The 72,089-nt window shown below is 34.5% G+C and overlaps 1 long non-coding RNA gene across 1 annotated transcript; it reads left to right on the top strand.

The window, feature by feature from the left end:
• Positions 1–28,828: 28,828 nt before the first annotated feature.
• Positions 28,829–70,075, top strand: LOC118968528 (uncharacterized). Its single transcript, XR_005056262.2, has 3 exons — positions 28,829–28,987; positions 59,368–59,462; positions 69,893–70,075. It is a non-coding gene; the product is annotated as an uncharacterized lncRNA (long non-coding RNA).
• Positions 70,076–72,089: the final 2,014 nt, after the last annotated feature.

Below are 72,089 nucleotides of genomic sequence, written 5' to 3'. Positions count from 1 at the left end.
CCAGCTGTTAAGAAAACATCATAATATGTGGAGTTCAAGGAACAGATAAATTATTAGTTTAAGCCATTCATGGTAATTCAATTTTTCCTTTCCAATAATTAGTTTGAGAAAGGAAATGGGACCAATGTTGTCCAGTGATAAAGTAATTGAAATTTTCTAATGCTGGGAATTTCCACTGGTATAAAAAAGTAGTCAAAAAGAAATATCCCCTCTTCATTCATTGGACATTCTTGATTCTGTACAGAATGGCGGTAGCCATCACGTGATAATGAGGAACAGGTCTGCACACCTAAGGATGTTGAAACAAAAAGATGGAAGAAAGGTGGACCCTTGATCCTTTTGATGAGTATAAATTAACCAATATTGTGATACTCCATACATCTGGATTTCTTTATTTCTTGAGATAATGTATCTTCTTATTTAAATCATTTTAATTAGAATTTCTGTGCCTTGCAACTGATACTCTAACTGGTATAGCAAGTGTTGAAGAGTTGTTTAGCATTATGTTTTGAACGTCTAACCTACAATCTCACAGTAAAAGGTACTAAAAAATGTATTTAAAGTAACCAATAATGAAATATTTTCACTACTGAATCTAAGCAATTGCCCTATTTTATTAGCAGATTTATGAAAGAGGAATTTTTTCTTTATTTTGTTTCTGGAAGCACTTAATAATAATAGGGAAAAGAAGAGGGTGGCCTATTCTATTTAATATCTCTTAGATTAAATACTTTTCTAGTACACAGGTGATTGAAAAACCATCTCTACATGATTCAGAATGCATGTATAATGCTATTTAGAGTGATATTAATGATGATAATATGATTTATCTAAGGATTTGCATAGCATTAGATTACATTCCTGGTGATAGTGAAGATTCTTTATCCAACTTTTTTTTTCTTAATACAATGGAAGTCTACATTTTTAGGTGTATTTTATTTTGTGGTGAAAAGATAAAACTTAATGTTCAACTTTAAAAATCCTCTTCGGTGACCTTATATTGGTTTTCTGGTAGGTGGCCAATCTGAAGAAATCTTGGAGAAAACATGATTATAAAAAATTAAGGAGTAAGAGCTTTATAAAACTGTACTTTATAAGACTGTACTTGGAACTATCTTTGCTCTTGTCTAATGTAGGATAATCAAAGCAATTAGATGAGTATTTACTCTAAATAATAAAAATGATCATTGGTTCTATTATTTACATGAAATGCCAAGCAAAGCAGAAAGAAAAACTATCAAGAAAGAACTCAAGAGTTCCTCCACAGCCTTCTCACAAAAATAATAGAATAATGCCTGTCCTGAATTTAATAACAGAAGATGTCCAAGGCATAAGGGGAGGTTGTTTTGCATGGATTTAGTACTGTGCTTATTTAGAAGTGTTAATGCAGTAAAGACAAAAATATGTTTTCATACTATATACTTACTGATGACATGTGTTAGCTGTCAACCCCTGTCAGATTTGGCTTTATCCCATATACTGGCTGAATGCAGCTTATTTCTTGGATACATTTCATGTACTTCATATTGGCTATAATATTAATCCTCCTAGAAGCATTGGAAAGGGGTAATTTATATGATGATTAAGAGAAAACATAAACATCAGGAGACAGATTTTCCAAAGGACTTTTGTCATTGGTGTGTGAATCAAGCATAAAGTCTTCAATACATGCTTCTTAAAAACAAAGAGAATCATCTATGAGAGAAACAACTACACCAATAAAATTAAGACCTAAACCTGAACAGTGCAAGATATTAGTGGGCCTTTTTAAAAAATTAATAATTTTTAAAGCTTAGTGAGCCATCTTGTGTTGGAAATGAGGTAGACAATGTCTTGTGCATCTTTTTATTTTTGTTATTTTTTAAAAGTATTTTTATTTTCTTGCATCCTGCTGAAGTCTTCTGTGTCTATTTCTCAAGTTAAGGTAGTATATAGTAAACAAGGTATTAACTGAATTCTCATAAAATGCATAGGATAAATTGTACGTGAGGTTTTTACTTGTTTTTGTTTTATTTTAAGAGTTGAGTTTGTAACACTTTGCATGACCCTGTGTGATTTCTGATTGCTAAGTCAATAAAAATAAATAGAAATTGACTTAACCATAACTAACATTTCCTATATGTCTACATATTATCATTGCTAGCTATTAGTTTTAACAGGAGGTTGGGAACTTCCATTTTTAATTGAAATAGTTATATTTAATATAATAAAGAGTAATTCATATATATCTAAACTTCTTCTCACCCACTAAGCAAATACTACATGAAATTTAAAAAATATAAAACCTTCACATACATACACATACATATATATGTACATATATATATATATATATAAACTATTTCTTCATTTTTCATTTGTAATGAAAATGCTTAGGAACTGTAAAGAAATGAATTAAGTTCTGTCTCATTTGATTTCATAATGATCTGAAATTTAATTCTAAAACTGCAAAGATATATCATTATATATCATATCAATACTAAGTGGTGAAAAAGAAAGCCTTAATACAATACATTTGATGACAAAATGCAATGTATATATTTCTTAAAAATGCAACTTACAAAAACTGACACAAGATGAAATAGAAAATAATTATAAATCTATATCTATATTAAAATTAAATTAACTATCAAAAATCATTCCACAGAGAACTCAGGCCAAGGTGCTTTCACTGATGAACTATACTAGGCGCTTATGGAATAAATATCAATTTTACACAAGAGTTTTCAGAAAGCAGAGAAGGAAAGGAACAACTTTTCCAATGAGGCCACTGGAGCCTTAATATCAAAACTTGTAAAAGTTATTGTAAATTTAAGACTATACAAAAAAGTAGAGGACAGCAATCAAAGATACTCTGTTCTGTTATTAAAAATACTAAAATCAAATTTTACTAAGAATGCATTTCTATATCCTGTGGCATGATTAAAATTATTTTAAAAATTTCCTGACATCTTATTATTCAATATGTAAAAAATTGCTGAAGAAAAATGAGAATTTGAATAATCCTATATAAACATATAAATTCTTTGTATTCTTAGTTCTTCTGGTGTTTTAAATGAGCACTGAGCATTTGCAACTCTCTGATCTTAGGAAATAGGGACAAAAGACATGCAAACCAATCACCATCCAATGCCATCATTTTTAAAAATTCATTTTGTTATCATTAATCTACAATTACATGAAGAGCATTATGTTTACTAGACTCCCCCCTTCACCAAGTCCCCCCCCCCACAAACCCCATTACAGTCACTGTCCATCAATGCCATCATTTTTATGCTTTTAAGTGTGAATAATCAGCTGCTACTTACTTGGAAGATAAATTGCTGATCATCTTGTCCCTTAGGAGAATAACTTCCACCTTAAAATATGCAAAATATATTGTAGCAGAGTATGACCATTTAGTGTAGTTAAGAAGAGTTAAGGAAAGCTGAATGACATCCTGTGTAGAATGACATTTTCATAGTATGTTAATTGGTGAAATAACAGAAGAAAAGTTTATTTCATATTAGTTATTTAATAAATATATTGAGTATCTACTATCTTCTGTAAATTGAGGTTTGGGAATGGTTGGTTAAGAACAATGTAATTGATATATTTATTAAAAATTCTAAATCTTACGTACACTGTCTGCATTATGAATCACCAAAAAGGGATTAAGATATGCAGCTAAGGACAATGTATGGTTGTGCAGTTTTTCAAGGCACAAAATTGTCCAGCTGAGTATTTTTTTTAAAACAGAACATTAAGTAGGATATGCTCCTGGAATATTCTTTAGACCTTTATATTTGTGAGATGGTGATATATATTTCATCATGATCTGAGTCATCAGTAGATGTTGAAATTGTATTAAAACATTCCACTTAATGTAGAGAAAGTACTTGGTATATATCAGAGAGATTTGCCTCCAAATAACCACTATGTTAAACCTTTTGGGACTTAGTAAGGCCAACATTAAAAATATGATACATGGGAGCCAGGATGGCGGCGTGAGTAGAACAGTGGAAATCTCCTCCCAAAAACACATAGAGCTATGAAAATATAACAAAGAAAAATCTTCCTAAAATAGAGACCACAGGACACAGGACAACATCCAGACCACATCCACACCTGCAAGAATCCAGCGCCTTGCGAAGGGGGTAAGATACAAGCCCCGGCCCGGCGGGACCCGAGCGCCCCTCCCCCCGGCTCCTGGCGGGTGGAAAGAAACCGGAGCGGTTTTTTTTTTTGGCGAGCACTTTTTGGAAGCCTTAAAGGGACGGGCCCCCGTTGCTAGGGAGGCAGGGTGGCGGGACCGGTGAGAAGGTGCCTGGGAATGGCACCTGAGGACAAAGAATATCCCGTGTTTCTCCCTGCGGGACCGGCGGGCGGGTGCCTGAGACCAGTGCCTGAGGATGGAGGAAATCGCGCGTTTTTCCCCCCTTTTTTTTTTCTCTTTTTGGCCAGCGCTTTTTGGAAGCCTTAAAGGGACAGGGACCCTAGTGCTAGGGAGGCAGGGTGGTGGGACTGGTGAGTGGGTGCCTGGGACCGGCGCCTGAGGACAAAGAATATCCCACATTTTACCCTGCGGGACCGGTGGGCGGGTGCCTGAGACCGGCACTTGAGGACAGAGGAAATCGCGCGTTTTTCCCCTTTTTTTTTTCTCTTTTCTGCAAGTGCTTTTTGGAAGCCTAAAAGGGACAGGGACCCCGGAGCTAGGGAGGCAGGGCGGCGGGACTGGTGAGCGGGTGCCTGGGGCCGGCACCTGAGGACAAAGAGTATCCCGCGTTTTTCCCTGTGGGACCGGTGGGTGGGTGCCTGAGACCGGCACCTGAGGACGGAAGAAATCGCGCGTTTTTCCCCTTTTTTTCTCTCTTTTTGGTGACTGCTTTTTGGAAGCCTTAAAGGGACAGGGACCCCGGTGCTAGGGAGGCAGGGCGGCGGGACGGTGAGCGGGTGCCTGGGACCAGTGCATAAGGACAAAGAATATCGAGCGTTCCTTCCCTGCGGGACCGGTGGGTGGGTGCTTTTTGGAAGCCTTGAAAGGACAGGGACCCTGGTGCTAGGGAGACAGGGCAGCAGGACCAGTGAGCGGGTGCCTGGGACCGGCACCTGAGGACAAAAAAAAAAAAAAAAAATCGCGTGTTTTTTCCTTTTTTTTTCTTTCTGTTCCCTCTCTCATTGTTGCTGTTGTTGTTTTGGTTTGGAGAGTGCTTTTTGGAAGTCTTAAAGGGGCAGGACAGGTCACTTAGACAAGAGGCAGGGAATCTGGGGATCTCTGGGCACTCTAACCCCCTGGGCAGCAGGGAGCACAGAGGCCCCTTACGGAGATAAATAGCCCCCCGGCCACTCCCCCTCCAACAGGGCTCCACCATTTTGGAGGAAGAGCCCCAGCCAGGCCAAGCCCACAGCAACAGCGGAGATAAACCCCAAAGCAACTGGGCAGGAAGCAGAAGCCCTGTCTGCGCACAGCTGCCCAGCACAAGCCACTAGAGGTCGCTATTCTCCCAGGAAAAGGTCACAAACCAACAAGAAGGGAAGCTCTTCCAGCGGTCACTTGTACCAGCTCTGCAAACTATCTCTATCACCATGAAAAGGCAAAACTACAGGCAGACAAAGATCACAGAGACAACACCTGAGAGGGAGACAGACCTAACTAGTCCTCCTGAAAAATAATTCAAAATAAAAATCATGAACAAGCTGACAGAGATGCAGAGAAAAATGCAAGAGCAATGGGATGAGATGGAGAGAAAAATGCAAGAGCAGTGGGATGAGATGCAGAGAAAAATGCAAGAGCAGTGGGATGAAGTCCGGAAGGAGATCACAGATGTCAGGAAGGAGATCACAGAAGTGAAACAATCCCTGGAAGGATTTATAAGCAGAATGGATAAGATGCAAGAGGCCATTGAAGGAATAGAAGCCAGAGAACAGGAACGTATAGAAGCTGACATAGAGAGAGATAAAAGGATCTCCAGGAATGAAACAACACTAACAGAAATATATGACCAATACAAAAGGAATAATATTTGTATTGTAGGGATACCAGAAGAAGAAGAAAGAGAAAAAGGGATAGAAAGTGTCTTTGAAGAAATAATTGCTGAAAACTTCCCCAAACTGGGGGAGGAAATAATCGAACAGACCATGGAATTACACAGAACCCCCAACAGAAAGGATCCAAGGAGAACAACACCAAGACACATAGTAATTAAAATGGCAAGGATCAAGGACAAGGAAAGAGTTTTAAAGGCAGCTAGAGAGAAAAAGGTCACCTATAAAGGAAAACCAATCAGGCTAACATCAGACTGCTCAACAGAAACCCTACAGGCCAGAAGAGAATGGCATGATATACTTAATGCAATGAAACAGAAGGGCCTTGAACCAAGGATACTGTATCCACCATGATTATCATTTAAATATGATGGTGGGATTAAACAATTCCCAGACAAGCAAAAGCTGAGGGAATTTGCTTCCCACAAACCACCTCTACAGGGCATCCTACAGGGACTGCTCTAGATAGGAGCACCCCTAAAAAGAGCACAGAACAAAACACACAACATATGAAGAATGGAGGAGGAGGAATAAGAAGGGAGAGAAGAAAAGAATCTCCAGACAGTGTATATAACAGCTCAATAAGCGAGCTAAGTTAGGCAGTAAGATACTAAAGAAGCTAACCTTGAACCTTTGGTAACCACGAATCTAAAGCCTGCAATGGCAATAAGTACATATCTCTCAATAGTCACCCTAAATGTAAATGGATTTAATGCACCAATCAAAAGACATAGAGTAATAGAATGGATAAAAAAGCAAGACCCATCTATATGCTGCTTACAAGAAACTCACCTTAAACCCAAAGATAAGCATAGACTAAAAGTCAAGGGATGGAAAAACATGTTTCAGGCAAACAACAGTGAGAAGAAAGCAGGGGTTGCAGTACTAATATCAGACAAAATAGACTTCAAAACAAAGAAAGTAACAAGAGATAAAGAAGGATACTACATAATGATTAAGTGCTCAGTCCAACAAGAGGATATAACCATTCTAAATATATATGCACCCAATACAGGAGCACCAGCATATGTGAAGCAAATACTAACAGAACTAAAGAGGGAAATAGACTGCAATGCATTCATTGTAGGAGACTTCAACACACCACTCACCCCAAAGGATAGATCCACCGGGCAGAAAAATAAGTAAAGACACACAGGCACTGAACAACACACTAGAACAGATGGACCTAATAGACATCTATAGAACTCTACATCCAAAAGCAACAGGATATACATTCTGCTCAAGTGCACATGGAACATTCTCCAGAATAGACCACATACTAGCTCACAAAAAGAGCCTCAGTAAATTCCAAAATATTGAAATTCTACCAACCAATTTTTCAGACCACAAAGGTATGAAAGTAGAAATAAATTCTACAAAGAAAACAAAAAGGCTCACAAACACATGGAGGCTTAACAACATGCTCCTAAATAATCAATGGATCAATGAACAAATCAAAATAGAGATCAAGGAATATATAGAAACAAATGACAACAACAACACTAAGCCCCAACTTCTGTGGGACGCAGCGAAAGCAGTCTTAAGAGGAAAGTATATAGCAATCCAGGCACACTTGAAGAAGGAAGAACAATCCCAAATGAATAGTCTAACATCACAATTATCGAAACTGGAAAAAGAAGAACAAATGAGGCCTAAAGTCAGCAGAAGGAGGGACTTAATAAAGATCAGAGAAGAAATAAACAAAATTGAGAAGAATAAAACAATAGCAAAAATCAACGAAACCAAGAGCTGGTTCTTTGAGAAAATAAACAAAATAGATAAGCCTCTAGCCCAACTTATTAAGAGAAAAAGAGAGTCAACACAAATCCACATAATCAGAAATGAGAATGGAAAAATCACGACAGACTCCACAGAAATACAAAGAATTATTAAAGACTACTATGAAAACCTATATGCCAACAAGCTGGAAAACCTAGAAGAAATGGACAACTTCCTAGAAAAATACAACCTCCCAAGAATGACCAAGGAAGAAACACAAAAGTTAAACAAACCAATTACAAGCAAAGAAATTGAAACTGTAATCAAAAAACTACCCAAGAACAAAACCCCGGGGCCGGACGGATTTACCTAGGAATTTTATCAGACACACAGAGAAGACATAAAACCCATTCTCCTTAAAGTGTTCCACAAAATAGAAGAAGAGGGAATACTCCCAAACTCATTCTATGAGGCCAACATCACCCTAATACCAAAACCAGGCAAAGACCCCACCAAAAAAGAAAATTACAGACCAATATCCCTGATGAATGTAGATGCAAAAATACTCAATAAAATATTAGCAAACAGAATTCAACAGTATATCAAAAGGATCATACACCATGACCAAGTGGGGTTCATCCCAGGGATGCAAGGATCGTACAACATTCGAAAATCCATCAACATCATCCACCACATCAACAAAAAGAAAGACAAAAACCACATGATCATCTCCATAGATGCTGAAAGAGCATTTGACAAAATTCAACATCCATTCATGATAAAAACTCTCAGCAAAATGGGAATAGAGGGCAAGTACCTCAACATAATAAAGACCATATATGATAAACCCACAGCCAGCATTATACTGAACAGCGAGAAGCTGAAAGCATTTCCACTGAGATCAGGAACCAGACAAGCATGCCCACTCTCCCCACTGTTATTTAACATAGTACTGGAGGTACTAGCCACGGCAATGAGACAAAACAAAGAAATACAAGGAATCCAGATTGGTAAAGAAGAAGTTAAACTGTCACTATTTGCAGATGATATGATACTGTACATAAAAAACCCTAAAGACTCCACTCCAAAACTACTAGAACTGATATCGGAATACAGCAAAGTTGCAGGATACAAAATTAACACACAGAAATCTGTAGCTTTCCTATACACTAACAATGAATTAATAGAAAGAGAAATCAGGAAAACAATTCCATTCACCATTGCATCAAAAAGAATAAAATACCTAGGAATAAACCTAACCAAAGAAGTGAAAGACCTATACTCTGAAAACTACAAGTCACTCTTAAGAGAAATTAAAGGGGACACTAATAAATGGAAACTCATCCCGTTCTCATGGCTAGGAAGAATTAATATCGTCAAAATGGCCATCCTGCCCAAAGCAATATACAGATTTGATGCAATCCCTCTCAAATTACCAGCAACATTCTTTAATGAATTGGAACAAATAATTCAAAAATTCATATGGAAACACCAAAGACCCCGAATAGCCAAAGCAATCCTGAAAAAGAAGAATAAAGTAGGGAGGATTTCACTCCCCAACTTCAAGCTCTACTACAAAGCCATAGTAATCAAGACAATTTGGTACTGGCACAAGAACAGAGCCACAGACCAGTGGAACAGATTAGAGACCCCAGAAATTAACCCAAACATATATGGTCAATTAATATTTGATAAAGGAGCCATGGACATACAATGGCAAAATGACAGTCTCTTCAACAGATGGTGCTGGCAAAACTGGACAGCTACATGTAGGAGAATGAAACTGGACCATTGTCTAACCCCATATACAAAGGTAAACTCAAAATGGATCAAAGACCTGAATGTAAGTCATGAAACCATTAAACTCTTGGAAAAAAACATAGCAAAAACCTCTTAGACATAAACATGAGTTATCTCTTCTTGAACATATCTCCCCGGGCAAGGAAAACAACAGCAAAAATGAGCAAGTGGGACTACATTAAGCTGAAAAGCTTCTGTACAGCGAAAGACACCATCAATAGAACAAAAAGGAACCCTACAGTATGGGAGAATATATTTGAAAATGACAGATCCGATAAAGGCTTGACGTCCAGAATATATAAAGAGCTCACACGCCTCAACAAACAAAAAACAAATAACCCAATTAAAAAATGGGCAGAGGAACTGAACAGACAGTTCTCCAAAAAAGAAATACAGATGGCCAAGAGACACATGAAAAGATGCTCCACATCGCTAATTATCAGAGAAATGCAAATTAAAACTACAATGAGTCATCACCTCACACCAGTAAGGATAGCTGCCATCCAAAAGACAAACAACAACAAATGTTGGTGAGGCTGTGGAGAAAGGGGAACCCTCCTACACTGCTGGTGGGAATGTAAATTAGTTTAACCATTGTGGAAAGCAGTATGGAGGTGCATCAAAATGCTCAAAACAGACCTACCATTTGACCCAGGAATTCCACTCCTAGGAATTTACCCTAAGAAAGCAGCAATTAATTTTGAGAAAGACAGATGCACTCCTATGTTTATCGCAGCACTATTTACAATAGCCAAGAATTGGAAGCAACCTAAATGTCCATCGGTAGATGAATGGATAAAGAAGATGTGGTACATATACAAAATGGAATACTACTCAGCCATAAGAAGTGGAAAAATCCAACCACTTGCAGCAACATGGATGGAGCTGGAAAGTATTATGCTCAGCGAAATAAGCCAAGCGGAGAAAGAGAAATACCAAATGATTTCACTCATCTGAGGAGTATAGGAACAAAGGAAAAACTGAAGGAACAAAACAGTAGTGGAATTACAGAACCCAAAAATGGAGTAACAGAAGATCAAGGCCTAGCTTGGATACCCAGAAAATGAACTAAGATACGATATGAGGAGGAGCTTCCGGCGTCAGCACTCTCTGGAGGACTTGTGTCGGGGGATGATCATCAAAAAGCCTCCACAGGGATCTGGATGATGCTGCGGTTGTGGCTGCATCCAGCCCACCGTCTCCTGGACTTGCCATAAGAATGAGGAGGGAGATGTCTAGGCTGGCATGTGCATACAGTGAGACAACGAATTTGACCGGATCTATACTGTTGGAACTCAACCAGGAGTTGGGAGGGGTGCAAGTTGTAACACTCCAAAATCTCATGACTATAGACTATCTATGGTTAAAAGAACATATGGGATGTGAACAGATCCCAGAAATGGGCTGCTTTAATTTGTCTGATGGTTCAAGTACAGTTGGACAATATCCATCATATCATAGATAAATTTTCACAAATGCCTAGGGTGCCTAAATGGTTTTCTTGGCTTCACTGGAGATGGATGGTAATTATAGATTTGCTTTGTTTATGTCACCGTATTCCTATTATGTTAATATGTGTGTACAAATTAGTTAGTAGTTTAAAACCTATACATACTTAAGGTACTCTACAAGAAGATATGTCAAAGAAATAATCAATCCTCCCATGTTTCCTTCATATGCTACATCTATAGCTTTTCTTCTTCCTTCCTAATTACAACCCTTAAATAGAATTCGTGCCTCATATCGATTTTACCGAGTATCATAATTCCTCCAGGTGGTAAAGATACCTCGAGACAAGTGCTGGGCATAGAAGCCACAGGGCATAAATCTGCAAAGAAGTAAAAAGCTAACCTTTGCAAACAATATGGCTTCTCTCTCACTTACCAACTTTACATTTCCCTGTATGGCCCCGGAAGGTGACTGGTTAGCCAGAGACGGGTAAGATTCCTCAAGGGAGGAACAACCTAAGACAGGCACAGTCGCAGGGGGGCCATCAGGTGAGAATTTGGGGATCAACAGAGGTGAGGCTCAGAACCTCACCCCCCCTGCTTTGAGAGAAATCTTCTGCATCTGTGGATGTCTTGCTGCCCTTGTCTAGCCTGGATTAATACTTAGTCCATAGGCACACACCTGATCATCTGATCATCTACATTTGCCTTCTTACAGCACTAAACTATGTTTTCTACCTTTATCTTGCATCTACCTACCACTTCAGCATTTTATTAAAAATAAAAATAATAATAATAATAGGAGAAATGTGGGATCAACATATAAATCAAGTACAAAAATCAAACGAATATTCATATTTGACCTGATGGTTTATAGGTCATATTGCATGATCAAAACCGAAAGTTTCTGTGATGACTGCGCTTGTACTGTTCACCATGTAAGAATTTATTCACTATGTAAGAATTCGTTCACCATGTAAGAACTTGTTCGTTATGCTTCAGAAGATTGGAGACTGACGAGAATTAGGCTTGAGATGGATTAATGATTGTACATTGAGCGTTGACCCCCCTATACTGAATTTTATTGTTGTTAACAACCATTTGATCAATAAATATGAGAGATGCCCTCTCAAAAAAAAAAAAAAAAAACTGACCTAGAACTGACACATGTCAGAATGAGCAGTAAAAGACATTAAAAATTATTGTAACTTTGTGGAAAAAAAAAACCCTTGAGAAACATGGTGCCTCATTGTCAGGATGAACACCCCTGGACTTCAGGATCAAGGTGAAGAGACCAGATAGATTCTGATGGCTTGACTGGGTAGAAGACAGACCACCCTGGCCTTCTCATTTATTTGATAACTTTTCCTATAATGTGCTTTGTAATGATTTTTCTTTCATTGGTAATTTTAGACTCTCAGTCGAGTCATATTTTCCTGGCCTCATGTCTGATAGTCTGCAGGAGAAGATGACTCACTGAGAATCTTACTTCCCGGTGAAAGTGAGAAATCATATACAGCCTGTTTTATGCAGCTTTGAATTGGATTAAATGGGAACTCCTATAATAAAATTAATTTTAAACATAAAAACATAAAAAAAAGAAAAAAAATATGATACATATACTTATTTGACAGTGTGGGCAATGTCAAATAAATGATGTATTTGGTTTTAAATTTATCAGTCAGTGTGTGTGTGTGCACGCACACGCGTACGTGTGTGTACGTGCTTCTATGTATATACTTTTTTGTTTTAGTAGTATTAACTATCCTTAATTGTTAATGATACTTGGGATAGTGATTTATTGAAAATCAGCTCAAATATAATTTGTATTAATTTCCAGCTGAGAAGATAACTGAACAGTTTGTTGAGTGTCAGGCTGTATTTATACTGATCTAAACTTCCAAGATTACAAGTAATTTTACAAATGGATACATGTTAATTTTAACTGGACAAAGAGAATTCCATATTAATCTTATCTTCCTATCAGTAGTAACCAAAAGAGAGTAGTTTTTAAATGATTTCTATTATACTTATCCTCTGCTGAAAATTCTCTAGGGCTTACAGAGAAAGTTTCAAATTCTCTGCAAAAACTTAAGCCTTTCCACCACATCTTAGCCCCATACTTCTTAATCCCATGTCCTTAACACATTTAGAACAGATTATGTATATATATATAATAACATAGTTATTTACATGTAGTTATATCTGATGCTATTCCTATTGTGTCTGAATTACCTTCAAAAATGTATTTACCTTTCAAATTATTCTTTCATGATGTTATGAAAAATTCCCTGACTACTATAACCCAATTGATCTAATATTACTCAAACTTTTATGATTGTATCTGTTACTTAATATACTATTTTGTTAGAATTAAGATAGATATGATCTCTTTGTAATTAAAATACTGTATTTAAAAATATTATAATAGTATATACACAAAAGAACATGAAAAATATGTGTGGCATATAAAGAATAATGATTTAAAAAGCACTCATGTACTCACACATTTTTTTAAGTGAAGAGAACATTACAGTTATATTTGAAGTCCACTAAATAACCTACATACAAATGCACCGAGTGGTAATTACTGTTTGAAATTTTTTTTTATTCCCTTTGTTCACTTTGTAGTCTCCACTCCAGCTTTATTGTTTCCAGTCTTAGAGGAAGAGCATTCAGTGTTTCACCATTAAGAATGATTTTAGTTAGCTCTAGATTGTTTTGTTGATGTCCTTTATCAGGTTGAAGAAATACACTTCTATTCTTACTTTGCTGATATATCATGAAATAATTGTTGATTTGGTTAAATAGTTATTCTATGTCTGTAAAGATGATTAAATGGTTTTCCTTTCTTATTTTAATATAGTGAATACATTATGTCTTGGATGTGAAAGCAGAGTTGCATTCTAATCAATTTTATTGTGATGTAATTTATATACAATAATATTCATTCACCTTAAGTGAATAGTTCAATGGGTTTTTCAAATGTAGTCCTGTCTTGTAATTACCATCCCAATCTAGTATTAGAATATTTCTATTACTCCAGCAGTTCCTTCATGACTTTCTGCAGTTATCCTTCCACAGTCAACCCTTGCCCATTGCAACCTCTGATCTGATTGCTATTACAACAGATTCATTTTAGCTGTCATAAAAATTCATGTAAATGGCATCATATAGGTTATACTCCTTTGTGTCTTATTTCTTTCAATTCCACATCATGTTTTGGGATTTCTTAATGCTGTTTTGGTTGTCTGCAGTCCATTTCTTTTTGTTGCTGAACATCATTTTATTGAATGGATATACCACAATCTGTTTATCATTTCACTTGCAGATGGATACGTGTGTTATTTATATTTGGATATAATGCTTATTGAAATTGTTATGTGCTTTGCCATAAAGTCTTTGTGTGAATATGTATTTTTGTTTTTCTTGAAGAAATACCTAGGAGTGGAATTTCTGGGTTGATATGGTTTATATATTAAATAGGTATTTAACTTTGTAATAAACTACCAAGCTGGACTTTTTTATTGTCATAAAATTGTCATACAATATATTTGTTTCAGGTGCGCATCATAGTGATTCAATATTTTCATACATTAAGAAATGATTCCCAAAGTAAGTTCCATGCACATTTTAGGATTCTTTGTTCTAGTTCTGTGAAAACTGTCATTGGTGTTTTGATGGAGATTGCATTGAATCTTTGGATTGCTTTGAGTACTATGGGCATTTTAACAACATTAATTATTCTAATCCACAAACATGGAATATCTTTCCATGTATTTGTGTAGAAATCCTTTACATGATTAAAGAAGATTCTGAAATTCTTAGTTTGCTGTGTGCTTTAAATCATGCTTGTATATTAAACCTTATCAAAATTTTTAATTAGATTATATGATTTCAAGTTTTCTGCTCATATTGTAAAGTGGATATCTAATTGAACAGCTAATTCTATCCTAGCATCATCATATGAAGTCAATATTCCTTTATATGAAACTACTTTTATTACTAGTTTATATGTGGCTTCGCATATAAATGTCTAAGTATGATTTTCCTATGATGTTTTTCCTTGTTAGGTTTTGGTATCAGGATTATAATAGTCTCACAAAATGATTGGGAGAGTTTCTCCCTTATGTCTCTGACATGTACTGTTGTACATAGAATTGAAATTATTTATTCTTTGACTATTTGATCATTGCAATTGTTTTATATTTAAGTTTATTTATTCATTTATTTAACAGTTATAACTGAAATCTGTACACTTTGACCAGCATCTCCCTATTTCCCCACTCTCCTGCCCCTGGTAATCACCATTCTCTATTTCTATGAATTTGGCTTTTTTTTTAAGGTTCTTCATAAAGTAATATCTTTGTCTGGCTTATTCAATTTAGCATAATGTCCTCTAAGTTTATCCGTGTTGTTGCAAATGGCAGGATTTCCTTTTTTCCTCATGGCCGAATAATATTCTATTGTATATATACACAAAACATTTTTGTCCATTCATCTATCACTGGACACTTAGATTGTTCCCATATTTTGGCTATTGTGAATGCTGCAGTGAACGTGGTGGGGGACAGGCATTCAGATTACTCTTTGAGATAGGGATTTCATTACCTTTGCATATTTACCCAGAAGTGGAATTGCAAATTGTATGATATTTTATTTTTGATATTTTGAGGAACCTCCATACTATATTCCATAGTTGTACCAATTTATATTCCCACCAATGATGTATCAGGATTCCCTTTTCTCTACATCCTCACCAACACTTGTTATCCCTTGCCTGTTGACAATAGCCATTGTAACAGATGTGAGTTGATATCTTATGGTTTTGACTTGCATTATTCTAATGGCCTTAATAAAGCTTGAAGAAAAAACAAGTTATATATTATTGTGTTTTTTGCTAGGCTTACAGCTGTGAAAATGTAAACAAAACAAACATTGCATCTGCCCTTAGGGAATTATAGTCTTCATGTCTATTAGAATAGAATTTAAGGTGGTTAAGTGTTAGAACACAAAAAAATTATTTATAGGTATTTTGAATGAAAGACTAAACCCTAAAAAACTAAATTAATGAATTTTACCTGAAGAGAAGTTGTATTTTCTTTTCATTCATTTTTTCTTGTCACAAATAGATTCATACAACTTTTGTAGGGTTAGATAGTCTAACGTACAGAGAACCAATCCATGATGAGGTACTTTCACCCACTGAGACAGGAATGTAATCATATAATCTTTTATTGAGTTATACTAGATAGCTATAGATTGGGGTGGTTAGAAGTGAGATATATTACTTGTACTGAAGAACAAAAGATGTGGAGGATTTCTTTTTCTGTGGTGTCATCAGATTTATTTTTATACTGATTATCTTATCCTCAATTGTAACATTTTTTGTGGGTATGAATTTTCATTGTTTTATTATAAACCTATTTTCATCTTATTTAGAAACTTAAAATGTGTATTTTTCTTAAAGTCATCTTGAAGTCTAAACAGTTGTTATCATGAAATTATCTGGTGTTATTTAAGTCCCTATTTTTGTCAATTTTCAGTGTTTCCAACTCAACTGATTGATTATTCTGAATTAGTTTTCATGGTAAGAGGAAAGTACAGTTTTATTTACATAAGCAATTTTTATTTTTCTCTTGTCTTCCACCGGAGAAATGAGGACAGACATCTTTATTAGCTCCCTTTCCATTCCTTTCATTTTCCAGCTGCCATTCTTTTTCATTTTCCATGTTAAATTGTGTGAATAATTAAAATTGAACTTTTAATTTTCTTTTCTGGGCATGATTCCATTGTTTTATTTTATGAATAGTGATAGGATTAAATATGGACAAAATATCCCTTGAGTCTAAAAATTAAAGTTAGACAAATCCTATCCATTTTGTGGATCAAGCTAATCAAGCATTGAACTCTGACAATTTGTTCCCTCCTAGTAGCAGCTTGCTGTCTGTCAGGTGTGTTGTAAATTTTGCTCTCTCCCTTTTTAACTTTGATGACACTGTGTTTTGACAGATAACCAATCTGTGTATTTATGTTTTCAGTAAATTATATACTCTTCATGGGAGCCACTCAAAAACTGACAAGTGTTGGGTCATATGATAATTTCTATCCGAAGTATAAATACAGTGGAACTGTTTAAATAAAGTCAAACCATTTGATTCTATATAAATCTGTTCAAAATACTATGAAGCATTTCAAATGCAATATTATTAAATTTGAACTCACCAACTACTACCATTTGAATACCGAAATTGATATTTACTCTTTGTATTTATTAATCATAGCTGAAATAAATTTAAATTTAGTTGGAAGTTCATAAAATTATCTGCTGTGATATCTGATGTGAAAATCAGTGCAGCCTCCAATTGGGGCAATGATACACCAGATACAAATGGCTACAGAGGGTGAGTTAATCTTATCTAAATGTGAAACTATTGTAAAGATATGGAACACTTTCATAGGTACTAAGTGGATGATTGAGTTACAAAACATATGTAAAATGCAACTTATAAAAATATGTTGTAAAGATCATTTACTGCAGTCTTGAAACAATATTCTTCAATTACATCCAGTGATCTGAAATATTATCACCATGTTTTTTTTTTCTAATAAATTTATTTTCTAATAGATATTTTTTTACTTTTGGTGTTATACATTCTATGAATTTTGACTAATGTATAATGATGGATATTACAGAATAGTTTCTCTGCACTAAAAATCCTATGTGCTCTGTCTATTCATCTCTCCTTCCCTCCTAAGCTCTGGGAATCACTGATTTTTACTGTCTACATAGTTTTGTCTTTTCCAGAATGCCACATACTTGGTATCTAATAGTATGCAGCTTTTTAGATTGGCCTCTTTGACTCATAATATGCATATAAGATTCTTCCATGTATTTTCATGGCTTGAAACTTTTTTATTAGTCCTGAATAATATCCCTTATTTAAATATAACACTATTTATCTGTTCATCTACTGAAGGACATCTTGGTTTGTCCAAGTCTTGGTAGTTATTAATAAAGCTGCTATAAACATCCTTAGGCAGGTTTGGGTGTGGTCATAAATTTTCAGCTCCTTAAGGTAAATACCGAGGAGCACAATTGCTAGATCTCAAGGCAAGAGTATGTTGAGTTTTGTAAGGAACAGCCAAACTGTCTTTTAATGTGGCTGTGCCATTTTGTATTCCCACCAGCAATTAATAAGTTTCTGTTGCTTCATCCCCTTGTCAGCATTTGGTGTTGTCAGTGTTCTTGACTTTGGCCACTAAGTGTGTAGTGGGATACCCTTGCTGCTTTAATTTGCATTTTCCTGATGGCATATGATGTGGATCATCTTTTGATATGCTTATTTGCCTGTTAAGATCGTTGTCTCATTTTTTAATTTAGTATTTTGTTTTCTAATTATTGAGTTTTAAGAGTTCATTGTATATTTTGGATAACAGTCTTTTATCAGATGTGTCTGTAAATATTTCCTCCCAGAGGGTATCTTGTATTTTCATTCTCTTAGCAGTCTTTTGCATCAAGAAAATTTTAATTTTAATGATGAACTTGAATTTTAAGTCAAAGTATAAGGACAGTTCAATGATTCAATATGGTTTAATCTTTTTTAAATTTATTTCTGTGTGTTATTTGAGAGTATAATTGATAGTTGTTAAACTTAATTACCTAAACACTATTTTTAGTCCTACCTTAAAATCAAGTGATTCTTTTTTAACTTCTGGAAAAGATAAAAAGCATAAAAGTAGTTGATATCATATATTTTTTTAAAACTTATTTTATTGGCATAGCTTATATATAATGAAATGTACCTATTTAACCATACAGTTCAATCAGTGCTAATATATATGCCTGTTTAATCAACATCTCAATCAATGTCTAGGTAATTTCCCCCATCCCAACAGTCTTCATCTTGTCCCTTGACTGTCTCTCTAACCAACTTTTCTCCCTCCTTTCCACACTGACAACCATTCATATGATTTATATCACTATAGATTAGTTTTACATATTTATAGTCACATAATTGAAATCCTTGCTGTTGTGATTTTAGTCCAGCTACTTTTGCTTAGCATAACATTTTGAAGATTCATCTATGATTTTGCATGCACTTAGTATTTGTTCCTTTTAGTTGTTGTTAATATAAATACACCACACTTTGGTGTTCCATTCTTCTGTTTCATTTTTTTCCCCTCAACTTTCTCATTTCTCCATCTCATCTCAAAGTGAGCATGTTTTAAACTTGATTTTCTTATCTTTCAGAAATTTCAAAAACTTGCATTTAATTTCTCTTGCTAAATACTTTCATTTATTCTTATGCTTCTTGCCCTTTTACTTTTCTTATAAACTGCCAAATGTGTAGACAGAACACTTAAATCTGTCCTAAACATGTATTCTATTTCTCCTTATCTACTGATGCAATTCTAATTTTAACTACCAGCATAATATTCTAAGATTTTGTAACTTTTGCATATACTATCTCCTAGTTACAGTCCTGGGGTTTCCAATCAATTCTACCAGTGTGTGTTTTTAAACAGAAAATCCTTCCTTACTTACAGTCTTTCAATTCTTTCAATTACAGAAGAAAGTGAATATCATGAATAAAGTGTACATGACTCTTGATTCCCTCAACAGCCTCATGGACTATCATTGTTCTACATTAAACTTTAACTCCAATACCTTCATTCAGTACCTTCCTGCCTCAGGGCCTTTGGACAAGTTTCCTACCCTATGCATATGCATAATTCCAACTTACATTTCAAATATCAGCTAAAAGTTACTTCATCAGGGAAATCTTTCTTGAGTTTACTGGTTAGATGAATCTTTTATTAAGGGTTACATATTGTCATGTATCCTTTTTAATTTTTTTTCCATCCTGCCTTTTGACCATTATTCAAATATTAATGAATTTGCTTAATGTTAATGTCTTTATATAAATGACATTAACTCTAAGGGTAGATGCCATGTTCACTTGATTCATTGCTGTATTGATAGCACTTAATAATGTACTCTAGTATTTTTGATTCTTAACAACCGTTTAATGAACTGTGATGGAAATGAGTATTTGCATTTGGGTATATCAGTGATCTAGACTAAGAGAACATGAGAAGAGCAAAGGGCAGCTAGACCTGGAGAAATATGGAGATAAATTCAAACAGAAAAGAACTTACAGAGGTGGAGTAGAAAATATTCTTCTGCCTTTAAAATCACGGTCATTTGTTACAACCAGAGAAGGAGATGCTCCAAAGCAACTACACAAAGCACTCCCAAAATCCTTGTCCTAATAAAGGTAAACTAACAGTTTATGTGATAATTAAAGAATAATGGCATAGGACTTTATACTTATAAAATTATTAAATAATAATTCATGTCCTACATAGAACATTATTCTATTTTGAACAGTAAAACTAGAGGGGACCAGCATGGGCTATTTTTGAACTCTATCTCTGATAAGTGATGTTACCTTAAGAAGCATCTAAGTTTTCACTCTGGTACTTATTAACTATGTGATCTAAGACAGTTGTTTAAACCTTTCCCAGTCTTATCTTCCTGATTCCTCTAAGATAATATGTATTTCATAGAATTGTTATGAGGATTAGATGAGGTTACATGTCATCATTAAGCCCTCACGCTAGGAATTTTTGCATATGTACTTGGAAACTCAGGGCTATTATTATTACTGTTGTATAATTGTAGATGTTCTTATTTTCATCATCATCACTGCCATTATCACTGGAAGAACATTTGGCTAAGGGTAAGTAAATTAAGTCCTTTCTCTATAAATTGAAAGAATAATCTTTAGGCAAATGCATTAACTTTAAATTCAATAATGTTATTCATCTTGTCAACAGGAAAGGGTTCTTGGGGAACCCCAAAAAGTAAATGAATGGGAAGGCAATTTGAGCATTGTAAATTGCTATTAAGATTAGACCATAACTTAGAGGCACTGATTTGAAGCAAAGTTCTAATAAAGACATATTTATACATTTAATTCCTTCATGAAAAGTTTTATTCAATGGCCTAGAAGGGTGTTCCTAGTTGGAGACAAGCCAATGTTCATATATTTTCTGTAAATTGCAGAACAAAGGTGACAATTTTAAAATGTACAGTTTGATAAAATATATAACCATTTTGAATAAAAACAATATTCTAATTAGAGGTCTGAAAGTATTTAGTCTCCTTGGCTTTAATGTGCTAATTTGATCACCTACATTATGTGAATTTTCTCATGCTGCTATCTATTAATTCTGTAAGGGAATCCTCAAGTGTTTGCTGGTCCACCTTTGGCAGTACCGAGCCACTGCTTGGTCATTTTCCTGACTGATACCCTTGAAAATGTGTCAGCATTTATGTGTTTTACGTTTTAACATTCTGTTCAATATAGTATAACATTAAGTCTCCCTGTACATAGAGTTTATTCTTGTGGAAAGGAAAAAAAGTCTGCTTTTGTTAAGATCCTTACAGAATTTAGTCAGCTTCACACAGAACCTCTACTTATTCATAAAAGACAATGTGATGTGATGGAAAACATGGACTTTGAAGTTAGTGAAACCTGGATTTGAGTACGAGCTCTGTCACTTAATTGTTTTGTGATCTTGAAGAAATTATCTCTGCTTTTTAAGTTTCTGATTCTTTTTCTGTAGTATGAGGATAATAATAGTCACTTTACAGATGGATACTGTGGAAATAAATGAGACAATATGAGGCGCTCAAACATTAGTACCACACATGAGTCGTGACTATTCAGAGAACAAGATAGATTCCATTTCATCCTTGTTCCAAGACATATGCTTACAGAAGGGGATGGTGGGCCCAATTCCTACTCCCCCTCCACACACACACCCTAATTTGCTTACAGAGCAGTTAAATGCAAGCTCCATGGTGGCTTACTCTTTAGTTCTGAGGATGAGTAATGTATCACTTTACATGGCACAGCTGAGTCCAGAGTGTAGGTAGAGAGAAGAGGTGTTAACTGTTATGATACATGCTATTTGAATGTAAGCCAGACTGTTGGACTGCTTGTTCGGTATAAACACTGATTTTCCTGTAGAGACTACTAGTTGGCAGGTGGGGTCTTGGAGTCTGAGTATGCATTTTAAAAGACACACTGGCATTTTACTGCCTCTAAATGAAAGGGTCTAATCATTTTTATAGCAGTACCTATTCTTATTACAAAATCCACCTGTTCATTGTAGTTATGCCGATGTTAGGAAAATTCCTGCCTATTGTGAAGAGAGCAGTGGAAGGCAACCCATTTTGTAGATTGGCACAGGTCAGGGCCAAGGCGATAAATACTTCTGGAGGATGGATTTAAAACTGCATATGTGAATGTGATGATTTTCCTGCCTATTCCAAAAGGCTTCTGGGAGTAAAGGTATCAATATCCACATTTTGTTTATAAAGCACTTAGAATGTGCCAGAGGTTGAGCTTAATATGTTCATGAATCTGATGATTTATAAAACTTACGAGGCATTATGTCATTTTTGCAAAGTATAAACTAAGACTTAAGTAAGTTAAATTATTTTCCCAAAATTCACATGGTAAAAGCTGGTGGAGCCGAAATTTGAACTCAAGCAAACTTAATATGAGATACCTGTCTTTTGTGTATGGCTGTCAAAGAATGACTCAAGAGGTTGTGAAAGGAAATTCGCCATGAGGAAGAACAGAAGTAGATTGGGATCAACATCAGAACTTAGCTGTCTATGGATACAGCTTAAGTGACAATTTAAATAAATTATGGAATATTAACATAACAGAATACCCTATCAATGCTATATATATTGATATGGATCAATACGTAAACTATTTCCCCCCCAAAAAATGTACAAGATGTAGTCTCATATTAAAATTTCTGTAAAGCAATACTTGTGTAGCATAGTTAATTTCTGCAAGTTCATACGTGAAACTGATGTGGTTACCTGTGTAGAAAAGTACTGAGTAAACAGTAGTGATGGGATAGGAGGCATTGACTTTTCTCAGATTATTCTTTATACTTAAAATAGTTTAGCAAAGAAAGCTAAATCTTAAGATTGAGAGAGCACTTTAAACCTTCATCTCAAAGTGGCCTACATTTTTTTCAAAAACTTGTTTTATGTCTGAAAGTTTAGTAATATAGGCAGTATTGATTTATACATACTGCTATCCCCTTAGTATTCTAGATAATCTCCTGGTTTATTCTGTCTTTGTCAGCAGAAAATATGATTAACATTTAGTCAAGGTATTATTTTTCATTTAGAAATTGAAAATGTGAATTCTTTAAAAGGGAAAGGATAGAACATTCACCTATTTTACTAAAGCAATTTACACTTTCAAAGTGGTTAGGAGGCCATATTGATAACACTGAACTGGTACATCAAAATAATTAAGCTTTAATCTCCTATTCAAAGACCTCAGCTTAGGGGTCAAAAAGAATCAAGAGAACTTTCTTTTTAATCAGTCTTGGATGATTAGTGACTTTGTGCATTGATCATTTTCTAAGTACAGCAATGCAGTGTTAGAATAAAAGAGGAGAAAAAGATTAAGGAGTTTAATTTACTTGGCATGTTATAACTATGTTTATTAAAACACTAAGAATTGCAGTAAAACTTTATCATTTGATAATATTACTTTTGCCTCAATGGGGGTTATACTGAGAAAGAAATATTCTAGAAATAAAGGCTACTGCCAGCTGTATTTTTTAAAAATATTTTTATACTTTCTTGTAATATAAACCCTGGGTACTTAAAATGGAATCTATTTCTTTGTTGGAATGTAATTCCTCCCCCTCCCTCAATAAGCTTTCCAGTTCTGGTTTATAACTGCAGTGTTGTTCAAATAATAAGACAGGTTCAGAATACTGACACATTAATCAGCATGCCTTGAACTATAAAAAATAGGGTAAAGGGGGCTGTGTATTATTTCTGAACAAATAGGGAAATATAGGCAGGTTTGTTTTGTTTATATAATGATGTACTTGGGATCTTCCTTCTGGTTTTAACATGAAATTAATTGAACTCAGAAAATATATGCAGAAACTGTATTAAATGTAGAAAATAAATGTTAAATAATATGGAAAAAAAAACAAAAAAGACCTTCCCCAAAATAGAATTGGAGCTTTTATAAAGAAGTCAATGATTTTAGGTTAGCAGGTCACTTTTGCCTGTGTTATTAGAGATACCTTTTTCAGAATCAACAGGTAATCCCTGGTTTCCAAACATAAATGATGACAGAAAGTTGGTTTTGATAGGGTTGAGATAGGCAAAATAAATACCAGGGAAATATAGGCAGATTTGTAAGCACTTGTGAAGACAATGGTATATTATTTAACAATACCTTATAATGGAAACCATATTTGCTTTGAGAAAAGTGGCGTAATATTTAGTAAGGACAAGGACATATTTATCAGAGCAAGAATAGTATTTGGTAGGGTTTTCTGAGAGTTTAAAGCAAAAAATTTATACTAAAAAGGTTAGACAAAGATGTATGCTATGCTTTCAATCAGCAGCTTGTCTTACCAGCCTGCTCTGAGATCTGTGTCCTATGTAATAGGATTCATAATGTTCTTTCTGTATTAAGAATTTTATGTACAAAGTCCATGAGACACACAGCTTTTAGTGGATTAATTACTATTTGATAGAACTTTTAGAATTCCCCAAGTATCTACATGGACTACTTTACAGACTGTAAAGCAGTATGCGGCAAACTAACAAAAAGAAGACTAAGATATGGACTTATAAGGAATGTCGCTTAAATTATCTGTTTGCTTTATTTATAAGATTCATAAGTAATTGTGATTTGGGGTCTAACAGATCTGGAAATTAACTTTAAACAAAAGAAGTCTTCATCTTCTCATATTATGCAGACACAAAATGATTATGTAAATATTACTAAACACATCAGTAGATAAGATCAATTTGCTATATATCACCTTATCACCTTAACTCAATATAATATTATATTCTTATAAATATTTATAACATGTAAACACTACATGGTTCATATATGTATATATACATATATACATAAACACACCACAAACTCTAAAATTTCAGTCATGACTGATGGGGTAAGTATAAAACTTCCCATAACACCTTCTCAGGGATAACAATTGTCCCTTTTTATTCTCTTGATTATGTCAATATCTTTAAATAATATAGCTTGTTTATGCTTTTTGGCATACAGTTGTTCTGTAAGTCTTGACAAATGCATGAAGTTGCTACCATGTTGAACAAGGTGTGGGGCAATTCCATGACCCAGAGTATTCCCCACTGCTGCTCCTTTGTAATCAATCCCTTAAACCTGGCATCCACCATCTGTTCTCATTCTCTGTAGATTTGCCATCTCCAGTATGTCGTACAAATGGAATCATGAAACACGCATGGCCTTTTGGCTTCTTTCCTTTTTTGTAATGCATTTGAAGTATGTACATATTGTTGCTTGTATCAGTAATTCGTTCTTTCTTAGTATTGAGTAATACTGCATTTGTGAATTTACCACAGTCTGTTTATCCTTTCACTTGCTGAAGGGCATTTAGGTTGTTTCCAGGTTTTTGGAGCATATAAATAAAACTACTATAAATATCCATGTATAGGACTTTTATGAATATAAGTTTTACTTCTCTTGGATAAATACCTAGAAGGGAGATTATTGGGTCATATGGTATGTATATGTTTAATTTTATAAGAAAATGCAAACTCTTAGCTGCACCATTTTTGCATTGCCACCAGCAATGTATGAAATTTATGGTTGTTCTGCAAACTTGCTGGCACATGTGGCTTTATCAGGTTGCTGTAGTTGATTGCCAGTCTAACAGATGTGTAGTGGTACCTCTTAATGGTTTTAATTCACATTCTCCTAAAGACTAATGATATTGAATATCTGTTCATATACTTATTTGCCATTGATAGATCTTCTTTTGTGAAGTAGCTTTTCAAATATTTTCCTCATTTTTTCATAGGGTTATTTTCTTACTTTTGAGTTTTGAGAGTCCTGTTTATAATTTGGATCAAAGTGCCTTGTGAGACATCACCTTTGCAAATATATTTTCACTGGCTGTACTTTGTCTTCAAATTATTTTAAGAGTGTCATTTACAGAAAAAATGTTTTTAATTTTGATGAAGTCTAACTATCAATAGTTTCTTTGGGGATCATGCTTTTGATATCATATCTAAGAACCCTTTGCCTATAATAAGGGCCACCAAAATGATTTTCTATACTTTCCTTTAGAAATTTATAGAGTTATACACTTCACATTTAGGTTTACAATTTGTTTTGAGTTAATTATATAAGATGCTCCAAATATCCTCCAAAATCCTGGAAACAACCCAAATGCCCTTCAGCAAGTGAAAGGATAAACAGACTGTGGTAAATTCATACAATCCAATATTACTCAATTCTCAAAGCGTCTTTTATTTACTCACTTTTTTTGCATGTGGATATGTCAGTGTTCCAGCAGCTTTTGTTAAAAGGCTTCTTTTCTCCATTTTACCTTTTAAATATTTAACAAAAATCAGTTGACTATAGTTGCATTTCTCTATTTCTATTCTGTCCTATTGCTGTCTATATCTGTTGTTTCACTCATACCACCTTGTTTTAATTACTGCAGCTGTATATCAGATAATATAAGTTAACTTTGCTTTCCTTTTCAAAGCGATTTTTGTTATTCTAATTCTTTGTCCTTTCCATATAAAGTTTAGAATCATCTTGGCAGTATTTATAGTAATCCACTTATAGTTTTAGTTTGGATTATATTAAGTCTATAGATAAATTTGGAAAAAAGTACATGTCTTAAGAATATTGAGTCTTCTGATCCATGAAAATGGTATCTCTCTTTTTATTTAGATCTTCTATGCTTGATTGATATTTTTCTTGTTTTCAGCATAAAGAACTTGTACATGTTTTTTTCAACTTATACCTATTTTATTGCTTTTGATGCTATTCTAAATGGCACTTTAAAAATTTGGCTACTACATGTCTATTATTAGGATGTAGAAATACAATTGATTTTTGACTTTGTATTTGGTGACATTGCTATACTCACTTATTAATTCTTAGAACTAATTGTATAGTTTATACAATTTTATTTACTGTATAATCTGAAAGATTATAAAGTCTAAAGGATTATAGCATAGGCAATCATGTTTTCTGAGAATAGAGACATTTTAAAAAATTCATGAGAAAGGTGTATTGAAAAAGAAACTACAAGCCCACACTAAAAGCCAAGACTACATTTGTAAAATAATCTCAAGACTGTAAAATTACATAGGAAGGGAGTAGGTGAGAACAGGTGAACAAAGGCAGCATATTAATCTATATTTGCTTCCAATATGGCAATGTAGGATAAGGGAAAAGCAACAATCATATAGAATGAGTTGCTTAGTATTGTAGGGGTGTTCTCAGGAAGCAAAATGAGAATCTGAACTAAATATTCCCCATAATCAGAGTAACAGGAAAGCACAATGTCTGCCCTACAGGATTTTATTGTGTACTAGTCTAGGCTTGCTGTTTTTGCCATTTATGTTTTCTTTTGTGAATGATAATCTAGAGGGGAGAAGTTTTTTAATCATCACATTTGCTAATTTATCTTCTCTTTCATCCTTGAGATGTTAATTATACTAAGCAGAGTTTTTGGTTGAAAACCAAAGACACTGCCATTGCCTCCAGTTGTCTTAAGCTTGAATAGAAATATTGGGCAAATAGAGCTCACAGAATTAATTGAATAGCTAGTAACTCATACTCTGAAACTATGCAGGAATAAAAGGGATCCAGACAGCTAGAAAGACAGTGAGTGTCAGTAGAATGCACTGGTTGGAGAGCTACTATAGCCTTAATTGGACATTAGTATTGGCCCAACCTCCATTGGACAACATACATCACTGATGACATTGCTGCCACTGGATAATGGATACCATATCACCACCAGTGGAACGACCTGTGGAGTTGTTTATTTGCAGCTACATTCCCCCAAGAGCAACATCTTAACAGATTTCTCAAATGAAATAGGAGGTTCAGATGCTTAAAAAATGTAAAAAAAAAAAAAAAAAAGACAAGTATACACACATTTTTTTCTATGTACCCTCTGTTATATTTCTGATTTAAGCTGATTTCTTTGCAAGCTATAGTATTTCCATCTTAAAATTCTTTGTATTTATATAGATTATGCCTGCTCTTTCATTGATATATCATACACATTCTTTTATTACATTTAATGTTTGGCTGAGGCATATCTTCAAATATTTCTCATATTGTATTAGTTGATACCAGTTTCTTCTGCTTTTCTGTAGGTCACTTTCCCTAATGTTTCTCCTTTGGATGAGAGGGCTGACCCAGCATTCCCTTTAATGACATGAGGGTAGTGAGCAGATAAAAAACTAGCTTTCTCTCTAGTTTACAAAAATAAAATAAAATATTAGTTAAATTAAATAAAAGGTGGAAAAGTTCTGTCATGCTAATACCTAGACTAGAATCACTAGTCATCCCAGATAGTTTGTTCAGTTTCTGCAGAGAGAAGTTCTTTAGTCTTGGTCTGGGAGTAATCAGTATTCCTGTCAGTACAGGGCTTGCATATGGACTGTAAGGGCATCCTAGTTCTACAATTGCATATAAAGGGTTTAAACCATTAAAATTATTTCTGTCTGTTTGGCAAATGGAAGTTTTCAACTATAATTGCCACCTGGCCTTGATAGTGATATGTATATAAGGGCCTGCTTGCACATCAATGTGATGTTTACTGTGGCAGAGCCATGGGTCTATTATGGAATTGCAGGTCAGGGATAGAGGGTGGAGAGTAGCAGCCATTCTTTCCTTCCTTCCTTCCTGGTATGTAACTGGTCAGGCACCAGCCAGTCACCAGGGACCTCCCCCACAGAGTTCCTCCTGGAAGGGGTGAGGGAAGGTGGAGTGTGCCTCAGAGATGGAGACCTGGGGAGCTGAGCTAAGGAAGAGGAGGTGGAGTGTACGCCGAGAGAGAGAGAGTGGAGCAGCTGGGGTTCCAACTGGAGCACCGTCGGGGGAGAGACTGAGCCTGTGAGAAACACACCTTTAATCCCCAACCTACCCTTTTCCTTGTTTTCCTTCAGTCTCATCAGATTCCTAAGGAACTTGCCCCAGGCAGGGAACCACCTTCTTCATGAGCTACACTGTCCCATTCAAACTCCTTAGTAACCATTGTCACTAAACTTGTTTCCTTTGAATCTCTTGGTTTCCTCTGGACAGCGTTGCTCCCATGACTATTGTTGCTTCACGTGCTCCTTGTTGTGGACTGTGGCTTTCTTCACTCTGTTTCATCTGTTATAAAGATTCTGTCTGCTGGTCTTCCTATTCACAGCACTTTTATGTGTTTATTTTTTAAATATGTATCTGTCATTTCAATGGATTTAGGTGAAGAAGAAAAAACTTGTGTACTGTGTTAACCATCCTGAACCAGAAATATAGAGGAGTTCTGATATGGACTTATATCCACTCTTTAATAAGGAATTAGTGAAAATCCTTGGTCACATTTGGCAAATAAATCATCTCTGCTGGGTGAATTTTCCTAATTTTTTTTTTCTGTCTCAGTTTTTAAGTTTCCCACATGTGAGAACTAGCCTGTTGATTATGTTCATTCCTCCTATCAGGATTCCTATTACTAATTGCATAAACATTTAATTTAATTTTTGTTCTTTTTAGTTATCATACCTTAATATTCTCTTTTCAAATAACATTTGTTTGTTAATTATCTCAAAATACTCCCACTTCTATGGAATGGAGCAGTGACATTAGTCAAACTACTGAGGGCAGACAGTTAATTTGGAGCTTGTATTATTAACTATTATCATATATGATTTTTCTTTAAATCATTTTAATGTCTTAAAAGAGTTCATTTTCCTGCCACGTTGCCTATCTTACAATCACATAATAGTTTAAGGACAGGGAGAACATACTTCAATCCACAGACTATTGTACTTTTAGAACTAGAAAGTACAATGGTACAGCTTTAGCTCAGCTTCACCTTTTCACACATGCTCATGCTGAACAAAATTCTAGATATTAGATGATATACTGGTAAGCTTAGTAAGAAGAAGAATTATAACTACATCCCAGTTTCCTCACTCTCATACCCATTGTTGTTCTATAATTTCTATTTTCCTTAATGTTCCTTTAGAGTACCATCACCACCAAAACAACTAAAAAATCCATTCACTTTTAGCCTACCTGTTCACTGCTGTATTCTTTGTTGATGTGCAGATGTCTGACCTACCAACCATCAGAGGAAAGGTGACTAACTTCAGGCCCATCTCACATGCAGTTTGCCCAGTAATATATAAAATGTTAATTTACATTTACAGAAAATATTCTTGATAATGGTTTTCTGAACAACATTAGAATCTGTGTCATGTTTACATGGTTTAGACTTTATGAATATGTTATTTGCAAAAGTTTGAACAAAAAATAATAAAATTATAAAATACCTTCTGTCAGGATGCTCAAAGCACTATGCACATATAACAGTTATAACAGTATAAAACTGTAATAAGCAACCACCCACTAAGATAAATTTAGGGAGAAAAAGTTTAAAATAGTGTTATATAAATATAAAGAGGATTAATTGTAAATTCAAAATAAAGAGACTACAAACATGATTAAATGCAAAGACAAACACAAATCAAGCTGAACACATTTGTCTTTGGGAAAGGTATTATAAAAATGTTTGGCAGTCAAATGAAACTGCTTATAAGTCATTTCAAAGTAATGATACACCCTGGGTGATTTTAATGGTTTTCTAACTTTAAAGCTGTGACCCAGTACCTTGCATGTGCTTTCTTGTAAAGTTATAATCTAATTATGAAGTGACCAAATATTAAAGAGCTTCCGTGAATCTGCTGCTGCCTCCAAATGTTACCTCTGATGTTTAAAGCTCTTCTAATGAAAATTGCATGCACTATCAATAGAGAGAGATTAAATGCTATGGTGCAGTGAAGTGAAACAGAGATTGGTTTCTCTCCCTGTTAAGGTTATGATTGGATTATTGTGAACTCAATATTTGTTCCAAAAGAAAATGATTTCTTTCTTTAAATATACATTACAATAATTAAATAGACAAGGTTATCCCTGGAAGTTAAGGGGTATTTTGAAACCATTGAAATAGTTGTATGTTATATCTTTCCTTCTACTTTTATTGTCCCTTTCCCTCAACCCCAACTCTGTTGTTATTTTATGAAAACACTTTACAATGCTCAGGGGAAAGTCAGGTTTCTCAACTCAAGGAATTTATTAGAATATTTTCTTGTACCTCTGTTTCAAACCTATTTAGACACTTTCATGTATGTATATGTGCATGTGTGTATATCTGTGTGATGCTTGGGTAATTGATAAAGAAGAAAGGACATTGAAGATCTGGTTAACTTATCAAGCTGATTATTATAATTCATAGTCCATGGAAAGTTGCTTTATTGTCTCTGTCCCATTCATTCTTCTACCTTCTAGTATCCCTTTCCAGAATGCCACACTTTAGTATTCCTCTCAGGTCACTCTTTACTTTTTCCCTGGGAAATATCTGTCCATGCTATAATACTGCACCATCATCCTACATTTTCCTTTCATTTATACAAGTCTTATTCCTTAAGTTACTTTTTAAAAGCTAAAATTCTGACTAAACCAATTCTCACACTGAAATATGAATGTGAAAAATGACTCTAGTGTCATCTTTAAGAATAGTAATCTAATACAAGTCTACTTATATATTCCAATAAATATTTATTAGATGATGAAATTTTAGACAAGATGGAGGTAGTAGATGAATTATGGCTCCCAAGAAGATTGCACACCCTGATCCCTAAACTTTGAATATATTATTTAACATATTGAAAGGAATTTGTAGATGCAATTAGATTTATTAATCAGTTGAACTTAAAACAGGAAAATTACCCTGGATTATCCAACAGCAGGGGTCCAGTATAATCACATGATCCCTTTAAAAGCAGGAGGCAAGACAGAAAGGAATTCAGAAAGATTTAAAGCACAAGAAGGATTCAGTGCACCTTTGTATGCTTGAATTTGATTGGAATAATGTGTCAAGAAAACAGGGGCCTTAGTTCTACAACCACAAGAAATTGAGACTGGTCATTCTCAACAGCCACAGAACCCCAGATAAGAACTGTAGCCTTGTCATATACTACTGCATCATTCATCCATTTAAAAATATTGCTGATTAAAATATTAACCATTTAAAAAAATTAATCAGGTAAAGCTCCTGCTCTTAAAACTTTCTAGAGGAGTAGAGGATGTAAAATACATGTTGAATTACATGGAATGGTTGAAAGATTTTTTTTTCATAAAACATGAATAAATTGCTCTGAGACTTTAGAAAAGTGATTTGTTACTTAAAGTTGGTATATGTTTGAAGGCCTCTTGCAGTAATTAGCATCTGGGCTGAGTTGAATCAAATTTCAACATTTTATTTTGAAAAGCAATTGAAAGTGTTAATTTCTACATATTTTTGCTCATCCAAGATCGGCTTTATATTTGACAACTGTTTAGTATTTATGTTTTAATACTTTTATTTTTTTATATGCATTAGGCTATTTTTGTCCTAAAATAAGATTATAAAGTTATTGTACTTATTAATGTGTACATGTATGTGAAATAATATACAGAGTAATAAAGTACTGGGAAAAGTTCTGAGATACATATGGCTATCTAATATTGTTAGCATTGAGTTAGCAAAACAAGACTCTTCAGTATATTAGCATTCCATGATATTTTGCACTAAAAAAAGTTAAAGATAAGAAATTGACATCATTAACTAAATATTATTACAGCAGAAAGCTGGCTCATGGTATATGAACTGAAAAAGAAAACTGGTTCATGGTATATCCCTAGGATATTTTTATGGATGAATCTTCTCTCTCTCAAGGGAGATAATGCAATACAAGTTATTATTTAGTAACTGGGACTTAACTGGGTACAATAGTGCTGGATTAAAATTGTGCACAGAAGACACCTTAACAAATGCATTACTTCCATCCTGTTTTTGTTTTTTTTTTAAGTAGCAAATTTGCATAACATTGCAGGTCCAAAGACAAACACAGCCAGGTAAATCCCCTGGATGGTCCCTTCTACATTTTCCTACTTTACCTTCTGAGTAAGGTAATTATAAATACCTTTTCAGAATTTTTTTTCTGAATTTGTTCCTTACATTTTCATGTGCCAATTCCATATTTATGTCTTTTGTTTTCTGGTGTTATCCTGGCCAACGTATTTATTCAATTGTAATGTATGGTAAAACATCTAAATGTGGAGCATTTATCTATGCCAGTTCATGATAGCTAATTTATTTTCCCACATACTCATTTACTCTTTCAAAATTTTGTCATTTTTCTATTTAGCTGGAAAGACTTATGAACAAAATCTGAAGGAGACTGATGCTTACAGAACAAAGGGTTTTTCATACTACCCATCTCTCTGGCTGCATATTTTCAAATTTTATACCTCATCTGCTAAAATCTCTCTCATCATAAAACCTAGCTGTGTAAATCATGTGTTCCTGTGACCAGGTGTGCCAATGATGACTGTGGATATACCCCTATTTAGTAATCCTTACAGTGGAAGAGATACTGATAACATTGATTTTCACATGTTGACAGGCTGGCTGGCTTAGGAACCAGAAAGCTCAAGATTGTTCCAGAATGTCTTCATTTGAAGCATGATGACTAACAGTATGCTATAAGCTTTAAGAACGCTAGGAACACCTTCCCATGCTAGTAAATGCTAGAGAGCATTGTTCATTTGTTTTTAATTTAGTTTTACAATATGACTTGAGAGATGGCTATCTTGGTTGTGCCTGTGATGGCCACATTGAAGTGAAGTGACACTGCCTTACTGCCTGAATTGAGAGGAAATCACCAGCTTTTATTGTAAAAGGGTGATTTATGCTAGTGTCCTCTAGTCATTTAAAATCTAAAATGAAAAGTGGTATTAGGGGAATATTTCAAATCATTGTCAGAGATCAGTATTAGATTCCATCAGTTTGATTTTTAGACATGTATTATATATTTGCCTTTCAAAAGAGTTGAGAAGTAATTGTCTTTTGTTTTGTTTTGTTTTCTGGATGTTCCTAGTACCCTAGCTCCTCTCTCCTTTGCAATGTTATTTACTGTGAAGTCCTCAAAAGTTAAAGGGAAATAATGTTTTTTCATAGGCAGCTAATCACCTGTTTGAAAATAACAAACTGACATCCCGCAAACAGTGAAGTGTTCAGCAATTGAAAGGGAAAGAAATTAAAGGCATTTTGTATTGGTAATGCAAGCTAGGAAGTAGATGAGTGAGTTAAAATTTGTGATTGTTTAGATTCTGATTTTACTCAGAAAGTCACTGAATTCGCTGTGTAACTTTTAGCAACTTTTAAGTAGGAGTAATAACCATCTGCTTCCAATCCATGTCAGAAACCAATTGTGTGGATTAATGCAATAATTTCTACTAGGACATTTGGAATATATATGATGGCTGAGTGAATACAAGATAGTACAATTGTCATAAATTGTGAGTTTTTAAAATTTCTATTGTACTCCATTTCTTTTAAATCCTTCCTTTGTCATTGCCCTAAATTAGCTGCTTGTTGTCTCCGACTAAATGATAGCCTCGATGCTTCTCCCTAAGTCTATCTCTGTTTTTCTACTCACCATCTCTTGCTGAAACAGTCCTCACTTTATAGTCACCAAAATTTTGTATCTGGAGGCTTAGAAAAAGTTTTGCTTGCAATCTAATATAATGGAGAACACATGAAATTTCAATCATAAATTTCAAAGTATTGCATAGAAACTTATATTTAAGCTTGTATTAGTAAAAGCTAATGGTATTTTTTAAATTCATTTTATTATCATTAATCTACAATTACATAAAGAACATTATGGTTACTAGACTCCCCCCTTCACCCAGTCCCCCCCGACAAGCCCCATTACAGTCACTGTTCATCAGTGTAGTAAGACGCTGGAGACTCACTATTTGTCTTCTCTGTGTTGCACATCCTTTCCTATGCACCCACATTATAGATGGTAATTGTAAGGCCCCCATTCTTTTTCCCTGCCCTTATCCCTCCCTTCCCACCCCTCCTGCCCAGTGTCTTTCCCTTTGGTAACTATTAGTCCATTCTTTGGTTCAGAGATTCTGCTGCTGTTTTGTTCCTTCAGTTTTTCTTCGTTCTTTTACTACACAGATGAGTGAAATAATTTGGTACTTGTCTTTCTCCGCCTGGCTTATGTCACTGGGCATAATACCCTCTAGCTCCATCCATGTTGTTGCAAATGGTAGGATCTATCTTTTTCTTATGACTGAGTAATATTCCATTGTGTATATGTACCACATCTTCTTTATCCATTCATCTACTGATGGACACTTAAGTTGCTTCCATTTCTTGGCTATTGTAAATAGTGCTGCGATAAACATAGGAGTGCATCTGTCTTTCTCAAAATTAATTGCTGCTTTCTTAGGGTAAATTCCTAGGAGTGGAATTCCTGGGTCAAATGGTATTTCTATTTTGAGCTTTTTGAGGAAACTCCATAATGCTTTCCACAATGGTTGAACTAATTTGCATTCCCACCAGCAGTGTAGGAGGGTTCCCCTTTCTCCACAACCTTGCCAACATTTCTTTTTGTTTGTCTTTTGAATGTTAGTCATCCCTACTGATGTGAGGTGATATCTCATTGTGGTTAATTTGCATTTCTCTGATGACTAGCAATGTGGAGCATCTTTTCATGTGTCTGTTGGCATCTGAATTTCTTCTTTGGAGAACTGTCTGTTCAGCTCCTCTGCCCATTTTTTAATTGGATTATTTGCTTTTTGTTTGTTGAGGTGCATGAGCTCTTTATATATTTTGGATGTAAAGCCTTTATCGGATCTCTCATTTATGAATATATTCTCCCATACTGTTGGGTACCTTTTTGTTCTATTGATGGTGTCCTTTGATGTACAGAAGGTTTTCAGCTTGACATAGTCCCCGTTGTTCATTTTTGCTTTTGTTTCCCTTGCCCGGGGAGATATGTTCATGAAGAAATCACTCATGTTTATGTCCAAGAGATTTTTGCCTATGTTTTCTTCTAAGAGTTTTATGGTTTCATGATGTACATTCAGGTCTTTGATCCATTTCAAATTTACTTTTGTGTATGGGGTTAGAGAGTGATCCAGCTCCATTCTCTTACATGTAGCTGTCCGGCTTTGCCAGCACCATCTGGTGAATAGACTGTCATTTCCCCATTGTATGTCCATGGCTCCTTTATCATATATTAATTGACCTTAAATGTTAGGGTTAATATCTGGAGTCTCTATTCTGTTCCACTGTTCTGTGGCTCTGTTCTTGTGCAAGTACCAAACTGTCTTGATTACTATGGCTTTGTAATAGAGCTTGAAGTTGGGGAGTGAGATCCCCCCTACTTTATTCTTCTTTCTCAGGATTGCTTTGGCTATTTGGGGTCTTTGGTGTTTCCATATGAATTTTTTAACTATTTGTTCTAGTTTGTTGAAGAATGTTGTTGGTAATTTGATAGGGATTGCATCAACTCTGTATATTGCTTTGGGCAGGGTGGCCATTTTGATTATATTAATTCTTCCTAGCCAAGAGCATGGGATGAGTTTCCATTTGTTAGTGTCCTCTTTAATTTCCCTTAAGAGTGTCTTATAGTTTTCAGGGTATAGGTCTTTCACTTCCTTGGTTAGGTATATTCTTAAGTATTTTATTCTTTTTGATGCAATTGTGAATGGAATTGTTTTCCTGATTTCTCTTTCTATTGGTTCATTGTTAGTGTATAGGAAAGCAACATATTTCTGTGTGTTAATTTTGTATACTGCAACTTTGCTGTATTCCGATATCAGTTCTAGTAGGTTTGGAGTGGAGTCTTTAGGGTTTTTTATGTACACTATCATGTCATCTGCAAATAGTGACAGTTTGACTTCTTCTTTACCAATTTGGATTCCTTGTATTTCTTTGTTTTGCCTAATTGCCATGGCTAGGACCTCCAGTACTATGTTAAATAACAGTGGAGAGAGTGGGCATCCCTGTCTTGTTCCCGATCTTAGAGGAAAAGCTTTCAGCTTTTCACTGTTCAGTATGATGTTGGCTGTGGGTTTATCATATATGGCCTTTATTATGTTGAGGTACCTTCCCTCTATACCCATTTTGTTGAGACATTTTTTTCATAAATGGATGTTGAATCTTGTCGAATGCTTTTTCAGCATCTATGGAGATGATCATGTGGTTTTTGTCCTTTTTGTTGATGTTGATGGATTTTCTAATGTTGTACCATCCTTGGATCCCTGGGATGAATCCCACTTGGTCATGGTGCATGATCCTTTTGATGTATTTTTGAATTCGGTTTGCTAATATTTTGTTGAGTATTTTTGCATCTATGTTGATCAGTCATATTGGTGTGTAATTTTCTTTTTTGGTGGGGTCTTTGCCTGGTTTTGGTATTAGGGTGATATTGGCTTCATAGAATGAGTTTGGGAGTATTCCCTCTTCTTCCATTTTGTGGAAAACTTTAAGGAGAGTTGGTAGTATATCTTCTCTGTATGTCTGATAAAATTCTGAGGTAAATCCATCTGGCCCGGGGGTTTTGTTCTTGGGTAGTTTTTTGATTACTGCTTCAATTTCTTTGCTGGTAATTGGTTTGTTTAGATTTTGTCTTTCTTCCTTGGTCAGTCTTGGAAGGTTGTATTTTTCTAGGAAGATGTCCATTTCTTCTAGGTTTTCCTGCTTCTTAGCATATAGGCTTTCATAGTGGTCTCTAATAATTCTTTGTATTTCTGTTGGGTCTTTTGTAATGTTTCCTTTCTCGTTTCTGATTCTGATGATGTGTGTTGATTCTCTTTTTCTCTTCATAAGTCTGGCTAGAGGCTTATATATTTTGTTTGTTTTCTCCAAGAACCAGTTCTTGGTTTCATTGATTTTTTCTATTGTTTTGTTTTTCTCAATTTTGTTTATTTCTTCTCTAATTTTTATTATGTCCCTCCTTCTGTTGACTTTAGGCCTCATTTTTTCTTATTTTTCCAATTTCGATAATTGTGATATTAGACCATTCATTTGGGATTGTTCTTCCTTCTTTAAATATGCCTCGATTGCTATATACTTTCCTCTTAAGACTGCTTTCGCTGCATCCCACGGAAGTTGGGGCTTTGTGTTGTTGTTGTCATTTATTTCCATATATTGCTGGATCTCCATTTTAATTTGATTGTTGATCCATTGACTATTTAGAAGTGTGTTGTTAAGCCTCCATGTGTTTGTGAGCCTTTTTGCTTTCTTGGTACAATTTATTTCTAGTTTTATACCTTTGTGGTCTGAAAAGTTGGTTGGTAGGATTTCAATCTTTTTGTATTTACTGAGGCTCTTTTTGTGACCTAGCGTGTGGTCTATTCTGGAGAATGTTCCATGTGCACTTGAGAAGATTGTGTAACCTGTTGCTTTTGGGTGTAGAGTTCTATAGATGTCTATCAGGTCCATCTGTTCTAGTATGTTGTTCAGTGCCTCTGTGTCCTTACTTATTTTCTATCTGGCAGATCTGTCCTTTGGAGTGAGTGGTGCCTTGAAGTCTCCTAAAATGAATGCATTGCAGTCTATTTCCTCCTTTAGTTCTGTTAGTATATGTTTTACATATGCTGGTGCTCCTGTGTTGGGTGCATATGTATTTATAATGGTTATATCCTCTTGTTGGACTGAGCCCTTTTTCATTATGTAATGTTCTTCTTTATCTCTTGTTACTTTCTTTGTTTTGAAGTCTATTTTGTCTGATACTAGTACTGCAACACATGCTTTTTTCTCTCTATTGTTTTCATGAAATATCTTTTTCCATCCTTTGACTTTTAGTCTGTGCATGTCTTTGGGTTTGAGGTGAGTCTCTCGTAGGCAGCATATAGATGGGTCTTGTTTTTTTATCCATTCAGTGACCCTATGTGTTTTGATTGGTGCATTCAGTTTATTTACACTTAGGGTGATTATCTATAGGTATGTACTTATTGCCATTTCAGGCTTTAGATTCGTGGTTACCAAAGTTTCCAGGTCATTTTCCTCACTATCTAAGAGTCTAGCTTAACTCACTTAGTATGGTGTTACAAACACAATCTAAAGGTTCTTTTCTATTTCTCCTTCATTCTTTATACATTATGTATCACATTCTGTACTTTTTGTCTATCCCTTGATTAACTTTGGGGATAGCTAATTTAATTTTGCATTTACTTTGTAATTAGCTGTTCTTCTTTCTTTACTGTGGTTTTATTACCTCTGCTGACAGCTATTCAACCTTAGGAACACTTCCATCTATAGCAGTTCCTCCAAAATAGACTGTATAGATGGTTTGTGGGAGGTAAGTTCTGTTAGCTTTTGCTTATCTGGAAATTGTTTAATCCCTCCTTAAAATTTAAATGATAATCTCACCAGATAAAGTAATCTTGGTTCCAGGCCCTTCTGCTTCATGGCATTAAATACATCATGCCACTCCCTTCTGGCCTGTAAGGTTTCTACTGAGAAGTCTGATGTTAGTCTGATGGGCTTTCCTTTGTATGTGATCTTATTTCTCTCTCTGGCTGCTTTTAGCAGTCTGTCCTTATCCTTGATCTTTCCCATTTTAATTACTATGTGCCTTGGTGTTGTCTTCCTTGGGTCCCTTGTGTTGGGAGATCTGTGGATCTCCATGGCCTGAGAGACTATGTCCTTCCCCAGATTGGGGATGTTTTCAGCAACTACCTCCTCAAAGACACTTTCTATCCCTTTCTCTCTCTTCTTCTTCTGGTATCCCTATAATGCGAATATTGTTATGCTTGGGTTGGTCACACAGTTCTCTCAATATGCTTTCATTCTTAGAGATCCTTTTTTCTCTCTGTACCTCAGCTTCTTTGTATTCCTCTTCTCTAGTTTCTATTTCATTTATTGTCTCCTCCACCATATCCAGCCTGCTTTTAATAACCTCCATCATGCTCTTCAATGACTGGATCTCTGACCTGAATTCATTCCTGAGGTCTTGGATGTCTTTCCATACCTCTGTTAGAATGTTGATGATTTTTATTTTGAACTCCCTTTCAGGAAGAGTCACGAGGTCCATCTCATTTAAATCTTACTTGGGAGTTGTATTAATAATTTTACTCTGGAGAAGGTTTCTTTGGCATTTCGTGTTTGTATATGGCACCCTCTAGTGTCCAGAAGCTGTGGTTTCTGGAGCTGCTCAGCACCTGAAGCAATGTTGGGGGTCGCAGTGGAGCGGTACTGGTGCCCTGTTCAGTGAGGTCTGCTCTTTTCTCCAGGTGTGTGCAGTCTGGCGCCGTTCTCTTTCCTGTTGCTTTTTCTGGATTAGTTGCATGAACTATATTTTCTAATTGTATCCAGTTTTAGGAGGAAGCATCTGTCTCTCTTCTCACACCACCATCTTTAATGGAATTCCTCGCTATTAGTATTTTCTGAAGGTGTAATCTCTCACTTTTATTTTGAGAAATAATTCTAGTATAATAGCTAAAGATTGTGCTTTCTTCTTTATATTTATCCAACTATGTCTTATTTTGCCTATTTACTCTTTGTCATAATTCATGTTGACAGGTAATGAATTTTCCTATTTTAATGTTTTGTTCTTATTATTCAGATGAGTGAAAACTGGAAATCACAAAACACTGCCAGAACCATAACTAGGGTTTTGCACATTGTAATTGGCATAGTATGTCAAACAATTTATTATGTTCTACACCTGTATATTTATCCACTAGTTTTGAGAGTTGACTCAAAGGAAATATTGCAATTTATTATAGATGTTCTTTCAATGAACAAATAAGAGGTAAATCTCATATAATCTTTCAAAACTAGTGTCTTTTATGAAAATGATTTTATAAAATAATTTTTTTTTCTTGAGAGGGCATCTCTCATATTTATTGATCAAATGGTTGTTAACAACAATAAAATTCTGTTTAGGGGAGTAAATGCTCAATGCACAATCATTAATCCACCCGAAGCCTAATTTTCATCAGTCTCCCATCTTCTGAAGCATAACAAACAAGTTCTTACATGGTGAACAAATTCTTACATAGTGAATAAGTTCTTACATGGTGAACAGTACAAGGGCAGTCATCACAGAAAATTTTGGTTTTGATCACGCATTATGAACTATAAACAATCAGTTCAAACATGAATATTTGTTTGATTTTTATACTTGATTTACATGTGGATCCCACATTTCTCCCTTTATTATTATTAATATTATTTTTAATAAAATGAAGTGGTAGGTAGATGCAAGATAAAGGTAGAAAACAGTTTAGTGTTGTAAGAGAGGAAATGTAGATGATCAGGTGTGAGCCTGTAGACTATGGGTTAATCCAAGCTAGGCAAGGGCAATAAAACATCCACAGATGCAGAAGATTTCTCTCAAAACAGGGGGGGTGAGGTTCTAAGCCTCACATCTTTTGATTCCCAATTTCTCACCTGATGGCCCCCCTGCAACTGTGCCTGTCTTAGGTTTTTCCTCCCTTAAGGAATCCTACCCATCTCTGGCTAACTATTCATCTTCCGGGGCCATACAGGAAAATGTAAAGTTGGTAAGTGAGAGAGAAGCCTTATTGTTTGAAAAGGTTAGCTTTTTACTTCTTTGCATATTTATGCCCTGTGGCTTCTATGCCCAGCATTCGTCTTGAGGTATCTTTACCACTTGGAGGAATTATGATACTCAGTAAATTTGATATGAGGCACGAATTCTATTTAAGAGTTGTAAATAGGAAGAAAAAGAAAAGCTAGGGAAGTAGCAGATGCAAGAAAACATGGGAGGATGGATTAATTCTTTGACATATCTTCTTGTAGAGTAACTTAAGCATGTATAGGTTTTAAACTACTAATTAAATTGCACACACACATTAACATAATAGGAGTACAGTTACATAACCAAAGCAGACCTACAATTACCAGCCATCTCCAGTGAAACCAAGAAAACCAGTTAGGAACCTTAGGCATTTGTGAAAACTTATCTGTGATATGGTGGATATTGTCCGACTGAACTTGAATAGTCTGAGAGAAATCAGACAAATTAAAACAACCCATTCCTGGGCACTGTTCACATCCCATATGTTCTTTTAACAGTAGATAGTCCGTAGTTGTAAGATTTTGGGGTGCTACAACTTGCACTTCTCCTAATTCTTGGTTGAGTTCCAATAGTATAGATCCAATCAAGTTTGTTCTTTTACTGTATGCACATTCCAGCTTAGATATCTCCTTCTTCATTCCCATGGCAAGTCCAGTAACTGGTGGGATGAATGAAGCTACAGCTGTAGCAGCGCGTGGATCTTTGTTGAGGTTTTTTGATGATCATCTTCTGGTATGAGTCTTCCAGAGAGTGCTGATGTTGGAAGTTCTTCTTCATATCGTATCTTAGTTCATTTTCTGGGTAGCCAAATTAGGCTTTGACCCTCTGTATAAACACAAACAGACACTTTGCCCACACTTTGATATGCCCTTTATACCATTGTGTAGAACTCATTGGAGGTCACCACACAAGAACTGCTTTTTTTTTTTTTTAAGAGAAAGGAATATTATCAGAAAAATGTACATCCATACCCGATCATCTGACACCATTTAAGTGATCAAAATTAAGGATATTTAAAGCATGCACTAATCGTTGATTTACAGTTAGTTTTATCCTATCAGGGAGTAATCCCCCTTTTCTTTCTTTACTTTTTTTTTGTTGTTATCATTAATCTACACTTACATGAAGAATATTATGTTTACTAGGCTCTCCTGTATACCAGGACCCTGTATAAACCCCTTTACAGTCACTATCTATCAGCATAGCAAAATGTTGTAGAATCACTACTTGTCTTCTCTGTGTTGTACAGCCCTCCCTTTTCTCCCCACCATTATGCATGCTAATCTTAATACCCCCCCTTATCCTTCCCCAACCACCCATCCTCCCCAGTCCCTTTCCCTTTGGTACCTGTTAGTCCATTCTTGGGTTCTGTGATTCCGCTGTTGTTTTGTTCCTTCAGTTTTTCCTTTGTTCTATACTCCACAGATGAGTGAAATCATTTGGTATTTCTCTTTCTCCGCTTGGCTTATTTCACTGAGCATGATATCCTCCAGCTCCATCCATGTTGCTGCAAATGGTAGGATTTTGCCCACTTCTTATGGCTGAGTAGTATTCCATTGTGTATATGTACCACATCTTCTTTATCCATTCATCTATCGGTGGACATTTAGGTTGCTTCCAATTCTTGGCTATTGTAAATAGTGCTGCGATAAACATAGGGGTTCATCTATCTTTGTCAAACTTGATTGCTAAGGTCTTGGGGTAAATTCCTAGGAGTGGAATTCCTGGGTGAAATGGTAAGTGTGTTTTGAGCATTTTGATGAACCTCCATACTGCTTTCCACAGTGGTTGAACTAATTTAAATTCCCACCAGCAGTGTAGGAGGGTTGCCCTTTCTCCACAGCCTCGCCAACATTTGTTGTTGTTTGTCTTTTGGATGGCAGCTATCCTTACTGGTGTGAGGTGATACTTTACTGTAGCTTTAATTGGCATTTGTCTGATAATTAGTGATGTGGAGCATCTTTTCATGTGTCTGTTGGCCATCTGTATTTCTTTTTTGGAGAACTGTCTGTTCAGTTCCTCTGCCCATTTTTTAATTGGATTATTTGTTTTTTCTTTGTTGAGGTGTGTGAGCTCTTTATATATTTTGGATGTCACGCCTTTATCGGATCTGTCAATTACAAATATATTCTCCCATACTGTAGGGTTCCTTTTTGTTCTATTGATGGTGTCTTTTGCTGTACAGAAGCTTTTCAGCTTAATATAGTCCCACTTGTTCATTTATGCTGTTGTTTTCCTTGCCCGGGTAGATATGTTCAAGAAGAGGTCACTCATGTTTATGTCCAAGAGGTTTTTGCCTATGTTTTTTTCCAAGAGTTTAATGGTTTCATGACTTACATTCAGGTCTTTGATCCATTTCAAATTTACTTTTGTATATGGGGTTAGACAAAGGTCCAGTTTCATTCTCCTACATGTAGCTGTCCAGTTTTGCCAGCACCATCTGTTAAAGAGACTGTCATTTCGCCATTGTATGTCCATGGCTCCTTTATCAAATATTAATTGACCGTATATGTCTGGGTTAATGTCTGGAGTCTCTAGTCTGTTCCACTGGTCTGTGGCTCTGTTCTTGTGCCAGTACCAAATTGTCTTGATTACTATGGCTTTGTAGTAGAGCTTGAAGTTGGGGAGTGAGATCCCCCCTACTTTATTCTTCTTTCTCAGGATTGCTTTGGCTATTCGGAGTCTTTGGTGTTTCCCTATGAATTTTTGAATTATTTGTTTCAGTTCATTGAAGAATGTTGCTGGTAATTTGATAGGGATTGCATCAAATGTGTATATTGCTTTGGGCAGGATGGCCATTTTGACGATATTAATTCTTCCTAGGCACGAGTATGGGATGAGTTTCCATTTGTTAGTGTCCCCTTTAATTTCTTTTAAGAGTGACTTGTACTTTTCAGAGTATAAGTCTTTCACTTCTTTGATTAAGTTTATTCCTAGGTATTTTATTCTTTTTGATGCAGTTGTGTGTGGAGTTGTTTTCCTGATTTCTCTTTCTGTTGGTTCATTGTTAGTGCATAAGAAAGCCACAGATTTCTGTGTGTTAATTTTGTACCCTGCAACTTTGTGGTATTCTGATATCAGTTCTAGTAGTTTTGGGGTGGAGTCTTTAGGGTTTTTTATGTACAATATCATGTCATCTGCAAATAGTGACAGTTTAACTTCTTCTTTACCAATCTGGATTCCTTGTATTTCTTTGTTTTGTCTGATTGCTGTGGTTAGGACCTCCAGTACTATGTTAAATAACAGTGGGGAGAGTGAGCATCCCTGTCTAGTTCCCAATCTGTGAGGAAAAGCTTTCAGCTTCTCACTGTTCAGTATAATGTTGGCTGTGGGTTTATCATAAATGGCCTTTATTATGTTGAGGTACTTGCCCTCTATTCCCATTTTGCTGAGAGTTTTTATCATGAATGGATGTTGAATTTTGTCAAATGCTTTTTCAGCATCTATGGAGATGATCATGTGGTTTTTGTCTTTCTTTTTGTTGATGTGGTGCATGATGTTGTTGGACTTTCGAATGTTGTACCATCCTTGCCTCCCTGGGATGAATCCCACTTGGTCATGGTGTACGATCCTTTTGATGTATTTTTGAATTCAGTTTGCTAATATTTTTTTGAATATTTTTGCATCTACGTTCATCAAGGATATTTTTCTGTAGTTTTCTTTTTTGTTGGGGTCTTTGCCTGGTTTTGGTATTAGGGTGATGTTGACTTCATAGATTGAGTTTGGGAGTATCCCCTCCTCTTCTATTTTTTGGAAAACTTTAAGGAGAATGGGTGGTATGTCTGATAAAATTCCAAGGTGAATCCATCTGGCCTGGGGGTTTTGTTCTTTAGTAGTTTTTTGATTACTGTTTCAGTTTCATTGCTGGTAACTGGTCTGTTTAGATATTCTGTTTCTTTCTGGGTCAGTCTTGTAAGGTTGTATTTTTCTAGGAAGTTGTCCATTTCTTCTAGGTTTCCCAGCTTGTTAGTATCTACATTTTCATAGTTCTCTCTAATAATTCTTTTTATTTCTGTGGGGTCCGTCGTGATTTTTCCTTTCTCATTTCTGATTCTGTTGATGTGTGTTGACTTTCTTTTCCTCTTAGTAAGTCTGGCTAGAGGCTTATCTATTATGTTTATTTTCTCGAAAAACCAGCTCTTGGTTTCATTGATTTTTGCTATTGCTTTATTCTTCTCAATTTTATTTATTTCTTCTCTGATCTTTATTATGTCCCTCCTTCTGCTGACCTTAGGCCTCATTCGTTCTTTTTTTTCCAATTTTTATGATTGTGACATTAGACCATTCATTTGGGATTGTTGTTCCTTCTTAAAATATGCCTGGATTGCTATACACTTTCCTCTTAAGACTGCTTTTGCTGTATCCCACAGTAGTTGGGGCTTTGTGTTGTTGTTGTTGTTTGTTTCCATATATTGCTGTATCTCCATTTTGATTTTGTCATTGATCCATTGATTATTTAGAAGCATGTTGTTAAGCCTCCATGAGTTTGTGAGCCTTTTTGCTTTCTTTGTACAGTTTATTTCTAGTTTTATGCCTTTGTGGTCTGAAAAGTTGGTTGGTAGGATTTCAATCTTTTGGAATTTACTGAGGCTCTTTTTGTGCCCTAGTATGTGGTCTATTCTGGAGAATGTTCCATGTGCACTTGAAAAGAATGTGTATCCTGTTGCTTTTGGATGTAGAGTTCTGTAGATGTCTATTAGGTCCATCTGTTCTAGTGTGTTTTTCAATGCCTCTGTGTCCTTACTTATTTTCTGTCTGGTGGATCTGTCCTTTGGAGTGAAGGGTGTGTTGAAGTCTCCCAGAATGAATGCATTGCATTCTATTTCCTCCTTTAATTCTGTTAGTATTTGTTTCAGATATGTTGGTGCTCCTGTATTGGGTACATATATATTTATAATGGTTATATCCTCTTGTTGGACTGAGCCCTTTATCATTATGTAATGTCCTTCTTTGTCGTTTGTTACTTTCTTTATTTTGAAGTCTGTTTTGTCTGATACTAGAATTGCAACACCTGCTTTTTTCTCTCTGTTGTTTGCATGAAATATCTTTTTCCATTCCTTGACTTTAAGTCTGTGTGTATCTTTGGGTTTGAGGTGAGTCTCTTGTAAGTAGCATATGGATGGATCTTGCTTTTTTATCAATTCTGTTACTCTGTGTCTTTTGATTGGTGCATTCAGTCCATTTACATTTAGGGTGATTATTGAGAGGTATGTACTTATTGCCATTGCAGGCTTTAAGTTTGTGGTTACCAAAGGTTCAGGGTTAGCTTCTTTACTATCTTACTGTCTATCTTAACTCACTTGTTGAGCTATTAGAAACACGGTCTGATGATTCTGTATTTCTCTCCTTTCTTATTCCTTCTCCTCCCTTCTTCGTATGTTGGGTGTTTTGTTCTATTCTCTTTTTAGGAGTGCTCCCATCTAGAGCAGTCCCTGTAGGATGCCCTGTAGAGGTGGTTTGTGGGAGGCAAATTCCCTCATCTTTTGCTTGTCTTGGAATTGTTTAATCCCTCCTACATATTTAAATGATAATCATGCTGGATACAGTAGTTTTGGTTTGAGTCCCTTCTGTTTCATTGCATTAAGGATATCATGCCATTCTCTTCTGGCCTGAAAGGGTTTCTGTTGAGAAGTCTGATGATAGCCTGTTGGGTTTTCCTTTGTAGGTAACCTTTTTTTTCTCTCTTGCTGCCTTTAATATTTTGTTCTTGTCTTTGATCTTTGCCATTTTAATTATTATGTGTCTTGGCATTGCCCTCTTTGGATCCCTTGTCATGGGAGTTTTGTGTACCTCTGTGGTCTGAGAGTCCATTTCCTCCCCTAGTTTGGGGAAGTTTTCAGCAATTATTTCTTCAAAGACACTTTCTATTCCTTTTTCTCTCTCTTCTTCTTCTAGTACCCCTATAATGCGGATATTGTTCCATTTTGATTGGTCACTCAGCTCTTTTAGAATTCTTTCCTTCCTAGAGATCCTTTTATCTCTCTCTGCATCAGCTTCTCTGCATTCCTGTTCTCTGTTTTCTAGTCCATTAATGGTCTCTTGCATCTCTTCCATTCTGTTTTGAAGTCCTTCCAGAGCTTGTTTTATTTCTGTATTCTCCTTCCTTAGTTCTTGCATATTTCTCTGCAAGTCCATCAGGATGGTTATGACTTTTGTTTTGAATTCTTTTTCAGGAAGACTGGTTAAATCTATCTCCTCAGGTTCCTTCTCAGGAGAAGATATAGCAGATGCCAAAGCTGTCTGGGTTAGTCTTGTCTGGATCATATTTTTTTGCCTTTTCATATTGATAGGTGCTATTGACTGTCAGCTGGGGGTCCAAAGTTTCCACTTGCTACTGGCCTTTCTTTACTGGACAACTGCGACCCCTAGTAGCTTGTGTTGGGTAATTGCATGTAGACTGTGTCTTTGTGTCTTGTCCCACCAGTATGGAGGATGCTCCCTTTTTGAGGGTGTGGCCAGCCTTAGGCTGCTTCTCTGCTTTTGCCGTGCCCCGGAGGTGTAATGGACGGGGGGCTGTTTGGCTGTTTACCTCCATGAGGGGTCTCAGAGCTGTTGCCCAGGGGGTTTGTGCACCTGGTTTTCCCTGTAATTTCCAGCTGCTGGACTGTGACCTGTGTTGTTTCCATCCAGCTGTTGCATCCCTGTCTCTTTAAGACTTTCAAAAAGCCCTCGCTTTTCTTTGTCACAGGGGCATCAGCTTCGGAACCCGCTCAGAGGTCTTGCTACCCTGTTTCCCTAGTATCCAGGACCCCACACATGCACTGTGTCTGCGCTCTGGTGCCGGTGGCTGGGGCTGGGGGTTTAGCAGTCCTGGGCTCCCTCTCCCTCCCTGCTACGACTCCTCTTCTCCCACCAGGAGCTGGGGGGAGGGGCACTCGGGTCCCACTGGGCCACGCTTGTATCTTACCCCTTTTACCAGGTGCTGGGCTCTCGCACATGTGGATGTAGTCTGGCTGTTGTCCTGTGTCTTCTTTGTCTTCTGGTCTCTCTTTTAGGATTAGTTGTATTTGTTGTATTTTCAAAAATATATATGTTTTTGGGAGGAGATTCCCACTGTCCTACTCATGCTGCCATGTTGGCTCCACCCCTATAAAATAATTTTATAATATACTTAGTAATATTCATACTTCATATAAGGATTTATGTTATAGTAACCATAGGTCTTGACTATGGTCCTTTAATCAAAAACAAGGAGATTGCTGTTCAGGCAGAATATTAAAAAATTCTATTGGTCATGTGAGTTCCCATTTTAGGCTATCTCAGAAAGAAATTGGTCACAATTTTTATAATCCCTATTTCTCTAGTCTTCTTCTAACTCAGTCCTCTCCTACCATAACACTATAGCTAGTAAGGGGTGTGAGGGATGTAATTATTGTGGAGGTGCTGATACTGGTGGTATTTCTTTGGATGGGGATGGGAGAGATACTATTAGAGATATCCAAACAGAAAGTGTACTCTTTCTTGTGAGATGTTCCTATGTGTCATTTTACTAATTAATATAGATTCCAGGCATATGGTTTGGTAAACTATGTGATACACTAAAAATCTTGTTATCTAGATTATATAAACATTAAGAGTGATATAATTGCATCATCATTTTGCTATTGTTTCTATTCAACTGAGCTCTAACTAACTTTAAAGCTTATACTTGTTTGGCTAACTAACATCAAAGTAATTAGACAAGAATGAAAGAAGCAAAGAATTCAGGCATTCAAAGTAATCTCACATTAAAGAGCCTAATTCTGAGACTGAAACAAAGCAGCCTATATGAGTTTTCTGCTAAAGTTTATATATATTAATTTTTAATATGGACATGTCATATAACAAATATACTTTCTTATGACAATTGAGATGACAATGATTTCTTAGCACTTATATTCCAATAATCTGAAAAATACCTTAGAGTTCATCTATTCCAACCTCTCAGACATTACAAACTGTCTCCAACGTCTCAGATAGCTTTTTCTTGGCTACCTCTATGAATAGGAAGCTCATGATCTGCAGACATTAAAAAAAAAGATCTATATATATATATGTATCTATCTATATTTATATTTACATTTATATAGATAGGTGAATATAGTAACAAGATGCATGCATGCCCTTGTGTCTGACCATCACTTTTTAAAAATTCTTCCCATTAGGAAAAGTTTGCATTCATTATACATATATATATATATATAAATATATATATAATTTACATCCATTATATATATAAATATATATATATATATAATTTACATTCATTTTATATATATATATAAATGTATAAGTTTAAACCAAAAAGAACTTAAACTGCTACAGCAATATTTGTCTGTCTTGGACATTTTCATTTGTATTAGACCCAAAATACAGTAAACAGTGATTTCCAGTAATTCTGAAATTATACCACCGTTTTTCCAGCTCTCGGTTATGCATGTAACATATATATAGATCTATAAACTATGTACCAAGATGATCTTTCACTGTGTTCTTCTGTATCTTGGAATTGTCTATATTTCATGTTTTGCTCTTTTTAGTGTTAAGTTAATTTGGAGAAGATACAAGTAACTTTATCCTTTCTTTGTTTTTATAGTAAAAAAAATCTAAGATCTGCCTTTTGCTGTCCTAGCTTTTCAAGTACTCGTTGACTTGTTCTGTTAACATAAAAACTCATTCCAGCTTATCCTTTGATGACATGATATAACTTCAGAAATTTTAGATTCTCCCTAAGATGGCCCTGTACCAGTTGTGCAGAACTACTTATATTGTTCTTTTCTATAACATGTGCTTCTATTTGTCAATAACTAGACCCAAATTTCGTCCATAAACTTCAATCTAAAATGGGCTAGTCTACAGCCTTGAAAAGATTAGTTAAAAACCCCTTAAAAATATTGTGTTAACTTTATTCATAGATCTTAATCTCCAAAGCAGAAATTAAATGAGAAGAGAACAAAATTATGAGACCACATTCATAGACATTATTCTAGAAATACCTAGTCATTAATCTTTCTTTGAGCTATGACAAATACTTCGGCTCTACTGGTTGTCACAACTAAACACTCTTCAATTTTCTCTTTCTGCACAGATGGAAGGATCACATTAGGTATCATATGGTTGAGCCCTAGCCCCATTATTTTCCTTTTTATGGGTAGAAATGTTTCCTTGTTTGTAATCTTCATCTGCAAGTGACTCTAAGTCTGGCTATTATTCCCTAATTTTATTTATTAAAATAACCATGGCTGGGCAATGCTGGCAACTTTTTAATGTTCATTTTACTCATGTAAAAATGTCTGCTAAGGGGCAAAGAAGGCCCAAGATTATGTAAAAACTAGAGCTTTCTTTTTCTTTATTTTTCTTTAGAATATTCTTTTCAGCCTTTTATGCAAAATTTCTAGGATCTCTTCATTCTCTGTAATAAACCAAGGAATAGAACATTGCCCCTTAAACCTGTTCCCCTCCCACGTCAGAGACCAGCTTGTGTTTATAGCACACATCATTGTTACCTACCTCAGGCAGGAAAGACCAATGCAGTAACTATCTTGAACGTCAATGGAATAAAAATCTCACTAATTTTCTACAGGCGTCACAACTGCAGTCCTTTGCAGCTTCTCCTGAAGTTCCCTGAGAACGTTTCCCCCTAAATCTTGTCATAGCAGCCTATTTATTTACTCCAGCTGTTTACTGGAGACTCTTCAGCATGCTGCTTTTACTCTGCCTGGTCATTCGTTTCTCTTCCTAAGTCTGTTGACCCCGAATGTCTTAGAGGGTGCAGCCATGTACTTAGCCAGATGTTATTAGTCAGGGTTCTTTAATACATACAGAAAGCAAAAAGAATACAGAATGAACTATTATCCTTTCTTTCTTTGTGCCAAATGAATATTGGAATAAGTAAGTCTCTGCCTCTATTACCCTGGTCATGCCACTTACTATTTCCTATTCCCAAGCTTCTCATCTGGTAAAGAGAGTTAGTGTAACTATACAATTCCTAGGTGTGTGGATATATATATATATACACATGAATATAACTTACTGATGACATGTATGAATTATGTGGTCAAAGGAAACTTGATGGACTTTTCTCTATGTCAGAGATAGTAATATTTGTGTCAGAAATAATATAATTAAGCAGAGTATTTTCAAAATACATAGTGACTGGCTCAGAGTATACATTAGAAAATAGTAAACAATATAATTATCCTTACTTTCCCCTAAACTCATTATATTCCTGAGTATTCTTTTACTCATGTATATGAGAATCAACTGTATGCCAGCCACTGTGTCAAGTGTTATCCTTACAAATCCCTTCTGTAGGTTTTATATATACAAATCCCTTCTGTATATATACAATCCCTTCTGTATATATAAGAAGAAATACATATACAGTATTTCTTCTGTATATTAAAAAATAAAATCTATATTAAAAAATAATTTTTTTATTTAAATAAAGTAATTGAGTATATTGTGTTAAATGCTATTATAGAGGTATATATCTATGAAATAGAACTATATACATTTTATACTTCATTGATTGATCATTGTATGCCTTCTAAGGAATGATAAAGGTAATGAGGGTAAACATCCTACTGCTGAATCTCAACAGCTTAAAAACGCTTTGCTTCTAACCATTTATGATACCTTCACATTCCTTTTCCTATACTATATATTTTGCTTAGTAATTATGAAGTAGTCATATTTATTTTATTAATGATAAGTAGATATATTTTGGTTAATATTCTGTAAAAAAATCACATTTGTGTGATCTTAATGTAATCATCTATATTTTAGTGACATGGTTAGCAATTATTTATCTTTATAGATTGTTTATAACAGACCTGAGATCGATAACCCTACATGAATTACAATCAATGTGTTGTCTTTGTTTTTGTTCACTTCCCTTTTGCAGTGTGATTCATTTTATAGTAGGACATACATCTATTTTTAAAATTTATGTAAAATTTATTCTTACCTCCAACTGGATGTGCCCAAAGCTAGCTCTTTATACAGTTATCTTACAAAAGTTTCTATTTCTCTGTGGAATCACTTTTTAAAAAATGTATCATCTTAGATTCTTCTGCTTTACCTTTTAAAAAATAGACTTCATCATTTTAGAGCAGTTTTATATTCACATAAAAATTGGGTGGAAAGTATAAAGAGTTCCCATATACTCCCTGCCCGTCCCCACTCCAAACTCTCCCACTATCACATTCCCCACCAGAGTAGTACATTTGTTACAACTGATGAGCTACATTGACACATCGTTATTATTCAAAATCCATAGGGTTCACTCTTGGAGTTGTACATTTTATGAGGATTAACAAATGTATAATGACATATAGCCAACAGTGTAGTATCATACAGAACAGTTTCTCTGCTCTGAAAATTCTATGTGCTCTGCTTACTCATCCCTCCCTCTTCCCTAACCTCTGGAAACCACTGATCCTTTATTGTCTCCATACTTTTGCCTTTTCCAGAATGTCATACATTTGCAATTATACAATATGTAGTCTTTTCAGATTGGCTTCTTTCATTTAGTTATATGCATCTGAGGTTTCTCCAAGGCTTTTGATGGCTTGATAGCTCATTTATTTTTGGCCCTGAGTTGTGAATATCTGGATGTACCATATTTGTCCATTCATCTAAAGAAGGACAAGTTGGTTGCCTCCAGTTTGGGGCATTTATGAATAAAACTACTGGAAACATCTGTGCACAGATTATTGTGCGGACATAACTTTTAAAATCATTTGTGTGAATACCAAGCTGTGTGACTGCTGGATCATATTGCAATACATTTAGTTTTGTAAGAAACTGCCAAAGAGTCTACCAAAATGGCTTTACCATTTTGCATCCCTACCATCAGTGCATTATATTTCTTGGTGCTCATAGTCTATCCAGCATTTGGTATTGTCAGTATTTTGGACTTTCATCATTCTAGTAGGTGTATAATAGTATCTCATTATTTTAATTTGCATTTCCCTGATGACATATGATATTGAACATATTTTCATATACTTATTTTTCATTTGTGTATCTTTGGTGAGGTGTCTGTTAAGATCTTTGATCCATTTATAAAGCATCAGATTGTGAGCTTTGTTACTGTTGAATTTTAAGAGTTCTTTGTATATTTAGCACAACAGTCCTTTATCAAATATATTTTTTGCAAATATTTTCCTCCCTGTCTGTTGGTTTTCTCATTCTCTTAATAATATCTATTGATGAGCAGACTTTTTTCATTTAAAGCAAGTCAAATTTATCAATTATTTATTTTATTGATCATGCTTTATATATTTTATCTAAAACATCATTTCCAAACTTGAGGTCATCTATATTTCTCCTACCTTATCTTCTAGAACTTCTATAGTTTTGTGTTACACATTTATATCTTTGTTGTGAAATGTGTAAGATCTGTGCCCAGGTTCATTTTTTGCATATGGGTATTGACTTGTTCTTTCACCATTTGTTGAAAAGACTGTATTTTCTCCAGTGTATTGCCTTAGCTCCTTTGTCGAAGGTCAATGTTTTACTTTTGCTTCTTTTTATTTGTTATCTATATCAAATATATTAATGTGTCCTGCATATTTTTCTTATAATTTAAACTCCTACTGCATTAGCAGTAACTAGCCAAACAGAAACAGTCCTGCTCTTTAGCTTTCTCTGTCGTTCTAAATTCACTGATCATTTAGGTTCAAGGCAGCAGCTAACTAGTGGAAGGGAAGGTGCATGCAGAAACCAGTCATGCCTAAAAGTAAAAGATTCTTATTTTTAAATTAAGATTCAAACATTGGTTGCCATATTGAACTAGCGCTTGATATTTCTGACTTGAAAACTTTATGCTACAACCTGAAATAACTATTGAATGTGTGACACTTAGAAATGAACTGCAAAATGATGAGAGTTTCTGAGTTTTCATACAATAGTAGGAGGAATCCTCTCCCACTATATACCTTTTAAAATGGCATTGAGAGATCAAACACATTTATTTTGATATCCAATTCTTGTTAGAAATTGCATATTAAACTAAATGTGGTTATTTAAGTTAAAGTTAACAAAGTCATAAGGTATCAGGAACAGAGAAAGTAACTAAGAAAAAATGCATTTTTAAGTTTGTTAAAAAAAGAATACAAATAGTGAAATACGATAAGGAAAAATGAGTGATCTAGGAATCAGTAGATTTAGAATGTAAAACCAGTTCTCTCTTAAGTTATGTCTCTTATTTATGTTTTATTTCTACAACCATAAAATGGAGAGTGAATAAGTTGTTAACTTTTTGACCTTCAACTTTAAAATTCTAAGTTGCTAGTATAAAAAAATTCAGACACAGTTCTGGGTTAATCTGGTTCAACTAGATATCTTTAGTGAATAAATTAAACGTGCTTACTTAAAATAAAATGAATGCTAATAAAAATGTATCTAAGAAATTTAAACCTTAAGTGGACCATAAAAGCTGATTTTTCCCACTGCTTAATTTTTCTTTTAAAAAAAAATCAGTAAAAAGTATGCATGCAAGAGTTTGCAATGATTTGAACACTGCTTTTCTACCAGTTTGTGATTTTATGTCCTGCACTTATTTTTGAAATCTAACTGACGTACTTAGAATTACAGGATTTTAGAATTAATGGTTATTTTAATTCGATGCCCATTCCAAATTTAATTTAGGAAAGAGTAGACTGAGGTCCAGAGAACTTAAATGATTTTTACAGGGTCACCCGGCTTATTTATGACAAAGCTGGAAGGACAAGCTAGATTGCCTGATCCTCAGCCCAGTGACCTTTCCACAATAAGCTTAAAGTCCTTAGCAATTAGTATTACTTCAGTAATCCATTGATAAGACATAATGTTTTATTTGACAGAAATAAGTTTTGACACCCATTAATTCATTGTATCCTTTCAACGTCCCTGCAAGGTTATTATCATTCTCATTTTTATACACACACTACAACAGATTAAGTAATATGCCCAAGGTCATAGAGCTGATATGTAATGAAGTGTGATTTGAAGCATTACTTTTGCCTGACTCTAGGTCCCAGGCTCTTTCAAAGCATTATGTTAACTTCATCAAGTTTCCATTGATCATTAGTATAACTATTCTGGAAGGCACCTTAGTTTTAAGTCTTTGACATTATTCTTTATCAGGGCTTAATAATAAAGTCCATCTAAATTTATGGTTATTTCTGGTACTGCTCCATAGTGAGGCTTTCCTGACAGGCTAACATTGAGATATGGGCAATAATAAATGTGTGGGTGCATATATAAGTGATTAACTAATCTGTGTATGGTTGATTATTTTATAAGTGATTCACTCACTATTTCATGCTCTGAACAGATTTTTATTTTATTTGTGTGAATGCACACACATCTGAGAATTATACTGATCATAATTTTACCCTATCAAGATGGCCTTCAGTGCCAATCCAAGGTCCAATGTATAACTTCCCTGGAAATCCTAGCATCAACTTTCAGAATAAAAAGTTGTCACTGAAGTTTCTCAATGCCTATCTACTGCATTTCTGAATTAACAACAAATGCAGATTTGTCTTTGATGGCTCTTTTATAGCTTCACGCAGCTGCAGAAAAACCAACTGTCAAGGGAACTCAATTTTCTTTATCATCAGTTTGACATTGGTTAACAGATGGCTTCTGGATACCATGATAGTCTTCTTAATTTGTCTTTGTATATAGTGCTGCAAATACCCTTGGTTAATTGCCTGATTATTACATTTAATTCTTTGTCAACAATATACCTCATTGTTTTGGAACATATTCTAGGAGATAAGTTAGAAAAGGCAGATATTTGAGTATTGAACTGTTACCATGCCTTTAAAATATAAAGCAAAACACCTTAAAGTAGGCAAATGTGTTCATATATTCCATCTTAATCCAATGGGCTTTCTCTGAAGTATGCCACTTCTGTAGAATACAATCGATTCTTGAGTGCTAAATGTTATTATGTAAGAGACAGAAGAAGGAAGATCTGTCTCTTCCCCCACAAAAAAATTGAAACAAATACAAAGAAACTTTAATGCGTCTTTCCAATTAAACATTATTAACCTAAGATTAACTGCAACTGAAATCTATTTTTAATTTTTTTTCTCTTTTAGAATTTAAGTAAGTAGAATTTAAATATTATACTTGGGAGAGTAAAAAAATTTCCAGTATTTCAAAGAGTATTTAAAAATATGCTTGCAACTGAGAGAGTCTTTTGGCATTCCTTAAAATGAAAACGTAGACCCTTCCTTTTACTGTTTTGGAAATTCAAAGAAATGGGCAAACTTAAAATATACAGAGTTTGAGAGCTGACTCAATAAGACTATATTGCATACAATATATGCAATATGTATATGTACACATACTTGCACATATACAAAAAGAAGAATTCAGTGTATCATATTAGAGTTTATTGATTATTATAAAATCACCTTATGTTGTCAACTTTTACAGTGGTGTATTGAAAACCCAAACATATCAAAACAACTATTAATTTTGGCTGTTAATCTTAGTTCTTTCTCATTTATTCATTGTTAAATGGTAAAGCTGTCTTGAAAAATGATGCAAAATTGTACTTGTACTTTTACTTACAATTATACTTATACTTTTAGCAAAATTAATTGCTCCCTACTTTAGTCATTTTAAATAGATTTAAAAGATGGACTCAGTGGAATCGAAAAACCCTCAAAACAGGATTTTGCCATTATGATAGAAGAAGACCTGAACTAATATTGCTAGTAATGACTGAATATTGCTAGTAATATTCTACTGAAGTTTATGCAGTTACCTATGGGAAATAAAAATTCTTAGTAATTAATCTAAAATGTAGAAATGGATGTTGCCAATTACACAAGAAAATTTGTAACTTCTATTTCATTACTGTTTAACTGTCAGAGAAAGGTCCACTTCGAGAAAGCTGGGTTCTTCAACTGTTCCTTAAAAAGTCCAAGTGTGCCCACAGAAACTGAGCTAAGTAATCCACAAGGCTCATTTTTAAGGAATGTCTTAAGTGTCAAAGTTGTGTATTTGCAATCAAGTGACTAAAAATAATATACACTGGGTTAACTATGTATTGTGAAATTTCATATAAGTTGATTTAATAATGCTTCTGTCCATTTTCCTCACATCCCTTTCTTTTCACTTCTGCCCTTTTAACATTTACTCTTACTCAAACTGGGAGGAAATCAAATTGTTTTCTGGCTTCTACTCTGCCAGTATTGAAATGTAGAAAAATGGGAAGAGAAAAAGTTTTGATTAAAGAAAGTATGCTTGAAATCCATTCTCTAACACTTGCTCCTTGTATCACACAAGGAAAGTGACTCAGTCCTCATCATAAAAATAGAACTGGTAGTATCTATTTTATAAGAAATATAACAATGTCTTATAGTGCTTAGCAGAATGCTTGACACAAAAATAGTCTCAGTAAAAAATATCCTCAAAAATAGGATATTGATGAGAATACAATACAACTCCTAAGATTGTTATATAAAACTCCCCTGCTAGCTTTGAAGAAGTAAGTAACTATGTTGGGAGGCCCAGATGGCAAGGAACGAAGGGAGACCTTTATGAGCAGAAGGCAGCTGCCAGCCAACTGGCAGCAAGAAACTAGGGCCCTCATCTACAGTCACAGTGTAATGAATTCTTCCATCAATCTGAGTGAATCTAGAAGCAGGCTCTTCTCTAGTCTGAGAAACCAGTTTTGGCTATTATATTAATTGCGTTCTTACAGAGGACCCAGTTAAGATGTGCCTGAATTCCTGACCCCAGAAACTGTGAGATAATAAATATATGTTTTTTAAGCTGCTAAATCTATACTAATTTGTTACACAGCAGTAGAAAAAATAATCTAGTGTATAAGTTTTGTTTTCTTTCCTTTTTTCTGTATACATTTAAAAATGTGAAAATCTAATATATGAATCTAAATTTTTGAAAAAAAAATTAAAAACTTCATACAATACAAATAAGCTTCCCTCCCAGTCTACACACCTACATCATTTTCATCACACTCCCCAGAGGCCACCGTCCTTTACTGTTTCATGTTTCAACCTCTGATGAATTGGTCTACCAAGTTCATAAATATATATGCAGATTTGAAAGATTTATATTTTGAGCTTTTTCTAATATTTATCATATACAAAAGTGAAATGTTTTTTGGCCCTTGATTTTAAAGAGATTTTAAAGCTAATGCAAGAAACTCTTTAGTCCAGTGTTACATTAGCCCTTAATATTCATAGTCTATCTGTGGGAATTAAAGGAAAAAGGAAGAAATGGGTTCAACCAATAAAAGTCTATTTTTAATAAACCTAGGTTCTCATGCAATATTGCTGCTAACTGGACATGTATCTTTATGGAAAACACTTTCTTCTCTGTATATACTTAATATACACATTCCAGATTTCAAAATATTTTTAGGTATATACACTTTGTAGTATGTGTGTGTTTTGTGTTTCATAATGGTGCTGGGTGATTTGCAAACCTGGCTGATAACAAAATCATACTCAAAGTTATTTTTATTGTCATTAACAAGTCACCATCCCTAGATATTATGATTCAGTAAATTTGGATGTAGTTATGGGATCCAAATCTCACAATATCTTTACAGGTTATTCTGATCAACTTGATTGGGAAACAATATTTTAGGTATCTTAATTACACACATCTAACCCTGTTTGTAAGATAGTGGTCTGGGATTTACCATAAGCTACATGACAGGGAAAGCCATGATTCCAGTTAGGAAAAGGCAATTTCAAGTGAAACAGTTTAGGAAACATTTAACTTTTGATCCTCCTTCCTCGTTTGTTCTGTATTTTATTAATTCTTGCTCTGAATGCATCTTTAATAGAGTTCATTTTCTTCTCTCATATCCAGAAATCCTCCTACTTCCCTTCGGAACCCTGATGCTGAGAAGATATGAAAGTTCTTTGAAATTGTTTAAAATCACAAGCCAGAGCTGGAGCATGCATGTAAGCCCAGGCATTCTTCCTTTCTTGTTTTTGGCTTATTTTCTCCTCAGTGGAGCAAACCTGGGAGCTGACTGCTTCATCTGACACCTTGATATATGTTCTTTAGCATTATTTCTTATTCAAAAGTTGCTTTGTCTTATATTTTGTTAACTTATGTTAATATTTTTCAACAATACACTTGTCAGACATATCAAAGAGTGCTTGTACTTTGAATGCAGTTTATTGGCTATACATGATCAGGAAATGAAGGAGTGATCTTCTGTAGTCCTGAAGACTAAAGCTGTCATATGAGGGTCTACCAAGAAACATGAGAGGACTGTAGCTGCCCCCTTCTCATTTTCCATGATCAGTTTAAACGGGTAGCTAGCAAGCTAGTTAGAATTCAAGTACCATAAAATTCACCCTTTTAAAATGCACTACTCATTAGCTTTTTAATATATTCACAGAATTTTGCAGTTATCACTACTATCTAACTTTAGAACATATTTATCACCCCATATTCATTAGCACTCTCAATCTATTTCCCCCAGCCTCTGACCACTAATCTATTTTCTGTCTCTGTGGGTTTCCCTATTGTGGAAATTTCATATAAATTGAATCATACAATATGTGGTTTTATGTGACTGACTTATTTAGGATGTTTTCAAGATTCATCTATGTTGCAGCAAATGTCAGTACTTCATTCCCTTTTTGTGGTTGAATAATATTATGTTGTATAGGTATACCATATTTTGTTTATCCATTCATTAATTGATAGACTTTGGATTGTTTGCATTTTTTATCACTGTGAATAATGCCACTATAAACAATTATGTATATGATTCTATGTGGACATACATTAATTTATTTTATATCTATTCCTAGTAGTCATATTGCTGTGTTTTATGGTAACTCTATGTCTAATATTTTGGGAGAATACTAAACAGTTTTTCAAAAAAGCTTTACCATTTTCAGTTCTCAGCAACAATGTAGAAGGATTGCAGTTTTTCCACAACCTTGTCAACATCTGTTATTGCCTCTTTTTATTTTAACCACCTCATTACCTCATTGTGGTTTCGATTTTCAGTTCTTTAATGACTAACTATATTGAGTTTCTTTTTATACAATTATTGGCCATTTGTCTATGATCTTTGAAGGAACATCTGTTCAAAGTTTTTGCCCATTTTTTAATTGTTGTCTGTATTTTTGCATTCCAATAGTTCTTTATATACTCTCAACACAAATCTCTTGTCTTTTCACATTCTTGATGGTGTCTTTTCAATCAGAAAAGTTTTAAATTTTGATTAAACCCAAATTATTTGTATTTTCTTTTGTTACTTGTGCTTTATGAAGAAACCATTGCCTAACCCAAAGCACAAAGATACATACCTCTGGTTTTTTCTAAAAGCTTCATAACTTTAGCTCTTTCATTTAGGCCTGTGATCCATTTGTAGTTAATATTTTATATGGTTTGAGGTAGAGGGTCCAGGCTCACACTTTTGCATGTTGGTATGCAGTTGTCCTCAGGCAAATTGTTCAAAGGACTGTTCTGTCCCTCACTGAATTGTCTCAGTATCTATATCAAAAATCAATTGACCATAAATTAATCTAAATGTTATGATTTACGTATTTATCATTTATGTGTACCTCTCTATATTTACTACACTCTCTTGATCACATAACTGTGCAATAAGTTTTAAAATCAGAAAGAGTGAGTCCTCCCACTTTGCTGTTCTTTTTCACAGTGAGTCTGTATAGTTTAGGTCCCTTGAACTTTCATATAAATACTAGGATCAATCTGAAAATATCTGCCAAAAAATGGAACTGGGATTTTGATAACTATAAATTTGAATGTATAGATGAAGTTGGGAAAACTGACTGGTCAATATGGAGTAATTTATTCCATGAATATGGATTATCTCTCCATTTATTTAGATCTTGATTTCTTTTCCTCATTTCTTTCCTCAGTGTGTTATAGTTTACTGCCTCCAAATACTGTGCAATTTTGTCAGATTGACACCTAAGTATTTCATTTTGGGGGATGTTATTGTGGTTGATATTGGATTATTTTTACTATCATAACTATCATATTCCAATTACTCATTGCTAACATATATGAAAGCAATGAAATTTTATATATGGTTTTTGTATCCTGCATCCTTGCTAAATTGACTTATTAGTTCCAAGAGCAATGTGCAGATTCTCTGAAATTTTCTACATAGACAATCATGTTATTCACAAATTAAGATTTTTTTTCTTCATTTGTGTATTTTAAAATTTTCTTTGTATGTTCCTCGTGCAATAGCTAGAACTTCTAGTACAATACTGAATAGGAATGGAGAGAGAGAGGTGACCATTGCATTGTTCTCAATCTTAAGGGGAAACTCTCTAACCAATAAATGGTAATGGTGTAATTAGCTTAATATGTTGCCAAATTTTCTTTGCTAGCATTTTATGAGAATTCTTCCATGCATGCTACTATTGGTGTATAGTTTTTTCCTGTGATGTCCTAGTTTGGTCATATTGGCCTAATAGAATGAGTTGGGAAGTATTTTTCCTCTTTTGGGAAGATTATATGAAGAATTGGTGTTGATTCTTTTTTAAATAGATAAGAATCACCAGTGAAGCCATGTTGACCTGGGCTTTTCTTTGTGGAAAAGCTTTAAATTACAAATTTAATTTCTTTATTTGTTATAGTTTTTTCAGATTTTGTATTTCTTCTTGAGTCAGTTTCAGTAGATTGTTTCTTTGTAGGAAATTTTCCATTCTACTTTGCTGACATTCAGTTGATCATAGTTTCTTATAATTCTTTTTACTTCTATACAGTCAGTGGTCATGGCTGCTTTCTAATTCCTGATTTTAGTAATTTGATTATTTTCTCTCTCTTTTTAGTTTAGTTAAATGAAAGTTTAGTGAACCAACTTTTGATTCTGTCTTTCTCTAATTTTTCCTATTCTCTATTTAATTTATTCCCACTTTACTTTTTATTATTTCCTTCCTTGTCCTTGGTTTGGGATTACTTTGCTCATTTTACTATTTTATTATTGTGGAAGGTTAATTTTATTACATATCTTTTTTTTTATTCAGAGGTATTCATAAATATAAATTTCTATTTACAGATTTAACTTCCTTCCTTAAGTTTTGGCATGTTGTGTGTTCATCTTCACCCTTCTCAAAGTATTTCCTAATTCCCATTTTATTTCTTCTTCAACCATTGGAAATTTAAGAGAGAATTACTTAATTTCCACATATTTGTGAAATATTCTAATTTGCCTCTATCATTTCCAAGTTGATTTCATTTTGACAAGAGAACATTTCATAATTTCTACCATTTTAACTTTGTACAATTTATAACATTTTACACTGTTTGGTGCTTGCTTCATGGCCTAACAGATGGTCTACACTGGAGAATGTTCTATGTGCACTTGTGAAGAATGTGTTTTCCTCTGTTGTTGGGTAGAGTGTTCTATAGATGTCTGTTAGGTTTACTTGGCTTATAGAATTGTTCAAGTTTTCTATTTCCTCATCAATCTTATACCAAGTTTTTATATCCATTATTCAAAGTAGGATATTGAAGTTTCCAACTATTATTATTGAATTATCTATTTATCCCTTCACTTATGTCAATTTTTCCTTTATGCACTTTGAGGGCTTTGTTACTAAGCACATATATGTTCAAACAGACATATCTCATTTTATTGTACTTCACTTTATTGCCTTTTGCAGGTGTTGCTTTTTTTTTTTACAAATTGAAGGATACTGGCAATCTTGCACCAGACAAGTCTATTGGTGTCATTTTTCCAAAAGTATTTGTTAACATCATGTCACTGTGTTTCATTTTGGAAATCTCAATGTTTCAAACTTTTCTTTATTATTATGCTTGTTATGTGATCAGTGATTATGAGTCACTGAAAGATGAAATGATAGCTAACATTTTTTAGCAATAAAGTATTTTTAAATTAAGATATCTACATTTTTGACATAATGCTATTGCATACTTAATAGACTATAGTATAGTGTAAACATAACTTTTATATGCACTAGGCAACCAAAAAATTCATTTGACTCACTTTATTGTAATATTCTCTTCATTATGATAGTCTAGAATGGAACCCACAGTAACTCCAAGGTATTCCTGTAATTATTATGTCTTCTTGATGATTTGCCTCTTTATTATTTGGAAAATGTTTTTCTTTTTCTCTAGTAACAATCTTTGTCTTAATTTGATCTGATATTAGTATAGCCATTTCATCTCTCTTTTGGCTATTGTTTGCATGGTATATCTTCTTCCACTTTTTAGTTTTCAATCTCTTTGTGTCTTTGTATATAAGGTGTGTCTTTTTATAGATAGGACAAAGTTGGGTCAATATTTTTTTAATTCATTTTGCCAGTTCTTGCCTTTTGTTGGGAGTGCTTAATTCATTTATGTTTAATATAATTACTGATACGGTAAGATTTAGATCTGCCATTCTATTTGTTTTCTCTATGTCTTGTGTCCTCTTTGGCCCTCTGTTCTTCCATTACTATCTACTTTTGTGCTAAACAGGTATCTTTTCTATCTATACTATTAATTTCCTTGTTTTTTATTTTTATATTTTATATGAATATTTGCATATTTATATTTTTTGAGGTATCTTTTAAAATTGTTGCTCTGGACATTACAAAGTAACATCTTAAGTTAGAACAGTCTAGCCTAGATTAATGCAACTTAATTTAAATAACATAAAGTTTGTGTCCAGAAGGTAGGTGTAGAATTCTTGGTTGGCAGTCTCAGCTCTTTGAATATTTCATCTCACTGCTTTCTGGCCTCCACTATTTCTAGTGCAGTCTGCTTCTTAATCTTGCTGAGAATCCCAAGTATACAATGATATTTTTTTTCCGCTTGGTGCCTTAAAGATCCTATCTCTGTCTTTTATCATTTCCAATTTGACCAGAATGTATTTAGGTGTGTGTGTCTTTGAGTTTAGCCTATTTGAAACTGATTGAGCTCCTCAGATGTGTAGATTAATATCCTTCATCAAATTTTGGAAGTTTTCAGCCCTTATTCATTCTAATATTCTTTCTACTTCTCTTTCCCTTTCTTGACTACCTCTAAGCATATTTTAGTACACTTAAAAGTGTCTTATAATTCTCTGAGACTCAATCAATTTTATGCATTATTTTTTCTTTGTGTTCCCCCAAAATAACTGAGAAATATCAATTGACCTATCTTTAAGTTTATTGATTCCTTCTCCTATCAGCTCAAATCTGCTTTTGAGCATTTCTAGTAATTTTTATTTCAGTCATCTTATTTTTCAACTAAAGAATGTCTATATGGTACTTTAAAATTTATTTTTCTCTTCCTTGATATATTCTATGCAGTGAGAAATTATCATACTTTCTTTAAATTCTTCGGACATGGCTTCCTTTCTTGAAAAGATGTAGTAGCAGATTTAAAAAATTTGTCTGACATTCCCAAGAGATGGTTTTTATTGGCTCCAGTATTTTTTTTTCTCTCTCTTGTGTATAAGCCATACTTTTTGTTTCTTCTCAAGTCTCATAACTTTTTGTAGAAAACAACATGAAATGCTGAAACTCTGGAAACCAGATTCCTATTTATTATCATGGTTTTGTTGTTTCTCTTTGTGATGTAGTTATTTTCCTGGACTAATTCTGTGAAGTGTATATTCTTTATCAGGTGTGGCCACTGAAGTCTCTGCTTCAGTTAACTTGGAGTTCAGCTAATAACTGGATAGATTTTTCACTGAAATGGCTTGAGTCAATAAGTCTTCCAGCCTTTGTAGAGGTGCTCTGTTTATGTGATGGGGCATAGTTGACAATTAAGCATTATCATTAATTTCCACCTTTTGCAGCTCCTGAAGGTCCAGTAGAAGTGAGAAATTAGGGAGCTCCCTGGTGTTCTGGGTTGTAAACACAAACCCAGTAATATTTGGAGTCTATCAAAGCCCCATATGGACATTTTGTAACATATGTTTTCCTTTTAAGCATTTTGCGTAACTTTGTTTGGGGCAACTGGTATCACTGACTCTGACAGCTTCTGTTTTAAATAATTGATGCTGATTGCCTTTGATAAACACCATGAGAGTTTTTCCACTGAACAAGTTCTGAGTCAGGTCAAATGATTAAAAGCTTTGCAAAGGGGTTTTTCCAGGGAGCCACCAGGCAGATGAAATGGCAATGATTCTCTGGGAATAGGGCCTTTACGGCAATTACAAATCTATTCTTCCCTTTGCAGGGGTTGTTTGGTTGCTGGTTTTTAAGGCTACACACAGCTGGCAAAAGAAAAAAAAGAATGTAAAGGGCAAGTTAAAACACCACGAATTTCACAGAGTTCACCATAAAGTTATTACAGAGATTCAGCCATTTTTCTTGAATAGATGCTTCTCAGACTTTGAAAGCTTTTTGTTAATTTCCAGAATTCTGAAAAGTTGGTTTTGACAAATTTTCCTGTGTCTGTCTTTTTACAAAGGAGCAGTGTTTCAGAGGTCCTTAAGTCTACCATTTCTGAAATGCTTGCTTCTCCTTAACCTAATTCTAAAGTAAACAATAATAAATCCTTCCTACATGTAGGAACTTGAGATTATCACTCAAATTATGTTGATAGGAAAGAACTTGGTATCTGATTCAGAGTAAGCATTCCATCCAGTGTTAGGCAGCAGAACAAACCTGCTCAGGCACTAGGCTAAGTCAGGAACCCTATCACTGCTGCGTGATTTTAGTTCCACAGATTACAGAGACCCACATAATAACTGCTTGAATATTCAGTGTTTATAAATGATAGCCCTGAGTTTTTGGTAAGACTTTCTAGGCCCACAATTTTAGTGCTTTAAAGTGTGGACTTAAGTTTAGCAATTGCATAAATCATTTCATTTTCATTACTAACTAGTTTGATTAGTTCTCAGTATCTATGAACTCTTTCACTATATTATAATTTCTTTCAGGACTGAGCCCTCAGTATATTCAATTTTTTAATACCTTATGTCTTGTAAAGTGCCTGGTACTTTTAGTTAATTCCTCAATTCAGAAAATATATTAAGAACCTAGTACATACCAATCACTATGAATTATATCAGGGATATTAGATTGAAAAATGTCTATTTGTGAAGGCCTCATATCTCTTAGAAATGTAATGAATATTCTTCATTTATATTATTAACATATTATATTCCTTGTAGATGTTTAATTTTCCTGCATCTTTCTGAGTAGTATGGGTGACTACAGAGACCAAGTGAGACTATAACAGAACACATAATGATAATGTAAGGTATCACAATGAGCTTAATTTGCACATTTATGAAAATATATGCATTGCTTAAAGATCATATAGAGATTGGTCCCAGGTATTAAAACTGTTACTACATTCAGCTGAAGTCATCTGATTAATTTGCAAGTTCATTGATAATAATGGTTGGTTGGACTCCTTCTAAATTTGAAATATTATGGACATTCAAATATAAATAAAGAAAATAACATGCTAAATAAATTATAAGTTAAAAGTTATTAAATATAAATTAAGAAAAATATTTTAGTATCCTCCAAAAAAATGGACATTAAATGTATCCTGCCTTACATGTAAATTACAATGTTCTGCAGTTGAAAGAGATAGAAAACTTTATGGCATTTTGCATTGACATTACATCCTTTCTACGAGGGTAGGGTAGAAAATATGGTATCAGGATTAGCATTCCATGATAATAGTCATATTCCACATCTCTTCCTAATAGGTATAAATTGGAGGTATAGTTGAGTACATGAAATGATGTTATTCAAAGAAAAGCCTAATTGCTAAAAAATTGATTTTATGTTTAAGGATTAAGAATGTCTCAATCAGCTCAGGCTGCTGCAACAAAATACCATACACTAAGGGCTTTAAACAACATTTATTTCTCACAGTTGTGGAGAATGGGGAGTCCAAGACAAAGCTGTTGACAGATTAAGTTCCTACTGAGAAATTTCCTTGTTTGCAAATGAAAACTTTCTGGGTGTATCTTCATAAGCAGAGAGAAAAGGAGCTCTAGTTTCATCCTCTTTTCCTAAGACACTGCTTTTGCTGTGGGAATCTACCTTCATGACCTCATGTAAACCTGTAAAACATCCCCAAGGCCCAATCTCCAAATATCCTTACAATGGGCGTTAGGGCTTCAACATGTGAGTTTGAGGGGACACAAACATTCAACCCATAACAAAGAATAAGAGAAATGAACATCTAGGTTAATAACTTAATGCAAAGGGTAATTATTGACCATCAACATTTTACAGAACATTGAGGGAAATAGAAGATAACCATACAATCAAATGAAAGACGTTGGTTTGATATTTGAGTTTAGTTTCCAAATGGAGAGAGAGAACCATCACAAAATTCAGTGTCATATACACACTATAATATCAAGTGATAGTTATGATGCAGATATACTAGAGCCCATATTTGGAGTTTACCATTCATATGTTGAAGGAATCCTTTCTAACTGCTTTCCCCTTCCACATACAAACATCATCTCTTAAAAATAAATTTCTCAGCCTACAGGGGAGGCTGTATGTTCCAAAATGAATTAAGAAATATTTTCCAAATGTCAATACAGTCTTTAAGTAGATTTTAAATAATTTTTTGTTTATCTTTATAAAGCTGCTTAATTTGATTTTTATTACTACATCAACCTAATGTTCTCTGAATAATTTCACAAAATACAAAACCATCTTTGTGATTAATAAAATTTATTTCCCCTTTGATTTTTAGCATATGCCTTATTGTTGGTCTCTCATGGTATCCCTCCATTTATTTATGTTTATGAAACCTTAGCATAAAGAGAGTTTCTATAAGAACACTTGGAATATAGACTCTCAACAAAATTCCTCTTTCATTAGCTCTCATCTGAGAAAATAGAAAATATAATATTGTAAGTAGAACAGTTTAAAACTTCACATTTTGTTCATATTAGGACATTATTCGTTGTGATATTTCTACATTTTTATGTAAATGAATACAATTATAAATGAATACAGAGATTGATAATATGCTTTTGGGTTTTCTTAATGCAAATTCGTAGATTATTTAAGATGTAAGACCAAACTTGTTGCTTAACTAATTATTTGGTCCATCTATTGAAACCAAGTTAGCTGTGAAATATCCACGTGTCTCCAAATTCTGTTGTTCAACACAGAAAATCTGAGACATGCTCAGAGCACCTTCATTTCACATGATTGCTTCAAATTGAACACTACAGGCTTCTATTAAATAGGAATTGTGGAAAGAGCAGTTTAAGGGATTATAGTGCAGTAAAGTCATAGAATTTGATAGTACTACTTGTTAACTGCTGTAGGTGGTAAGTATGAAACTTAATTTGTGTTAATCAATGTGAGGTGAAGAGAGCACAAATTCATTTGACATGCAGATTTTATGCTTTAGTAATGATGCTGAAAGTATTCTGGCCTCAATAAAAAACAGCATACTCACCTTACAGGTCAGTGGATTATACTACATCCTGCCTGTGGCAACTCTGTGCATATTATCTTTAAGGCTGAATTGGGTAACATTTCTAATCTATTCCTTTTGGTCTTCTTGGTAATAAACTGATGAAGCAGAACCGATCTCTTGCTGCACAGCCATTATGGCTAAGCACATCATACCACTGTGGAGTGGGGAAAGCGACACATTTAATCTTGAAATAAACTTTACAAAAAGTAATTGCTCCTTGGCTAACCATAATCCTCAAATTAAATGAAACCTTGAACCTTTCCTCAGTACTTCGTGAGTCCTTAGTGAAAGCAAAGACAGCCTTGATTTCTACAGTTCTGATGTCTGCAGATATGATAGGCATGTGATAAAATTGTTGCTTTTTTACCACTGTTCCATTAGTATTTATATGTGTGTGTTTCTTGTAAGAAAGCATTACTGTGATTTGTCATCTAAGAGCTTCATGTTTTGAAATCTGTACTCCCTAACAAAATATTGCAGATATTTTATTAATGTCTCTGTTTCAGTTTTTCCCTTTCAGAGAAATAGAAGCTAAAAATAAATTGGGGAGAAAATAGCCCTACCTACATAATGCCTGCTCAGTTAACAACTATTTACCATCCATAATAGCTCTTGAATATTCTTACTGTTTTTGACAAAAATCTCCCTTTTTTTCCCACTTTGTTGACTTTCCAGTTAAAGGCACACTAAATTAATATGCTGTAAAAAGTGATACTTTGACATTCTAACTTCATAGAAAGACACAGTCAATAATTTACTTGACAAACAGCTCCTAGAAAAAATTACAGAAAACGTTTGAATTGTGTCCCATGTTTGGATGACTCCAGGATGTTTTTCTTTTATATTAATGCCAGTAAAAGGGATGAAGAAATAGCATCTTTTTTTTCTTGCATTTCTTGTGCACATGAAAAATTTCTATGCATTGTGCATTTTAAAGTGCTCTTATAATTGATTAGCTTTTGTATTTTAAATATATTAGGTGGAGTTTGGAATGAAGAGTAACCAAGACACAGAAAGGGTGAAAAATTGGTGATGAAAATGGTGCTGCAGAAGAATGCACCATCCAAAAAATGCTTGCTTCTCTATCTTTTCCACCACCACTATTGTGTTGTCCTTCTTACAAATAATAAATATATATTACATTACTTTTATTTAAAAATTGTATTCTTTTGTGAAGTTTTTTCCTTATATAAACATGTTTTATTGTCAACTAATGTTTTTCTGTGATTTGTGTATGTGTGTGTGTTTATAAACAATTTCTTTCACCTCGTGGTGAGGTTTCCAGCTCATAAGCAAGAAATGGGTAAATTTCCAATGTTCATAGTGGCGAATCTTTTTATTCCTTTTTATCTAGAATCATCCTTTCATTTGCAGACTGAAACACCCTTTATGAAGAGTTTATAAATGTAATTGCATGTGTGCCTTTTTCATGTGGAATTAATTTAGATAGGTAATTTTTGATTTGCCAAACAGAAGGCAGAGTACAATTTAAACACGTTTTAGATTATACTTTAAGTCCTTTTGATTTTTAAAGTCACGGTAGCTTATGAGAAGCTAAAGAGGAAGTTTAAAATGAAAATTTGCATTCAGTCATCAAAGCTTGCTCATACTTTGTCCTCTTAAAGAGTAGCACTTGTCCTTTCAATACAGTAACACTTACAGAAGATTGTTTCAGGAATCAGGACATCATCTCTGCATGTAATGGCAGTAAGCATGTTGGAAAAGCCAGTGACGCTATACCAAGTTCTAATGTGATGGAATACAGGAAAGTTTAAAGACACAGAGTCATCTTTTCAGAAGTGTTTTATGAACTTACTGGTATAAGTAAACATTAACCCTGACAGTGTTAATACTTCACCAGCTCATATACAATGCACAGTTAGTTGGACCTACCAATATAATTGCCATGGTGATTTGCTTCTTGATAAAAATACTTAGGAAGTACCTTATTAATGCTCAGTAGGAACCGTTTTTGACTCTAAGAGCTGACAAATAACTTACTGGGAATCTTTTATGTCTTGGTAAAATAATATCATTGCATATAAAGGGGATATAGATTACATCACAAAGATATGAGGAACATTTTTAAAACCTTAATATATAATGAGCATTCCTGTATGCCAGACATAGGCATATGTGTTCTATTATCTAATGTTATCCCCACAAAAATGTTACGAAAGTGTTACAACCTTTCTGTGAATGAGAAAATGAGGGCTCACAATTATTAGGTTTATTGCACAATATCTTACTGCTAATGCATTGTGCAGCCAGAACCAAACCACTCTAGGTGGTAGGGATACATCAGTAAATGAGTCAAACAAGATTCCACATCTCAGGAAGAAAGAAAATATCAACTATTAATAGATACTGAAAACAAGACAGTGGTGAGATAGAAAATAACTATGTGTATGAGAAGTTACTTTCTAATTATGCTTTCCTATTCTCTCTACTTTCTCATTTCTTTATTTCTATCATTTTGATCATACCAGGATTTTCATTTCCTAGATATTTTCATTTACATAGTCTAGCCCTACACACTTTATCCAGTTTCACTTATTTCCTTATCTACTAGAGTTTCTGTAATTCAATGTCAGCAACTTCTAGGTAACATTTTTTTTTTGAGAGGGCATCTCTCATATTTATTGATCAAATGGTTTTTAACAGCAATAAAATTCTGTATAAGGGACACAATGCACAATCATTAATCAACCCCAAGCCTAACTCTCAACAGTCTCCAATCTTCTGAAGCATAACGAACAAGTTCTTACATGGTGAACAAGTTCTTACATAGTGAATAAGTTCCTACATGGTGAACAGTGCAAGGGCAGTCAACAAAGAAACTTTCATTTTTGATCACACATCATGAACTATAAACAATCAAGTTAGATATGATTATTCATTCGATTTTTATACTTGATTTATATGTGAATCCCATATTTCTCCCTTATTATTTTTTTATTTCCCCTATTATTTTTATCTTTTTTCTTTGCCCTATTCACACCCAAGCTTGGGCTAAAATTATCAATGACTTTCTAGAGAAGAATTAGACCATACTAATTGAGCCATGAAAATCTTTTGTCTCTATCTTCTGTTAGGTCTTCACCATTCCTCAACTGTGTTTGCATTTGTCTCTCATCTATTCTTTGTTCCTTGTCCCCACGTAGCTATTGAACAAT

Source organism: Manis javanica, chromosome 8 (assembly GCF_040802235.1).
Source record: "Manis javanica isolate MJ-LG chromosome 8, MJ_LKY, whole genome shotgun sequence".
Taxonomy (NCBI): Eukaryota; Metazoa; Chordata; class Mammalia; order Pholidota; family Manidae; genus Manis; species Manis javanica.
This window is presented reverse-complemented; position numbering and strand designations above follow the sequence as displayed.